This window comes from Protopterus annectens, chromosome 4.part1 (assembly GCF_019279795.1).
Source record: "Protopterus annectens isolate FY-2018-M chromosome 4.part1, PAN1.0, whole genome shotgun sequence".
Classification (NCBI taxonomy): domain Eukaryota; kingdom Metazoa; phylum Chordata; order Ceratodontiformes; family Protopteridae; genus Protopterus; species Protopterus annectens.
This window is the reverse complement of record NC_056734.1, coordinates 477986512-478058600: the sequence shown is the minus strand read 5'-3', so window position 1 is coordinate 478058600 and position 72089 is coordinate 477986512.

Below are 72089 nucleotides of genomic sequence, written 5' to 3'. Positions count from 1 at the left end.
GCAGTCCACAGATAGATGCTCCATGAGGTAACACATGAAACCAAAGGCACAACACACTGCCCAGTCTGCAGATGACCCTGCAGATGGGGAGTCCTCATAAACATGGAACTGACATAGCAGGTATTGAGACATGTAAGACAGCCATATCCACACACACACTGCTAAACCAACATTACTCCAAATGCAGTATAGCAGCACTTACAGTCTGTAGTGAGGTCAGGCACATCCCCCTCCTGTGTGTAGCCCTGTTTCCACAGTGTATGTTGTTAGAGGTAAATCCCCAATCCATCTGAGATGCTGTTTGCCAAACAACAGATCTAGTTCCTGCTCATAGTGAATGAAAAGGGCCAACACCAACATGATGTTCCTAGATATTGGAGTGTGTTTCCATGCAATTGGCTATGGGAATTTTACCACAGCTGTTCCACATGCAATCAGCGAGGGGAGGGCTGCAATTCGTGCAGAGGACATCAGCTGATCATGAGCATCACTTAAAATACACATGCTGCTGCCTAAGCTAAGCAGGTGTAGGTCTCCACATCCACCAGAGAGGGAGTGGGTGAGGCAGACAGAGGCAAAGACAAGCCAGGGATGGGTGGGAGAGTAAAACTTAAGCAAGTTTGTATCATACACATACCAGCACAGGGTATCAAACTCCTCATGACTATGTAGTGCTATCACAGTTCTATGCAGTTATTGGATACGCCACATGAGTTACCTGTTGTGGAGCTCTCAGAACATATATGTGATGGTGAGTGACATTTGCAACAGGGATACGGTAGCTATACGTAAGGTGACATACACGTGCCTGTCTGCATGAACAGGTGCCAGCATCAACAAAGCCACACTCTCACAGGGACGCACACACATTGACACTCTTGGCAGGGCCAGGATTACAACTCATCAGGAGTGGACTGCAACAACACATCACTGTGCAGGTAGCACATGCACCACACGGGTCATATGGGGGTTGTATGGGCAAAGGGTATGGGACGGTGTCTGACATCAGACAGCATGCTACAGTATGCCCATGGGGGTTGTAGGGAGTGTGGATGTGAACATACACTCCATACAACACACACACAAACACACAGGGTGCCAGTACTGACATGCATGGGTCTATGTCTGCATGGGTGTGTGGTGGTTGACTGTGCCAGATGGGTATACCTTGGCATCAGACCACATGACAATGGTTTGCATTGTGCCTCAGGCCTGTAGTGTCTGAATTTGCCCACACAGGTGGGTATTGTATCCCCCATCCAGTCACTTGGGTGACTATTGTGTGTGGCCAATGCTGTGCATCGCTTGCCATGTATGTGTTCCTTAGTCCATGATATGGATGGTGTCTGGGATGTGCACACCTCCCACATGCATGTACAGTGACATGTGGAACTGTACTTGGGGTGTCTGGCCCATGTTGTGAACACATATTATCATCAGATGTTCCAGTCTTGCCCACCTGTGGCGGGAACTGGTAATGGGCAGCAGGTTTACCCTGCATCTATATTGATAGCATGCTAATGGCATTCCCTGGTGTCAGTGGCATCTGTCAATACAGGGCATGTTGTCAGGCATGGTATGTCCTTTGTGGGTCACATGTGAAGGCACCACAAATGTTGCAGCTGTCCATTGGGGAACATGGGGAAGGTGCACTGTCCGCATGTACGTGCATATTGGACAGATGGACAGGGTGTCATGCCCTCTGTTGCCCACTACTATCACCCCATAGTTACTATCAGTGGCCAATAAGCAAGGCACTACCCACATATTGGCTGTTGCCTATGCATGTGTGTGTCTATGAGACATGGGTTGAGAGTGTGCTCTGGGTAATACTCGGGTTGCTAACTGTGATTGCCTGGCCTTGCTGTCACATGTATGGGTACAGCTTTGCAACCTAGCCTCTCAGCTATTTCACATCTGTTATCCCTGTATGGTGGACATTGTGATATATAGTAGGGCAACCATATAAGAAATATGCAAAACCCACTCCCATTAGCCACAGGTGTCACACATTTACAACCAACTCCACACAGAATACAAGTTACACACACACACTTGTCATGTCTGGGAGTAGGACCCTTACCTAACTAGTTTATTACACTACAGCACTACGCAGTTATAGTACACACCATGGAGATTACTGGGGTACTCCTTTCCCAAAGGTGTATTTCACAATGAATGACATCAGTAGGATTGCCAAAGTAGGCCACTTGAAAAGTACTGCGTGTGACTAGCCTAAAATGCATTGCACCCTACACAGACAGTGACGCACACACAAAACATCCACAGCCAACATGGGTGAGGATGGAACCCGAACACAGTTCTAAATCACACTACAGTAGTACACAGTTAAGGCATGCACTATGGAAATTACTGGGCTACAACCTTCCCAGAGGTGCATTTCTAGGTGGGTGACATCAACAGCCTTGCCAAAGTTAAGTATATGAATTGAAGGAAGTGTGAGTACCCTAAAAAGCATTGCTCTCTACACAGACAGACACACATACACACACACTTGCCATGTCTGAGATTAGAACACCTACCTAACTAGTTTATCACACTATAGCAGTGCACAGTTATGTGATGTGCCACGGAGATTACTGGGCTACCTTTCTCCCAAAGGTGTATTTCACATTGGATGACCTCAGTAGGGTTGTCAAAGTAGGGCTATGGGAGGGCAGTGTGTGTGCATGGGCCATAAGCCATTCATTTAGTGGTTGCCACGCCACATGCAGGCACACATGGGGTCATATTTCACAGGTATGTGTATACAGCTGCTAGATGACTACTTCCTTCTACAGTCATGTTGCACAGCTGGCACGTGCACCACATCATCTGTATTGCTGACAGATACTGGTGGCTAGTATCTGCAGTGAGTGACATCTGCACCTCATGTGTTTAGTGCCCTTTGGCTGTGTGCTGGGTGGAACAGGCCTGGATGGCTCCTTGTCGCAGTCACCCTCTTCCACACATCTATGTACGTCTACCTTTGGCTTATTATACTGTGTTGCCCTGACATATATGTCTGTATTCCTAGCCACTGTGTATGCAAGGCTTGAGTGGTGCATACTGACAAGTGTCTGCACTAACAACTGCAACTCCCAGTTATAACCATTCCACGGGTTTTTGCAGACATGGCCTTCATGTGTTTAAGTGTGTGAACATGCCCAGTATGATCTTTCATTATGTTGTTGACTGACATTGCCTTCATTTCTCTATGCATGTGGGCATGCCCAGTATGGCCATCTGTACTGAATGTGCGGATCGGGTACAGGTAGCTTGTGCTGCAGTGCTGATTTTGTGTTGTACAGGTAACATGATGTCTCTGCAGGGTATCTATCGATCATTTTGCTTTGACTGTTACTACAATTCTGCATAGCGGGGGGGCACACCTGACTGTTTCTACATTTCTGCACAGGATTGGGGGGAGCACACCTGACTGTTACTACATTTCTATGTAGGATGGGGGGGGCACACCTGACTTGTATTACATTTCTACACAGGATTGGGGTGGGCACAACTGACTGTTATTACATTACTATGTAGGGTGGGGGGGGCACACCTGGCTATTCCAACATTTCTGCACAGGAGTGGGGGGGCACACCTGACTGTTATTAAATTACTATGTAGGATGGGGGGCCACACCTGACTATTTCTACATTTCTACACAGGATTGTGGGGCCACACCTGACTGTTATTACGTTCCTATATCAGATGGGGGGGCACACCTGACACTTGTACACATTCGCTATGGGGGGCCATAGCACAGGCTCTATTTGTGTTTGTTGCTGGCTTGGACTGTTGTTGGGTATGTGAACAGCCCTGACTGCATGTGTGAGTCATATGACACACATGTTGCTCAGCACATTTCCTGCAGTGTTTTTTTTTACCCTTTGTAGTACTGGCTACTATGGTGAGTCCAATATGTGTTACAGATATCATGGTGCCATTATGGATGTCTACTGTCTGCTGCAATCACATTCAGCCACCCAATTCCCTTGCATGCTCACATCCATACCATAGATACAGGTAAGCACTAGTAAGCGTGTTTAAGTGGCAATTAGTAGGTTGATTGACTTACCTTGAAGGTATGTAATGCTAGACTTGTGGATGGTGCTGGAGGGCTGCCTATGTTGGCTGCACATAGTACACTCCCTAAACATGGTTGAGCATAGGTAGTATCATGTTTGGCATCCCTTTTACTGTATGTGCGAGTCAGAGAGAGGTGTCATTCCTTGGGTCCCTGCTGTGTCAGTGTATGTGCTATGCGTTGTCTCTTTGCTGAGGCCTCTGCATACTGGGCATGCCTCCATCTGCCTACTGTGGCAGGCTCAGGTTGTTCCTCCTCCATGTCACTCTGTGCCTGTGCAGGCCTTAGCATTGGTGGTGGGCTGTGTGACCCTGCCCTATACTGTTCCTGCTCCAGCTGTTTCTGCAAGATCATATTGTGTAGCATGGCACATACCATCACAATTTGGGTACATGTTACTGCAAAGCTCCACCGGATGTGTCCAGATACCGGAACTCTGTCCTGAGCATCCCAAACACATGCTCTATTATAAGTCTGGTCTGTGTGTGTGCCTCATTATGGTGTTCTTGTTCAGGTGTGTGTGCATTTCTGATGGGTGTCATCAGCCACGGCTTCAGTAACCAGCATCCCCCACTAGGTGACCATAGGGGATGTCCCCACTGGCAAATCTCTGGTACAGCTGCATCAGATGCCATATGTGGGAATCGCCATAGCTTCCAGAGCAGCCAGCACATACATTCATTATAATGCCCTGGGCATCACAGACAACCTGGAAGTTGATGGGGGGGATTCCCCTGCAGTTGATGTAGGCCCTACCCTGATCACCAGTTGGTGCTTTGATGCATATGTGCATGCAATCTATAGCATCCACTACCTCAGGGTATTCTGCTATTTGGTGGAAGAGACGCATATTGCTGGCCAACACCTCACGGGTGTTAAGGAAATATACGTGCTCACTGGCAAGTGCTGACATGGCATCCAGGAACTGGTGGAATACTCTGGATGCTGATGCCTGTGAGATCCCCATGATATCCCCAGTTGAGCTTTGGGAGGTACCTGTAGCTAGTATTCCTAGGCCTACACATACCTTGGTATCCACTGGGATGGGTTCCTATCGGTCAGTTTGGTGTGTCGGGTGTGGCCGGCACAGCTCGACAATCTGCTGTAGGAGGTCTCTGTCCACCCTATAGCGCTCCACTATCTCCAGCTCATGTAGCTCCTGGTAGGGTACCCTGGGTCTGTACACTCTTCTCCGTCTCCTCACTGTGGGTTGTTCAGCAGCATTCACATCCTCACCACCCTCAGCCTCTTGCACATGTTGTTCTATGTTGCCTGCTGCAGCCCTTCTCATTTTGTAGGTTTGTTTGTTAAAATTTCCCTGCTTGTATACACCAGTGGTGTAGATTGTGGGAAAAACCAGAGAGGTAGGTGTTTGCATAGTTTATAGTAGTGTTCTGGGCTGGGCTGGTCTGCTGCCTGTGTAATTGGCCGATTATGATACATTTCACCTGCCAGCTATGCCAGGTCTCCTAGATTACCTTCCTACTGCTGCTTTCCCTTCCTATTGCCATCATGTTTAAGCACGGGGGCGCTCCTCGCAAACAGAGTGCTCAAATGTGCACAGTGATGCTATTTCCTGTTTAACTTCTTTTTTCGTCCTGTAAAACCCGGTACATGGCACGCACTCCCGCATAGGCTTTGTAAAGAGTGCTAGGCAGGTTTAGACACACCCCCTAGCTTAGTTGTGCTAAACTAGGAGCAAACCCAAGCCACAGGGCTCCAGTCCACGTACAGGATGCCTGACACCCCCCCATGATGTCACTTACCTCCTAGGCTTGCACCAAGCTATTCCTACTCTTACACTGTTGGGACCTGACTCACATGCTCGGGTACACTGGGATTCACCATCCTTCCCCTCATTTGCATAGGATTGCCTGCTAATGCATAGTTACATGTCTCACACTGAGCCTCCCCCCTTAGCAACCATTACTCACTGGCCAAGTTTTCTTCTGCCTGCCATTGACTTGCATGGCAGAATACTGATTTTAGTAAGAATACTTCATTTAGGTTCATTTTGTTATCCCCCCCCCGATCCCGTTTACGTGCCGTTGCCCTATGCTTAAACAGCCGAGATCGGCTGCAAAAAAATGAGTTGATTTTTTTATTTTTTGTATTGTTTGCAATGCCAATGGCCTTATACTTGGTCATTGGCATGCTTACTATATGATATGCAGCCTTTATTTGGAGCTGTCATAGCTCCATTTTGGATTTTGCAGAAATGTACTCAGTTACTAACCAAGTACATTTCTGCTGATTGCACTAGTCCTGCATGGATGGACGCAAGCATCATGGATCGCAAAATCACCTCATTTGCATGGATTTTTCCTGCAAATGGGGTAATTTACATACAAGGGCTTTGTCCTTGCAGGATTAGTGCAGGAGCTGTCGTGTATGTCCCTGCAGGCTGTTTCTGGATCGCACAGCAGATATATTGCCTGCTTGTGCTCCTGTACCGATCTTGCACTCTGTACAAGCTTTTGAGAATCCAGTGGAATATATATTTTTTTACTTACTCCAAAATTGTTTTTATCTTTTTTGTTAAACGCTTTCGTCAAGTGACTTCATCAGAAAACTGTTACAAAGTGCCAGTACGCAATAAATACTTCAGCAAAAAACAATTATTCCATTATACAATGATTCAATAAACCAATTAAAAACTGATGAAATATTATAATTAGTTAAAAAACTATACCTTTTTTCTCTAAATAAAAAAACACATAGCAGCATCCTTATTAATACACAATCTACGGTCCTGCAGAAAGCACTTGATATTAATTGCATCATTTAAACCCGGAGGTTTATCTGACCTTAGTTTGATTTGCCACAAGGTCTCCCTCTGTTTAAATGCAACAACTGCAATATGTGTAGATTTATAGCAGTAGGTCCTTATATAGCAGTTGACACTTTGGATAAAACGCTGGAGGTTCCAAAATATGTGGATTGTAACACCAAAGGGGTAGTGTACATTGGTACTTGTAGTACCTGTCCCAGGTTCTATGTAGGAATGACAACTAGAAGTCTAAAGACCCGTATTCACGAACATCTATATTGCATCAAGAAACATGATGAGACCAATGCTTTATATAAGCATTCCAGGGAATGTTACAACTTTAAAAAGTTTTTGTTTTCTGTTCTTGAGGTTTGCAATTTAGACTTAAGGGGTGGTGACCTCAAAAATTACATTGAACAGAGGGAGACCTTGTGGCAAATCAAACTAAGGTCAGACAAACCTCCGGGTTTCAATGACGCAATTAATATTAAGTGCTTTCTGCAGGACCGTAGATTGGGTATTAACAAGGCTGCTGCTATGAGTCTTTTTACTTAGAGAAAATAGGCATAGTCTTTTAACTAATTATAACATTTCATCAGCTTTTAATTGGTTTATTGAATCATTGTATAATGAAATAATTGTTTTTTGCTGAAGTATTTATTGTGTACTGGCATTTTGTAACAGTTTTCTGATGAAGTCAAATAAAAGTTACTACGCTATTTTTGTTTGGAGCTTTGCATTTGAGTTGTTTGACCAGGTTCTCCATTTTCAACCTATTTCTTTTGTTGGTCGAGTTGGTGGTTGTTGTTTTATTTATCTTTTTTGTGTACAGCAAGCAGTATTGTCAAGCATGTCAAATTTTGTCATTTATTGTCCTGCACTATGTCTTTGCCATGTGGCCTGGATCGTGGCTGAAAACAATCCTTGGACAAGTCTTCCTGCTAGGTTAATGAATAAATTAAACAAACAAATCTATTAAAAATTAAAACTGACCTCTAATTCTTTTCTTTGTATTCATTGATTCCAGCTGTTTTGTAACAGCATGGTACCTCCAGCATGGTAGTCTGCTTGTTTTCCTAAATTTTGTCCTGAAATGTTGAAATTCAAAATGGACTTCATGAATGTACTGTACATATTGTAAACAACGTTTTTTACTGTTTACTCTATCGCTCTATCTCTGCAATGTTTCTCTGTACATAAAACTCGGTAACAAGCATAAGGATCTGAAACAAGCATACTTTTGCTCTAAGACCCTTTAAAACATTTGATTTTTGCATTTGTTCTTATGTATTGTGTGGTTCTTGATATCTATGTTCTTTCCTTTTGCTTCTCTACTTTCAGGTCATGGGTGAAAAGGGTCTTCAGACCATCCCACCTACCTGGTTACCAAATAGTAAATAAATAAATAAAATAAAATAATGTACTGTGCATGAGCCACACTTACCTGTGACACAGACTGCATTCAGACAGTACACTTCAAATGTATCATCACGTTTATAGTAATTAGCAAGTGCAGTACATGTAAAGCTAAGCAGAGAGATGGATGAAGAAGGGACAGTAGATTATGCAGTGGCATTATTAAACGAAGAAAGATGGTCATTTTTAAAATAATTTCATTGTATGAAAGCAATACACTTGGCAAGGTCATGGCTAATTCATATTTTTCATCCATGGAGCAGTGTTGTCTTGTTTGGTCATGTTGGCTATACCCTCATGAACAAATAACACCTTTCATTGCATCAGCTATGAATTAACCATTTGCAGACACATTGTATCACCTTAGTGCCTACTCCTTAGAATGTCTTTTCCTTTGTGGAACACTATTGTAAGCTTGGCTGAAGTACTGGACTAACATATTCATTACTGATCTCTGATCTAATTCCTTAGTTGTTGAACTAGAGAAATTCTTCTGTTTCATGTGATATAGTCCCTCTTTAAATGGAATTATTATGGTTCTGATCCATTACTTTTGAGGTTGGGATTCAGGTATTTTAATATCCTGCCCTTTAACATCATTGCATGGATTATAAAATCATTGACAGCAAGATGATTTATTTTCTATTGCTAACTAGAGGATGAAGCTAAGGACAATTTTGATTCAATTTATGAGATGCAAGCTATTGCATCATACAATGGTCCTCCAATAACCTCCCACAAGAAACCATTATACTAGGGGACCTTAATATTAACTGGTACTCCTGCAACTCTGACCACCCTACCACCTATATCAACCTCTACGGCTTTACCCAAATAATTCAAACCACAACAAAGTTTGATAAAACTACTAAAAAGAAAACTATCCTTGAATGGATTCAGACCAACTACTCCACACTTTCCTATAGTTTTGGTACCCTCCCCAATTCACACCTCCCAACATACATTATACGTATACATTATATGTCATCAGGCAAATCCTACAAAAAACATCTACTTACCAAATTTGCAACACCAAAAATTTCAGGCCTCAAGATTTCATAACATCCCTTAAGCTCTGCAGCTGGAAACCCCTCAAAACTTTATCCCTGGACAGTGCAGCTAACTACTTTAACACCACATTTTTAAATATCTTAAATAACATGGCCCCTATCAAGACAATATGAGCAAAATCTAATTTCTCTCCTTGGCTCACTAAACAGACAAAATCACTCCTAAAAGAAAAGGATAAAGCGTAGCATGAATGGACCCACAAAAAATCAATAGTTACTCACTAGAAGTATCTCCAGCTAAGAAACAAAGCCAAAACCCAGATAAGACTTTATAAGAAGAATTACTATACTAGCTTACAAGCTAAATACCAAAATAATCCTCAAAATTCTACAAGGTCAAACTAAGACCCCTCAACCAACAGCAAGTAATTCCCTAGAATGTATTGCTACTCAGTTTAATAAATACTTCATTGACTCCATCAAAATCCTTACTAATCAAAACTCCCTATCACTGCTCATCAATCTAACCTCTCTATTAGATAATAACAACACATTCTCTTTAAAACCAGTCCCAACCCACAACATACAGAAATGCTTGCTCAGGCTAAAACCCACAACCCTGGCAGCTGACAATCTACCCTCAACATAATTAAAAATAGCAGCTGAAGCCATCTCCTATCCAGTTTCCCTACTAATTAACCATTCCATATCCGAGAAATGCATCCCCACTCTCTGGAAAATTGCTCACATCATACCCCTACACAAAGGAGGTTCCTCCACCGACTTCTCTAACTATTGGCCCATAGCACTCCTATCACCTCTATCGAAAATCCTTGAAAGGTGTGTTCACACCCAAATACTTAACCATCTCCTAGACAATAAATTACTTACAAATACTCAGCACGGCTTTTGCCCCTACCATAGTACTACCACAGCCCTTATTAGCTTCACTAACACCATCAGTCAACTTAGAAATAAAGGTGAGCTAGTATCAGCAATCTTTTTAGACTTATCAAAAGCCTTCAATACAGTGTCTCATAACTGGTCCCAATCCATCAAAGCCACATGCTCCAAGGACCTAAACCTTGTCATCACAATGAACAAAACATGTTGGAGGGATAGATTCCTGACCCAGAGACTTCCCATACTCTGGAATAGACTGCCCATACATGTCAAGCAGATCGCCTCCTTGGCCCTCTTCAAAAGGAACCCTGACAATTGGATGGGAATAGGAAATTTACCCCGGGGATCACATCAGTCGCTCTGCTAGACAGGGGTCCAGGGAAGTAAATATTGTGGGAAGAAATAGCCAGGGAATTGTTATGGATAGGCTTGTATAGGCCCTAGGGCTGATAGCCTAGTACCAACCTATGAACAAACTGCTGACTGCCTTGTCCAAACTGAACCTAAGCTACTCCACTCTAGCCTGGTTTCAGAACTCTAAGAATCCAATAACAGGCAGCTGTATGGTCCAGGAAAAACAACCCAGCAATGCTAGTATATAAAATTAAAAATTAATGTCCATGTACAAAGGATTTAGCGCTTTTGTAAAAAACTTCATCAAATCATTATGTACTACTAAATACCACATATAAATACCCAACCCATAATCACACATCCAATTAAATTTCCCCATCAATTAAATTAAAGTAACACAAACAAGGCATGAAAACTGAATAGTTTCATATGAATAAATATCTTGATATCAAACCACAGTGAATACAATTGTATCAAAAACCAGAGAATGCATTTTAATCACATAATATAAAGAACTCGAACTAAAAGTAGATAGTTCTAAGAACTTACACTACCTACATATAAACATTTAAAGACCCCTCTCCACACAACATATGATTTTGACTTAAGAACACATGTAATAGACAAACTTTCATTAAGGCCAGGGGGGACAGTGTCATTGAGTCTAAGTTGACAACTTAGCTCTCTAGCCTCCAATAAATCCTCCCATGGTCCCCCCCTAAAATCCTTCTGCACACATTCCAAGACAAAAAAGCCAAAACCATGGTCACTATTATCATTAATATGTTTGGACAGGGCATTTTTCACATCCCCTTTCTTTATAGCCAACTCATGTTCATACAAACGTTCTCTGAATTTTCTCTTTGTCTTTCCCAAATAAAAATGTTCACAATTTAGACATTTTGCCAGGTATATGACCACTATGGTGTTGCAGTTGCTATAGGACCTGGACTGAAAGACACAATGGTTCACCTCTATCCAGTCTCCTTCCAACACCACCTTACATTTTGGGCAGTTCTCACACTTGTACATTCCCAATTTTTGTTAGTAAAATAGGGACCACAATCAATGGTTGGGTGTTCGAAGAAGTTTTTTAGGGTTTTTCCTCTCCTAAAAACTACACGGGGTCTATTCCCTGCTATACTGGTCATATCTTTGAAAAGGGAAAATATGTTCCAATATTTAAATAAAATGTCCTTGATGAGAGATGCCTCATTGCAAAACTGGGTAAAAAAGGCCCCCCTGCAAATCGATGTTATCATTGGTCTTGTTTCTTCTAGGTTCATCACCCCCAGGAACCACTGGGAACTAATAAGGGGGAGAATATCCCTATTAGCCCTCCTTGTTTTGATGTCATCAACCACCCGTGACACCAAACCAGCTGGGTACCCCCTACAGGAAAACATGATATCAAGTTTTTCACACTCCTGCAAAAATTGTTCCCAATTAGACAACATCCAGGCAAGGTGAATATATTGACCCTTAACTATCCCGGATTTTTGGTGGAAAGGATGACTACTCTCATAGTGTAAGATGCTATTACTGTATGTTGGTTTTCTGTAGATGGTATTAACCCAGTTCTTATTACCTAAATCTTTAGAAATTGTAACATCCAAATAATTGATGGAAGAAGAATTATATTGATGGGTAAATCTCAAAAAGGAGGGAGAGGAGTTCAGAAACTCCACGAACCCCTCAATTTCATCAACAATTCTATCCCACACAATGAAAATATCATCCAAAAACCAGAGGTATAAACTCCAAGGTTTCACCCCAAAGTGTGGAAACAGAATATGCTTCTCCCATTGTAATAGGATGATATTTGCAAAGATGGGGGCACATGTGGCCCCCATCGCTACCTCTTTTCTTTGTCTGAAATACTGTCCTTTGAGGTACACAAAATTGTATTTTAAAACCAATTCCATGCATAATACTAAAACACTGACCATGTTATTATCAAAGACAGTACATTCATAAAGAAAATCATAACTCATGGGGAATAACATTAAACAATTCCACCACATCTATGGTCATAAAAACACACTGTTCAGAAAATTCCACCTTTCTCATCTTCATCAAAAAGTCCCAGGAATCCTTACATATATGATTGAATGAATCCAAACAATTCTTTAGACTAATATCTACATATTTCCCAATAGCACTAACAACTGGCCTCATAGGTGGATTATGTGTACTCTTATGTATTTTGGGGATCCCAAAAATGCATGGTACAACTGGATGCTTAACCTGGAAATACCCATACACATCATGGGGTATTTTTTCCTCATCCAAAATATCCTGCAGATAAAAATCAATACATTGATAGGCCAATTTAATCAAACTCAAAGAGGTTTCCTCATACAAGTCACTATTGTTAACATGGCAAAGCATTTTGTTAACATAATCGTCTTTGCTCAGATCAGTGTCATTTTGCCGAAAATCCATTTCGCCAAAAATAGTACTGACAGTGTATCTGCCCTTTTCCCCACTGTAGTGCAATCTCAGAGTGAGAATATTAAAGTAGGGGTGTGGGGGGCACAGACCTCCACAATGGGTGGGCATGGGGGCATAGCCCCCCACCTAGTACAGTTTAATATTGTCTAGTATTGTTGTCTATTGAGCAGTCCTTATGAAAAGGGTTAGTAAGTAGTTTATAACCTGTGTAGGTGGGGGGGCTATTGCCCCCCACACCACCCTACTTTAATATTCTCACTCCAAGATCGCACTACAGTGGAGGAAAAGGGCAGATGCACTGTCAGTACTATATTCAGTGATTTGGACCCTATGTCAGCAATTTTTGGCAAAATGGATTTTCGGCAAAATGTCAAAGACCCCTTTGCTCATGATAACCACCCCACCCCCTTTATTGGGTTTCATAACCCTGAGCTGCTTATTGTTTGAAAGTTCACTCAACAACACAGATTCTTGAGTACTTAAATATCATATACATAGGAACATTTATCCTTCAAATTTCTAAATTCATACTCCACCCGCTTTTCAAAAATAATCGGGGGTAAAGGCAAAGGGAGGGGGTTAAATAAACTACTTCTCTTTAAAACCTCCCCTAAACCCTGTGACTCCCCTGTAAACAAAAGCTTAAAAGACACTTTTCTAAGGAACAGTTTCAAATCAGTAAGTAATTTGTCAATTTTAAAACTTGCTGATGGGACAAACAGTTCACCCCTACTTAATAGATTTGCATGTTCACTGTTACACTTAAAGTCACTGTAGTTATATAGAGTGAAATCACCTGCAAAGTTATGAATGACTTCAACAGCATCTTTAGAAACATCTTCGATAACAGAGAACCCATCCATGCAGTCATACGTCTCGTCCATTACCAATTCCGATTGTATATGCGTTTCTCCTGCCGATAGTTTCCCTGATGATAGCTCTAGAAATGGTGATAACCATTGTTGGCTCTGTTCTTCTGATTCTGTATCCATTTGGCTCTCCAAGGCTCGTTCGCCTGATTTCCATGTAAAGGGACTTCCGTTTGAACTTGGGCCTGATTATCTGACCTGAGGGACATCATGAACAGCCTCATTCTGGTTGGTTGATGGTAGTTTGGGGTATGCCTTCCCTTCCACGTAATCTACGTGGCCCCTTTCAAAATTTTTCTCCTTGTTATTTCTGATTTTATTTATATCCAACTCCACCTTTCTAAAAGTGGCCACATAGTCATTTTTATGTTCCGGGAACAGTAAATCATTACTGATTACATTGTCAAGCCTTTCTGACTCAACGATCAGAGCATCAATCTCCTTTTGATTGTTTTTGAGCAGACACTCTAATAATTCACATCCATGCTGGACAAAGAGTTGAATAAGTTCCTCATGAAAAGGAGAACCTGCTCTGACCCCATTGGGAAACTTCCAAGACTGGAGACCCTTGGGAATCCTTCTCACCCTAATTCATTCACACAGATATATATTCTCAAGTTGTAACTTTTTACACTTGAAAATAGAGATTTTTTCAAAGGAAACAATGGCATTCCTTAGTACCTGTGGCTCCGAATTGTGGCCAAGCTCTTCAAAAGAAATGGACCCCATAAGCCACTGTTTAACATTGAAAGAAAGACCTTTGGATACATAAGTCAGCTCACCACCTGGAGGGCCCTCAGATGAATTAGTTCTTTGCCCGGCAGTGAGCAAACAAGAAGGAGTTTTCAGAAATTCATTTTCCTTGCCGGATGTGTGATTAAATAATTGCTGCATACTGTTAATCTTCCCGGTTAACTCTTGAGCCAACTGGTTAAAAGCCCCACACTCTGACTTAATTTCTCCATGCCGTTCAGCTCAAATCCCAGCATGGACATGCTGCCCCAGGACACAAAACTGTAGAACCACATAAACTTCTTCGAACACCCAACCATTGATTGTGGTCCCTATTTTACCAACAAAAAATGGGGAACATACAAGTGTGGGAATTACCCACGATGTAAAGTGGTGTTGGAAGGGGGCAGGATAGAGGTGAACCATTGTGTCTTTCAGTCCAAGCCCTATAGCAACTGCAACACCATAGGGATCATATACCTGGCAAAGTGTCTAAATTGTGAACATTTTTATGTGGGAAAGAGAAAGAGAAAATTCAGAGAACGTTTGTATGAACATGGGTTGGAAATAAAGAAAAGGGATATGCAAAATGCCCTGGCCAAACATATTAATGATAATAGTGACTATGGTTTTGGCTTTTTTGTCTTGGAATGTGTGCCGAAGGATTTTGAGGGGACCATAGGAGGATTTACTGGAGGCTAGAGAGCTAAGTTGTCAACTTAGACTCAATGCCACTGTCCCCCCTGGTCTTAATGAAAGTTTGCCTATTACATGTGTTCTTAAGTTAAAATCATATGTTGTGTAGAGGGGGTCTCTAAATGTTTATATGTAGGTAGTGTAAGTTTTTAGATCTATCTACTTTTAGTTCATGTTTCTTTATATTGTGTGGTTAAAATGCATTCTCTGGTTTTTAATACAATTTTATTCCTTGTGGTTTGATATCAGGATATTTATTCATATGAAACTATTCAGTTTTCATGCTTTGTTTGTGTTACTTTAAGTGTTTAATTGATGGGGGAATTTCACTGGATGTGTGATTATGGGTTGGGTATTTTTATGTGGTATTTAGTAATGCATGATGATTCTGATGAAGTTTTTTATGAAAGCGCTAAATCGTTTGTACATGGACATTAAATTTTAATTTTATATACTAGCATTGCTTGGTTCTTTTTCCTGGACCGTACAGCTGCCTGCCATTCGATTCTTAGTGTTCAACTTGTTTTCTTTCTGTGTTTCTGGATTCAGAACTACCTCATAGATCAGCAACAAGCAGTAAGGTGGAACAAAGCTCTTTCTCCCTTACTACCAGTGACTATGGGCATATCTCAAGGGTCTATTCTTGGCCCTCTCATTTTTAACCTATTTACAAATAATCTCCATAATGCTACAACTCTAGCCACCCTTATACAGTATGCAGACAACTCCACTGCCATATGTTCTGCCCCAACTCTACCTGAACTACAGAACTTAACCCAAACATACTTCAATGCTATAGAATCATGGTTGGCAGATGCCCAATTAATCTTGAACCCAAATAAAACTAAACTCATGCTCTTCCAGTCTAGTAAATTCAAAACCCAATCCACTTACTTCAACATTACATCCAGTAATAAGACTTTGATTGAACCAATACCATACACCCAAATTCTCGGTGTTGTTATTGATCAAAATCTGAAGTTCGACTTACACATTGCCCAGAGTGTAAAAAAAGTACACAAGAAAATAGATACCTTATACAGATGCAAAAACTACCTAACCACAAACTCCAGAATAACCACAGCCAGAACGCATCTTCTGTCAACTTTACTATACATCTCACCCATCCTTACCAACCTCTCCAAATCAGACCTAAGAAAGCTAGATGCCTGCTATAATAAGATAGCTAAATTTGCCACTAGCTGTCCTCCTAGAACCCATCATTGTAAGGCCCTAAGACAACCATCTTGGTTAGAACTACCCCAACAACTCATTCTCACACAACTCTCTACCGCCCACCAAATGTACTATAAACCCGATAAAACACCAGCACTACAAGGCCTCCTCAATCCCCATATAAATACCTGTCCACTAAGATCCACTAATATAGCTCTAATTGAAGTAACCAGGAGTAAAAATAGCTCAGGTGACTCTCTATACTCCTACTACATTGCTAAACTGTGGAATGCCTTACCACTTGAAATAAGAACTATAACTAGCTTAAACAATTCAAGCATCACATTAAAGCCCACCTCACCAATTCCTGGACTTGTACATGTATTGGGCATGGGTAGCCCAAACCATGGAACTAGCTGATTTTAAAATTTTAATTGCATATGTAATAAGCATTGAATTTAAGCCATATTACTACCTTATGTTGTTTTTTTTTCTTTCTCACTGTTAATATCTACCAGATTTTAAGTCTTCAGTTTGCTATGCTACCTGTATAAAAGACTAAGTATCGTAATTGCACTCTTATTGTATACAATGTCACTACCTGCTACTACTGTAAGAACTGTCTTCTAGAAGCATTTTTATACAAGAGTATTGGTCTTGTCTCCCACCTGACCAATTTATTCTGTTCTAGTCTTTTTACCATTAAGAATGTCTGTTACTATTTTTTTATTTATTGTATTATACAATTTTGTTTCTACTAACAAAATAATTTACTGACAATGGAGCTTTTCTCCCCGGGCCTCCGCTGAAAAAGGGTTTTATGCCCAGTCAAACTGTCCTGGTAAATGAATGCAAAATAAAATAAATAAATAAAAATGTAATACTGCTGTGGTATACTAACCATTCTAACTGACCCTGGTGATATATCACTGCAAAGAAGATGGCTTAATAATTAATTAATTGTCAGTAGTAGCATTTACAAAGGACCTATAAATCAATTATTTTTATGCAATGCATGTCTGTGTTTGTGGAATGGGATGGGAGCTAAGAAGAATTGCAAGGTGCCTTTCCTCCTTGCTGGTTTAGACAGCTTTTTCTCATATTCAGTTTCTAACCATCTTTCCAGTATACAAAGTAGTTTTCTGTGACTGTGTTAATGTTTCAAATATGTAGAAAGTTATAAACAAACTTTTGCTGTTTGGAGAATGCTCTGTATGTTCCAGAGAAAACATGATTATCTGAAAAACATTAGCTGGGAAAGCAACACTTCTGGCAGTTAATGTCAGATGGCTAGTAATGGATATATTGGGTAAAACCCCCACCCCTACACCAAGGAGTGCCCTATTTGTATTTCCTTAAAAATTCAAATATATTTCTAGTTGAAATCACTCATTATTTTTTCGGATAATTGCTTTATTTTATTAGGTTCATAGGCAAGTTATAGGAAATAAGTTTATCGACCATTACAAACCTAGTCGATAAACTATATAAAAGAGTGACTGCTAGCCTCAAGGAGAATAACACAAGATAGATCTAGGCTTACCTCCTTAAAGGTATCAGAGTGCTACTCTCCTTGGCATGTAAAGGAAGTTTAGAAGAAGCTGAAAATGTCATGTTTCATGCTGCTACCTTTTCCTACTTCTATGGCAGCATACTACCATCAGCCAAACCAATGTGGCACACCCAGGGAATAATTACTATGCACTCTTCAAAATGTGCCAACCATAATGTTACTCTATGTAGCTGTGGCTGAGAAGCATTTCTTCACAAGATGGATGCCAATAGTTAAAATATACCGGTTTTATGTAATTACCATTACAAAAATAAATTAGCATTCATACCCAAGCTTTTGAAATAAAATAATAGAACTTGTTGCTTAAAGAAATTAGGCAATGCAATTTGAAAATTCAGTACACATACAAATATATTGCTACACAGAGAAATGTAAAAAAAAGTTTTGAATAGACAGATGTCATAAGAAAAAATGACTAAAAGTTAACTGGTTCTAGCACCACTACTACCTAAAGATAAATGTAATTGCTTTACCTTTGACTATTATGACCATTTAACAGCTACAAATGGCAAATAGTTAAAATTTATAGACATATCGTGCCCTTACCCAGCCTGGTTAAAACCATCCAACAAACACTCTAACAGGAAAGCACAGACTGACTAAGCTGACTGTCAAAGACTGAGTCACTTTACTTGAAGAAACTCTATAGGGGTCTACTAGAACGAGTAAACAATTACTGCATTCTTTGGGAGAAAAATCTTGCCCCCCATCTCCATTAGGTATAAAAGTGTGTGTGTGTGTGTGTGTGTGTGTGTGTGTGTGTGTGTGTGTGTGTGTGTGTGTGTTTGTTTGAGAGAGAGAGAGAGCAAGTTTTGCTGTATTTTCTAGAGAAAGAATACTTTTTGTGTAGCTTGTCATATTTTACATCTTTGCTTCATCTTTACTGAAAACAATAATTACAGGTTTTATACTGCTGTTCACGTCTGATATAGATGATGACGCCAGGGCCAATACATAGTATATGCAAATTACTGTAGGGACAGAAACTTTTACCACTGCAGGTTAAGTCCTGTGGTTAGTCTCCATCCACAACACAACAGATAAAACTAACAATCCACGAAAAGAGGCACAGAGGCAATAAGGTGAAATGGAGGCAGAATTTTTGCTTATACTGCAATAAGAAACCCATAATTACAATAAAGAAATTACACAGTAAGAAATACATTACAACCAAGAGGTATGCTTACACTAGAAAAATTGTCAAAAAAAAATAGATAAAAAAATGCAAGTTACTTAACTGAAGAAAATAAAGCAATATCCCTACTAAGAAAGAGGTGCTACAAGAAAAAGAACAAACAGTGGAAGCAAATAAAGTCCAAATTGATGAAGCTAAGAAAGGTTAAGAACACCGTGATAGATTTATTTGATATTAGTCTGGACACAGGAAACCCTTTGACTGGTCACTGAAGGCATCCATCACTTGGCAACAGTGAACTTCTAGCCAGTTTAAGTCGTTCTCCTTGTCCCTTATTGTGCTACTCCCTGCGGACTCTCCAGATTAAGTGATGCCAAAACTGTAACAGGCAGGTGTGAAAGATTATCATGTAATAAACAGTAGCTTGGACAATTTTACCAACATAAACCAATCAGAGGCCTTTGGTGCTCTTCAAGGTCCCTTTGGAAGGGACACTTTGGAGGGGTAGATGGTCATGATGTTTTACAGTGTCAGGAATAATACCAACTACATCTAACTTCTGGTAAGTAAATAAGTTACGTATTTAAGTTGGCATACTCTGGAGACTGGAAACCCTTGGACAGAGTACCTAGAAGACCTTGAGAGATACTAAAACAATATACCTCTAAGACTAGACGCCGTCCTCAAAGGATGCTCTAGACCTAAAAAGAGTGTCCAAACTGTAGTGGTTTGCAGAGATATGTGTGGTGGACCAGGTACCTGCAGCACAAAATGTCATCCAGGAGTAAATTTCTAAGAAACACTCTATAACTGGTTTCAGTTTTGACAGAGTGTGCTCTAGGTCTAGCGAGTAAAATTTTATTACTAGAAGAGTAACAGAAGGTGATACAGTCTGATAACCACTTTGACAGGCACCATTTCTCACCTTTTGATATTTCTTTTTTTAGAGAAGGAAACAAATAACTAACCATCTTTTATATGGTCTTTGGTCCTATTAAAATAAAATCTGAGCTGTCTATGCATGTCCAGGCAGAGGAGGTGATATTCACATTTATTGACAAATCTGTGAAAAATGCCAGCAAATGAACAGATTGATTTAAATTGGCCTGCATGGCAACTTTAGAAATTAAGGTTTGGTTAGTTCATAAAGATGCCTGGTCCTTGTGAAATACTAGATAAGAGTACTTGCAGGATAGTGCATATAACTCTGAAACTTATCAAGCTGATATGATAGTGACAAGAAACAGGGTCTTACATGACAAAAACTTCATGTCAGAAGAATTTTCAGGCACAAAGAGAGGTAGAGTCAAATTTTCTAAAATTAAATTCAAATTCCAAATGGGGGAGGGGTGTAACAGGGATCTTGAATGAAAAATTCCTTTAAAGAATGCCTTACACTGCTTTTAGGAGGCCAAAACCTGGTGTTAAATCCTAGAGATGAAAGAAGGAAAATACTGCCAAATGTACTTTGATGGAAGAATAACTAGCTCTGTTTTGGAACAGATCTGAAAAAAAATGTGAAAGCATGAGGGATCGGAGCTAGATAAGGGTCAGTGTGTATCAGCTCTTCTTAAACTAGAACCACTTGCCCATAGAGAGAACTTATTCCATTTACCTCTATATTTTTTTCTTGTAAAAGGTTTCAGAGAGGCTATAATCAAATCCCTTACTTGTGATGGGAACACTGGATCTCTGGCCATTACTGGGATTAGAGAAACAACATGGTTAACTGTAGGGACTGAGTATTTCGGTGAGACTGACAGGATAAGTGAAGTGACAACTGTAGATGCTGTGGTAGAAGAAAGGAAGTCTTTTTCTGGGATGAGGCTATAACTGGGAACTGGGGTGACCAAATCTTGTGTGCGGCTATGAGAATGACATTGTCCTTGTTCATCCTGGCTTTCTGCAGAAATCTGGATATGAGCAGAAATGAGAGGAAATGCATAAAGGAGCCAAAGGTCTGGGGGGGGGGGCAAACATAGGTGAATATGTCTCTTGGCAGATATCCTTGTTGTGGAACAGTGTAGAAAAACCTGTAACAGTTGGTGTTGCATGGTATAGCAAAGAGATCGCAACAAGGAACTTCCCATCTGTGAAAGATTTTTTGGGTTATTGATTTGTTGAGAGACCATTGGTAAGGAAGAAAGAACTGTTTGCTCAACCTGTCTACATTTGCAACTAATGTCCATGGGTTGTGGTTGCAGTAAGAAACTGATGTGAAGCAGTGGCCCATTTCCATGCCCTCACCACCGTAACAGGTACAAGCAAGCAAAATCTGAGGGTAATGCTACTCAATGCTTGAAGTCTAAACCTCAAAATGCACTCACTCGAGGCACTCCTTAAAATGGAGAACATTGACATCTGTGCAGTGACAGAGACCTGGTTCAAAGCTCCAGAGAGCACCCCTGCATTACCAGGCTACAATTCATACCAAACCTTTACGCCACCTAACCCAGAACGAAGCACTAAAGGCGGAGGTGTGTCCATATTCATTAAGGATATCCACACCTCCAGGGTAGTTACACAGCATAATGCATCCAAGATTATCCAAGTGCAACTAACTCTGGGCAAGACCGCAATCCAAATTGTAGCCTGCTACAGACCTCCCACCATGCTCCAGGATTCCCACTCCTCATTTCTTGATACATTGGAAAGTATTAGGGTACAACCCAACAATCTAACAATGGGCGATTTCAACTACTCCACTATTAACTGGGAAAACTACTCATGTACCAACTCTTTTGCTCAACGTTTTCTAGAATTCATAAATTCCAACGCCTTGGATCAACTTATTCACACCCCCACCAGGGGCAGCAATATCCTAGACCTGGTCATTACCAACATGGGAAACTGGTGTTCCACACCAGAGGTCAATTCCACGTTGGTCAGATCCGACCACAAGCTAATCTGCCTAGACATCCACATCCCACTCCCACCCCCAATTAGGGAAACCATCGTAAAAAACCTCTCCAAAGCCAACTTCACACTTCTTAAGACAGAAGTGGCAAACTTCACGACACCCATGCAGATGGACAATAGAGGTATGACTGCTGAATCCTACACAAATGCACTTTATAAGCATTTACATGAGTGCATGGATCATGCTATCCCTAATAGAACCAAGATGTTATCCTCCAAAAAAAGGAAGCCAATCTGGTGGTCCTCTGCCATAAACAAACACTACAACAGAAGAAAGAAACTGTTGCAAAAAAGAGTAAAATCCCATGACTGGAGGAACTCCCTGGTCAACCTCAGTAAGAAGATGAGATCTCTCATAAAATCCTCCAAAGCTAGTTATGAAAACAAAATTGCCACGGACTCTAAAGACAACCACAAAGCATTCTATAGCTATGTCAAGAATCTCAATGGGAACACTCAGATCTGCTCTGAGTTACAGCACAATGGTGCTAAATATACAGAACCAACTGATATTGCCAACATCCCAGCAGATAGGTTCAGTGCTAACTTTACCCCCCTCTCACCCCCTAGAGGGCCCATCTCTATACCAGAAGAATGCAAAGTTCCTACAATCATGGCTGCACAGGTAAAAAACACACTCTCCAAAGCCAAGAACACAGCATCCATGGGACCTGACAATATCCCAGGCTGCGTTCTACACGAACTACAGAATCAACTGGCACCCTACCTAAGTACCATGTTCAATCATAGCCTCACCTCAGGCTTTGTACCCACTGAATGACGCACCACGACGGTTATCCCACTCCACAAAGGGGGAGCCATGACGGACCCGGGAACTACCGCCCCCATTAGCCTGATGAGCCTGGTCTGCAAGGCCATGGAACGTATCATCATGGAACTCATAAACAAAGACATTGGTAATCACCAAACTCTGGACCCTACCCAGTTTGGATTTGTAAAAGGCAGATCATGTCTCCTAAACCTGACTGACTTCTTTGAAGCAGTCACCAAGGCCATAGATGAGGGTAAAATGGTTCACACAGATTATCTAGATCTTGCCAAGGCTTTTGACACCACCCCCCACTCTGGAATTATAGATAAGCTCACTAAACTGGGTATAAATCCCTATGTCACAAGATGGGTTGCCAACTGGCTCACGGACAGAACCCAGACTGTGAAAGTAGCGGATTCTAAATCCGACTTCAGACCAGTGACAAGTGGAGTACCACAGGGTTCAGTCCTGGGTCCTCTCCTGTTTGGTATCTACTTCTCTGAAGTGCAGGCTAACACAGAAGGTCTTTGGCTAACCAAGTTTGCAGATGACTGCAAACTAGGAGCCATAATCGAAACTCCTAACGATATGGACAAACTACAAAAGGGCCTCACTGAGACAGATACCTGGTGTCAAAGCCATGGCCTGAAGCTCAATGCCAAAAAGTGTATTGTCATCCCCTTTGGTAAAAACTCTGTACCCATGAACTACCACATAGCTGGTAGTCTACTTAATGCCGAAAATGTGATAAGAGACCTTGGGACACAGGTGGACAGTAGTCTCTCCTTTGATAATCACATTGCCACAGTGGTCAGGAAATCCTTCTACATGGCTCATCTCATCACAAAAGGATTCTCATCCAGAAAAAAAGAGGTCATTGTTCCCCTCTACTCATCACTCTTTAGACCCATTATAGAGTACAATGCCTCTTTTGGTATGTACCTCACAAGACATCTACAACAACTGGAAAGACCACAGAAATACCTCACAAAGAGGATTACTGGCCTCAAACAGATGCCCTACGCAGACCGTCTCAAAAAACTACAGCTTTACTCCATTGCATATCGCCTACTCAGGGGTGATCTCTGCCTAACATACAAAGCTATGTCAAACCCAGAGCTGTTGGACATGCTCCACTTAAAGAAATCCCAATCCCTCCGAGCTACATGCTCTAGGGACCTAAACCTTGTCACCACAATAAACAGAACATGCTGGAGGGATAGATTCCTGTCCCAGAGACTTCCCATACTCTTGAACAGACTACCTATCTATGTCAAACAGAGCTCCTCATTAGCACTCTTCAAGAAAAATCTTGATGATTGGATGGGAAATGGGAAATTCACCCCAGGAATCACTTCTGTGGCTCTGCTTGACAGGGGCACAGGAAGATAATTTTCTTGGGTGGCGAAAGCCAGGGTACATTTTTTGGCTAGGCTTATATAGGCCCTAGGGCCAATAGCCTACTACCTACCTATGAACCTATAAACCTCACAGTTTCTCAACAGATGCAGTAAGAACTGGTTCCCTGTTTGTTGATGTATCATACCACTGCCATGTTGTTGGACTGGATGGATGTTGCATCTCAGGGAGAAGGCAGTGGAAAGCCTGAAATACTAGGAAGGTTGCTGTCATCTCCAGTACATTTATGTGCAGCTTGGCATCATATGTGATACATGTCCCTTGGACTGTCGTATTCAAGTAATTCCCCCCACCCAAGAAAGAAGACATACATGGTTAATGTGGTTGTGGTTATCTGATGAACAAAAATCATATCCCAAGGCAAGATTGTATGGGATTGTCCACAAGGGTAGGTGTTGCTTTCAGGCTTTGGAGAGTTTTATGATCTTTGTCATGAACTCTATTACTTCTTACCAGTGGACTATCAGTGTCTATTGCAATACTGTCATGTCTAAAGGGACTTTTTGAATGGATGCTTATATGAGGTCTAACAATCTTAGAATCTTTGCAACATCTGGAGTTGGGTTTTCAAAGAGATCCATGATTGTTCAGGCTATAGCAAATGTACTTTCTGGTGACTGGTTAACCAACTGTTTTGTGGTGCCCATCTGACAACTTATGAATGTTGGGAATTTGGAAGGTTCCATCTGGGATTCTGGAATGTTTACTGAAATCCCCAAGTACAGACATAACTGAAGTAAGAATTGTCTTGCCATGATGAGTTTTTCTTCCATTGCAGCAGCAATGAACCAGTCATCTAGGTAGGGGAATATTCTTATTCCCAGTAGATGCATACATACAGCTAATGGACCCATACATTGATGAACACGTGGAAGGCTGTGGTGAGATTAAATTGTAATTTTATGAATGGGAGATGACTGGCTACCACCTAGAAGTGTAGGAATCTCCTGGATGATTTGGCTACATGATATATTGATAAGTATCTTGAAGATCCAGAGAACACATCCAGTCTCCTGTGTGTAAGCATGGCAGGGTATGTTGCACAGTGGCCATGGCTCCTTCTTCACATATTGATTTAGGTGGTTGAAGTGTAAAATGGGTCTGAGGCTCTGAGATTTTTTTTTGTCACTAAGAAGAAGAAATTGGGGTAATATCTGAACCCTGTCTCATCTGGTGTGACCTCCTGGATGGCTCTGTTTTGGAGGAGGGTTTCCAACTCTGGTTCTGTAGAGGATAGGATGGTGGTGGTTTGGCTTTTATTAAAAAAATAGCATTGAGTAGCCTCTGGATATGATCTCCCTGACAACTGTGTTATGAGATGAGCAGACATGCAAGTGGGTGCATAGAAAGACATTCCACTACTGCCTTCAGATTAGGACAGTCAGGCAATGATTCAGGGTTGATAGCATCTGAGTCCAGAAGAGGATCAGCAAAAAACTATCTATAGACCTGTCAAAAGCATTTGATCTCACTGACCACTTCTCCTAAACAAACTAACTGGAATTGGTATCAGGCCAGACATCCCTCCTTGGTTTAAAAATGTCCTCATTGGCAGACATTTCAGAGTTAAAACTGGATGCTACAAATCAGAATCAGCACATATTATTAAATATACAGCATAAGGATGCATTTTTGCTCCCCTTCTTTTCTCCGTGTTACTTAACAAACATCATTGTGACTGTGATGGTCGTTCACTGGCCCAGTAATCAAGGAGCCTCAATCCTCACCACTAGCACCAGCGAGGGGAGTGCACATTGGGAAGGATAACAAGTACACACACAGTAAATGACAATTTCCCTTAAGAGCACACAGAGATCACAGTCAGTCTGGGGCTGGTTTCACCCTTTCTCTCCAGATCCCCAGTAAGACTCCCCACTGGCACAGCTAGAGGGTACAGGTCTCAGCCTAGTGGTCAAGCTAAAACATCCAGCACCCTCTCTGTCCAACCAGTGCTTCATGTCCCTGCCCAAGTAGCTGACACATACACACTTTGAGATATGAGTTATATACAAACACACAGACACTCCTGGGGAAGGCTCGCACAGGTTCTCCAGCTATGCCCCCTTTCACTGCACAGGTTATAAGGTAGAAATCACTGCCACCAAACACTTATATCAGCTACTAATAAGGTCCTTACCAAAGGGTGTCCAGTTTTACTTTGCAATATTATTATTATCCAATTAGTAAGTATGATGAACAGCAAGGCTTATTGGAGTGGCTTGGACAGTATTACTATATACATGCAACATACTCTACAGCTTAACTTATCTCTACACAAACCAGCCACAGTTGAAAGGTTTAAAATATTTAATAATAAATAATAAAAACACAAGACAAATATCCTAAATTTAACACAGTACTAGTCAGAAGTTCAGAGGTCACAGGAAAATACTTAAGATAATACTGTACAATACTCTGACATAAATATAGAAAACAGCTAGTCTAATCTTACTATTTTCTATTTCTAATAGAAATACTAAAGTCTAAGATCCTATTTACATACAGAACAAGCAAGTGCTGGTGATGTTGTCAGTTCATTAAGACAAATGCAAAAATGCTATCTCTTTTTCTCTGACATCTCTTAACCTGATAATACATCACTGCTATCACATTTTAGATTACATCATTCTTGACAGTTCTCTGGTTTCCAGGCTATCAGAGACTCTAAATTTATATTTTTTAGTTTTGTTAGTAAGCTTGGCCTGGACCAGGAAACCAGAGTAATAAAATAAAAAACACTATACATGTAAAATCTGGCAATTAATTCTGTTCTCAAATCAATAGGAGGAATTCCTTAGTCCAGACATCCTGTCTCTGGGTTTTGAGATCAAACAGTCATAAAATAGTCTACTTTATCAACTTTCTTCCCTCAGGGTTTACTGTGGTTACATTTTTTAAGTTCAGAACATATAACATAGTTTTTCTAATATTTGTAAAACAGCCTGTGGATTATATTAATATTTACAATGACATAGAATTATCTACAAAATTCTCTCTAGCTGGGCTGGCAACCTTTCAGTTTTTCACCCCCCCCCACAGAACTCAAAGCTATTTTTTTCAAGACCCTTGAGAAATGTTGCTTGAGAGGGTTAGGTCTATCTGAGGATACCTTATCCCATTCCCTGTCTTGACACCCCACCTGCATTAGCATTGCTAATCCCACTGCGGTGCTGCACTGACATATATGCTTGCAACCCTAGGCTCCATCTTAGCAACTTGGCATTTTGCTTGGTGGCTCAGTGTCACCATGTTAGGGGATTGTGATCTGTAACTACAGTGAATTTCCTTCCATACAGATAAGGCTGAAGTTTCTGCAGTGCCCACACTACAGCTAGACATTCCTTTTCTACAGCTGCATAGCATTCCTCCCTGGGTTGGAGCCTATGACTGAGATAAACCACTAGGTGCTCTTCTCCCTCTGAAGAAATCTTGCTAAGTACAGCCCCCACCCCGTGGCTTGAAGCATCCACTTGCACAACAAATTATTTGCTGTAATCTGGACTGGCTAGCACAGGAGGCTCTCCCAATGCTTCTTTAAGCTTTTGGAATGCCTGCTCACATGCTGTGGTCCACACTACCTTGTTTGGCCTGTTTTTCCTTGTCAGGTCTGTGAGGGGAGCAGCTATGGTACTATAACTGGGGATGAACTTTATGCAGTACCCTGATGTCTCTAAGAATGCCCTCACCTGCTTTTTGGTAACAGATGCAGGTCATGTCTGAAGGACTTCCACTTTGGCAGGTTCTGGCCTGATCTTATCACTCCCCACTCTATGCCCCAGGTAGGAGACCTCTGCCATACTCACCTGATATTTGCTCAGTTTATTGGTCAACACTGCCCTCTATAGTCTGCCCAGCACCTCCCTGACATGTTGAAGGTGCTCTTGTCAGGAATGGCTGTAGATGGCAATATCATCTAGGTAAGCAAGGGCAAACCCTCCTGCTCTGGCTAGGATATGATCTACCAGCCTCTGGAAAATTTCTGGGGCATTTTTTATCCCAAAGGGCATCTTTGTGAACTCAAACAAGCCAAAAGGAGTCACAAAGTATGACCTCTCTCTAGCACTGGGAGTCACCTTCCAGTAACCCTTGGTAAGATCAATGGTGGTAAGATACTTAGCCCCACACAGCTACTCTAGGGCCTCATCTGTCATAAGCATGGGGTAAGCATCTGGCTCTGTGTGACCATTTAATTTCCTGTAGTCCACACAGAACCTGGTGCTGCCATCCTTCTTTGGCACCAGCACCACTGGGGAGGCCCAGGGACTGTTGGACTCTTGAATTACACCTAGTTCCAACATTTCCTATACCTCCTCCCTCAGAGTCTATTTGACTCTCTCAGGTACCCTGTAAGGGGCCTGCCTAATAGGCCTTTGGAGTTCTGTAGCCACCTGGTGCTGCACCAGGTGGGTGCACCCTGGTTTCCCAGTGAACATGTCCCTAAACCCCTGTGACACTGCTCGGATTTCTCGAACCTGGGTAGGAGATAGCTGCTGGGACATTGCTACCCCTTCCACTGAGGTGTCAGTCCGAGCGTCACTGAGGAAATCAGTCACCAGATCTCCCTCAGACTCCTCCTGCAATCCACTGCAAATACTCAGCACAAAGGCCTCCCTATCATTGTAACAGGAAGAAAAATAACTGTAACTGCCAAAGGTGTAACAGCAATAATGTCCAAAGTCTACGAAGTAAAATACTGGGACACCACCATGGAAAGCAACTGTTAAAATATCCTTTAATGGTTGATAAAACAAAGTAAGGTTTCATCATGTTAACATGCTACAATTTGTGCCCCTGCCTCCTGCCTAGCAGTTCTACCATGTAGTTAACATCACTTACCTTTCTTACCACCTTGTAGGGTCCCTCTCAAGCTGCTTGCAGCTTGTTGTGTCTGACAGGAATGAGAACCATTACCTGCTGCCCTATAGTATACTCTCTAGCTTGAGCATTCTTGTCATACCAGACCCTTGTCTATTGTTGGGCTTCTGCCAGGTTCTCCTGGGCCAAGCCCATGAGTTTCCTGAGCCTTGTCCTGAGGTTTAGGACATATGCCACAACAGACTCCTTGTGAGATTTACACTCACCTTCCCACTCATCTCAAATGAAGTCTAGAGGCCCCCTCACCCTATGCCCATACAGCAACTCAAAGGGTGAAAAACCTGTGGATTCCTGGGGAACCTCTCTATAAGCAAACAACAGCTGGGCAAATATTTGTCCCACTCCCTCTTAAACTGGTCTGCAAATGCCCGTAGCATGGACTTGATTGTAGAGTTTAACTTTTCAACAGCACCATTAGTCTGCGGATGTTAGGGGGGTGGTCTTCGGGTACGTCAACCCACAGTACTTCCACAGACAAGCCAGCAGGTCTGAAATGAAATTGACACCTCTGTCAGTCAGTATTTCTTTTGGGAAACTTACCCTGCTGAAAACCTCAAACAAAGCATTTGCCACTTTTTCCACCTCAATGGAGGACAAAGCCACTGCCTCAGGGTATCTTGTAGCATAATCTACTACCACTAGGATATACCTTTTCCCTGTGGAACTTCGGGTACTCAGAGGCCCCACAATATCCATAGCTACCATCTGAAATGGTTCCTCAATCACAGGCAATGGCATCAAAGGAGCTTTCACCTTTTCTCCTGCCTTGCCTACCTTTTGGCAGTGCTCACTGGTCCTGCAGTACCCTGTTACATCTCTGGAAATTCCAGGCCAATAGAAGTTCTGCATAATATGTCTCTTTGTACATTTTATGCTCATATGACCTGCAAAGGGAATATCATGGGCTATGGCTAGAAGCGCCATACAGCAGGCTCTAAGCACTTCCAACTGCTGTATTCTCTCACCTTCTAGCCCTCCCTCAGGGATCCACACTCTATGCACTAACCATTTGTCCCAGTATACAGATTCCCAATTCCCTTGAGAATCAGGCATCACACTAGCTACCTGCCTGAAGCCTCGCAATGTATGTCTGAGAGCTGAGCCTGTCTCAACTCTCTCTTTGTAACCCTTCCCAGCTCCCCTTCCACAGGAAGTCTGGCATCCTCTGACAGCGGTGCCTCACTGTCAGCCTGGGTACTACTACTCACCTCTACCTTTGCAGTCACTCTGTCCAAGGGATCATCAGTACCCACAAGCAGCTGTGGCTCCCCTTCAGTCTCACTGCTATAGTGTAGCTCTCTTCCTGAAGTAACTACCTCACCAGTCCTGGCTGCAAGTATGTGGTCTGACTGGGTCTCTGCAGGCTACCAGACCACCATGCTTGTCTCAAAGTCTGACTGCATGTAACTGCATTAACACATGGTACTGCCTCATCAAAATCCTTCCCTATCAGGACAGCTGCAGGATTGTAGTTTGATACCTATGTTGTCTCAAGAAAACACACTATTGGCATTTTGTCTTTCCCACTTACTGGCTCTCTCACCTTTTGTTCCCCACCTTGCCTCTGTGGACATCTATATGCCACATGGCCCCACTGGTTGCATTCAAAACATTTAACCGTAGGTCCTGAACATGTACCTGGACTCGTTGCTTACCCTGCTACTTGCAGATTCTGTTGGGGCTATCTGAGCTGCATACCATGGGTTCCTTTAGACCCATGAGCAGTACTGGGGGTCCGCTTCCTGTGCAGGGCTGCCCTGTTTGCTCGTTATAGGTCTCTCTTCTTCCCCAAATCATCTAAAGTAGCACATTGTCTATCAGCTAACCAGATCCTCATGTCCTCAGGCAAAGTGCTAAGGGCTTGTTCCCTCACCAAAATGTCTGCCAGCCCTTCAGAAGTGGTGACCTGACATCCACTCACCCACATATGAAAATAAGTGCTTAGTTCAGCAACATATTCACACACACTTTCCTCTGCCTTGTGTCTGTGCTCATGAAATTTTTCCTATAAGTTTCAGGTGTTAGCTTAAAAAATTCTAGCAAACAATTTTTAACAGCGGTATAATCAAAAAATTCACATTCAGATACTTTGGAAAGTACATTTACAGCTTTACCATGGAGTAAGGGAGTCAAGAACCATACCCAGAGCGTTTGGTCAACATCATACTGTTTACATACCCTCCCAAACATATGAATGAAACTATCAAAATTATCCCCTTCTGTAAACTGGTGAAGAAATTTACTGACATTTTGTGCTTCTGGGGTCTGGTTACTCCCTTCCCCATTACCTCCATGACTCTGGTGAAGAGTCAGCATCTTCTTTTTGTGCTGCCTCTGCCTCTCCTTCTCCACAGCTTCCATTTCCAAATGCCTGGCCTCCAACGCAAAATTCTTTAGTTCCAGATGTATCCTCTGCAGAAAGGTTGAGCTGTCCACTCTCTGAGTGTTGTACATCTCCACAGCCAGTCTGATCATCCTCCTGATTGCTGTTTTCTGATGCAGCTGTGACCAAAGCTGTAATCATGTCTTCCTTAGTCAGGTCTCCATGTACCAGTCCCTTAGCCTGGCACATCTCAGCCAACTGGCTCCTTGTCAGCTTGCCATACTCCTCTGCTGACATGCTTGCCTGGTCTCCCTGACTAACTAAGCTAACAAAAGAAATAAAACAGTTGTGATCTGAACTCTGAATATTCACTGCATGGCTGATTTAGAATACAAAAACACCTTCAGTGATCACTGTACACAAGCCATAGAAATTCACTATCCACACCACTATAAGCCAAAGCCAATTAGTATGTGATGTGTCTAACTCACCACTATCAAACAATTAATACTTGATGGGGATATCCCACCACTGCCAAACAATTAATATGTGGTGTAGAAATCCCACCACTGCCAAGCAATTAATATGTGACACCCGTGCACTGGCCCAGTAATCAAGGAGCCTCAATCTTCACCACTAGTGCCAGTGAGGGGCATGCACATTGGGAAGGATAACAAGTACACACACACACAGTAAAGTACAATTTCCCTTAAGAGCACACAGAGATCGCAGTCAGTCTGGGACTGGTTTCTCCCTTTCTCTCCAGATCCCCAATAAGGCTCCCCACTGGCACAGCTGTAGGGTACAGGTCTCAGCCTAGTGGTCAAGCTAAAACCTCCAGCACCCTCTCTGTCCAACCAGTGCTTTGTGTCCTTGCCCAAGTAGCTGACACACACACACTTTGAGATATCAGTTATATACAAACACACAGATATTCCTGGGGAAGGCTCGCACAGGTTCTCCTGCTATGCCCCCTTCTCTGTCCAGGCTATAAGGTAGAAATCCCTGCCACTAACCACTAATATCAGCTACTAATAAGGCCCTTACCAAAGGGTGTCCAATTTTACTGTGCAATATTATTATTATCCAATTAGTAAATATGATGAACAGCAAGGCTTATTGGAGTGGCTTGGACAGTATCACTATATACATGCAATGTACTCTAGACCTTAAATTATCTCTACACAAAGCAGCCACTGTTGAAAGGTTTAAAAATGCTTAATAATAAATAATAAAAACACAAGAAAAATCTTAATTCAACACAGTGCTAGTCAAGAGTTTAGCGATCACAGGAAAATGCTTAAAATAAATCTGTAGAGTAGTCTGACATTAATATAGAAAACAGCTAGTCTAATCTTACTATTTTCTATCTATTTCTAAGAGAAATACTAAAGTCTAAGATCCTACTTACATAAGGAGCAAGCAAGTGCTGGTGATGTTGTCAGTTCTGAAGACAAATGCAAAAATGCTATCTCTTTCTCTCTGAGATCTCTTAAATTGATAATACATCACTGCTAACTCACTTTAGGTTACATCATTCTTGACACTTCTCTGGTTTCCAGGCTCGCAGAAACTCTAAATTTACATTTATTAATTTTCTTAGTAAGCTTGCAAGTGGCCAGGAAACCACAACAATAAATGACATTATACATGTAAAATCTAGCAATTAACTCTGGTCTCAAAACAATAGAAGGAATTCCTTAGTCCAGACATCCTGCCTCCGAGTTTTGAAATCTAACAGTCATAAAATATTTTACTTTATCAGCTTTCTTCCAGCAGGGTGCACTGTGGTTACATTTTTGAAGTTCAGAACATATAACACAGTTTTTCTTACATTTGTAAAACAGCCTGTGGATTATATTAATATTTACAATGACACGGAATTATCTACAAAATTCTATCTAGCAGGGCTGGCAGCCTTTCGGTTTTCCCAGTGACCTCCCCATCTGCCACTTATCCTCTCTGTTGATGACATAGTCATTTACCAATGAGGATAATCTCACACCAACATTCAGTTCCAGCTCCAGTCATACTTACATGAGCTCCAGGCTCATAAACCATAAACTATTTCTGAACTCCTCCAAGACCAAAACTATGTTTTTTGAAACTCCACAGAAAATTCACCAAATGCCTAACTCTTCAGCTATCCTTGCCATACACAACTATACCATAGGAACAGCCTCACCTTGAAATACCTAGGATTATGGTTTGAACAATCTTTAAACTTCCATTACCACACAAAGTGAAAACAAAAATACACTCTCTCCTCTCTTGGGAAAAAATGATCTCCCCTTTTCTACCTCAGTTACTCAGAGCAGCCATCAGCAAGGAGTTCTCTTCTCTCAGCTAAAATATGGACTACCAATTTTCTTATTCTCTTCCAAGAAAAACACCATCACATTCCAGACAATATCCAATAGCATCCTATAAAACATTCCAGACTCATTCCTACATCTGCTTCACTGTATCACCCTAGAATAAGCCAAATAGCAACCAATAAAACAAAGATCTAACCTACTGCTAGGATCCCAATTCTACAAACTATTCTAACTCTAGATATTTTCTCCCTTTATAGCTAAAGTTCATAAAAAAAGCTTTTCATACAACCAGAGACACTGTTCGCAATCCATATTAACTCTCATTTCCTCTAGAAACAAACTGCATTTTCTTCTTAGGCAGCCACTCCTAGGCAGGGTCAACCCATTGATATAAAGGAAACTGACACAGTTTAAATTCAGAATGTAATTCAAAAACCACCTGTTTATCCAAGTCAACTACTCCTTCTTCAACACAGGACAAATCACCTAACAAATTATCCCTTCTCTTCCCTTCTCTTCTCTTCTCGTCTCTTCTCTTCTCTTTTTCCCTTCCCTCACCTGTTCTCACAGAATTACTGAAGGTTGCCCAATTTAGAAACTGATGTGTATATTGTACATTATGCTCTGCTTGTTTAGTAGAATGTGCACATACAGTTTTTCTATGCAACTAATTTGAAGTACTCTATTGCTTACATTTCTGGCTTTCTTTGTGAAATATTCTGTATTTCATGTGGGCTAGGACTGAAATTGTTCAATATTGATCAGTGCTCTATCCTGGTAAACAGACAAAATAAATAAATAAATAAAGCCTTGTTGGTGTGGATTATCTACAACTCTCTAGCTGCAGCTGCTGGAGTTGTTTCTGCAGCAAAGGTAGCCTCTTTTGAAAGGCAGCAGGTTCTGAGTCTTTGGGATTTTCAAAACTCAGGTTTTGAGTCTTTTGGGATTTTCAAAACCAAAGGTTCTTGACTCCTTTTTTGTTTCTTGGAAATAAATTTATGGAACTCAAAACCTTACCCCCACGGCTGTGAGCATTTTGTCTTCCTGCTCACATTGCTGCACCTTGTCTTCGACCTTATGCTCAACAAAGAAGATCCATCAAATAGGGTATTGATGAATACTGCCTTAAAGTATTCCACAAACCCTATTTGTCAAACTAGGCTTAATGTTTCATTGCTATTCCTAAACCATTGTTCTAGCAGCTCCATCAACTGCTTTAGGCACTAGTCTCATAGATAACATAGTGATGAAGTTGATGGTGGCCATTTGTCTCTCCAACTGCTTGAGAAGATCTCTAGTGGGCACCTGCTTCAGAATGTCCATAACTTTCTCCATCAGGTCCCTCTGAAATGTCATGTGCACCACATAATTTAACACCCTGGTTGGAAAAGTACTGAATGCATATACATATTTCTCTAGCTCATCCACAATCAGACATTTTGGCTTGGCACTGTCTGGGCCTCCTTCTTGTTGGCTGCTGATACTACAATGAAATCTACAAGAGGTTTTTTACTCCAGTGGGGCTTATCCTTGGGGGTCCACATCTCTCTCTCTTTCTCTCTCTCTCTCTCTCTCTCTCTCTCTCTCTCTCTCTCTCTCTCTCTCCCTTTCTCTCTGGCTTTTAAGGAATGGTTTCTGTGACATCTAGCTTATCCCAGGTTTTGGAACAGACTATATATATATATATATATATATATATATATATATATATATATATATGTTATGTATTCATAGGTTCATAGGTGTGTACTAGGCTAATGGCCCTGGAGCCTTTACAAGCCTAGTCCATAGGATTACCCTGGCATTGTGCCACCCAACCTTAGTTCCTAGTGCCTCAGTTGAGTAGAGCCACTGGAGTGATCCCCAGGGTGAGATTTCTCTTGAAGAGGGCCAGCGTGATTGAACACAACTCATTGCTCACTTGCCAAAAATACAAAAAAATTAAGTTATTTATTTATTTTGCAGGGGTGCAAACACCTCTATAACACCCCCATGCTCTCCTATAATTATATATGCAAACTCCAAGATTGCAGTACAATGGGGAAAGGGCAAATTCCCCGATCTCCACTTTACCAAAGTCTTGCACAGAAAAAAAGCCGGTGAGTGTGAACAGCTGGTTTTGATCAGCTATACTGGCTTCTTCAATTAAAGTAGAAAGTAGATCAGAAAACAGGCATTTAAAAAAGAGCTTATGACTATAACTAGTTGATGAGTAAGACTGATAAGGAAAGACTTCTATCTGCCATCAGACGAAAAATGAAATTTTCCTAAACTCCAGATCTGGAGATCCTGTCTTGCTATAACCTTATGATTCTGTTTAATATAGTTGGGGCTGTATAATTATATTAAGTCTATTTTGACTTTTTTGACTCCTTAGTTGTGCTGTGTATCTTGCCCTCATTAATTCTGCTGGGACCACCTGATTGTATTAATCTGGTTAGTACTCCAAACCTGCTGGGTTCCCTGACTTAAACTTTTTATGGCTTCTAGCACTTTTATTCCTGCTGTTGACCTGCTGATCCCATATACTAGGGGTGTCTTATCTGTTAATCCTGCTAGGGGCCTCTAGAGCTCTGAAGACAATTTTAGCCAAGTACAGTGTAACCCTGTTTATCTGGACACCTCAAGCATCTCCAATTTTGTTCTTATTTATATAGTATCAGATAAGCAACTTGTTATCATAGGATCTTAGGATCATAGGAAGTTACTAGGCTGTTGGCCCTGAGGCCCTTATAAGCCTAGCCAAGAGATTAGCCCATGTTTAGACAAGTCAGCACCCAAAGCCCCTATTCATCTCTTTTAGTCTCACTGTACTTTTGTTTGAGAATGTCTGGTTATTAAATTTGCTTTACTGGTACCCTTGTACTAGTGTCAGTTTTTGGTTGATGTTAATTGTCTAGTTTGACACCAGAAGCAAAGTGTTATTTGTTTGCGAATTGACACGTCCTCCTTGCACCTGCCTCTGTTTGTGCTGTATGCATCTGAGCCATATCCTCTTTAAAGGAGAACCACACCCAAAAACTGAAAAAAACATATGTTTTTCAGCACATCTTGAACTTTCTACATTGCTAATGCCTCTGTATTAAAGTAAACGGTTAGTGTTATTTTCGAATTTGTTATATACCAAAATGATCTGAAGGAGGCTGCCATGTCTAGCATTATTTTGTTTTATAGTCAATGACTTCGCCTTCCTTGTGTCATATTAGAGGGACAGAAAAAAACCTTAAGAGGAGGGGATCGTTTACTGTAGTTTTCTCTCTCATGAGTTGACAACATTGCTGTGACTGCTTACTTTTTACTATCAGCATCAATCCGCGGCATTTTAATTTTTAATTAATTTTCATCTCATCTTCATTAGTGACCATCTCTGTTGCAGCATTTTAAGAAATGTTTGAATGACAGGCTTGAAAATGTAGCTGAGTTAATTGTTCTTTTCAAAGTAAAAACTATAGTTCAGTGTTCAAGTATGAGAAATCTGACCCTGTGATTAATAGGTGTTACTTGGGCTGAGATGGTGTGTGTTGCATTCACAGTTTTAAGTATTATAGCTAGAATTAAAGTCTTTGATGTTAATCTTCTTTCCCCACCTCCAGAAGAAACATGCACTTTTGCAGAAATTACAGTAAAGAAAAAATGCAAAATCATATACTGACAATAAGTAAGAGTTAGAATAACATATTTGCTGTCTTTCCTTGTGGCACTGAGTTTTATTACAGGAAAAACATTTGCATCTGAAAAACTAAGCTTGAAAGCCCTGCTTTTGTTCAGACTCCAGGTTACACTATTTATCTGAGGTGTGATGCTGGCAGTCTGTAACTTATAAGGCACATTTAAATGTCATTGTTTTCTTAATGGCTCTGTTGTTGGGATAAGTGACCTAACTTAATTATTTTGAAACTTTTTGATATAACAGATGACACAGATGCAGGAAAGAAAGGCAATCATAATTATTAAATTATGTTTTTTCAGTATGTGAAGTGTTTAGTCTTGGATTACAGCAAAGGAAAACACTTTTTAAAAGAAAAACTTGACTTTTGGGTGAGTTCTCCTTTAAATAACTGAAATTCATGTTCATTTATTTGAATGCTGATCCTTGACTGAAATCCAGTAAATTACATTTCTTCTTAAGATGTCTACAGTTGTCATTGTGGATGTAGTTTTAATTCTTGCATCTGCTTCTGCCCCTTCTTGCTCCTCTGAATGAGCGTACCCTTGCTTGAGTTTAATCAAATGTTTTTTTTTTAAACCATGTGATGGTCATTAAAGGGGCACAGACTGATTTGTTCAGATTCATTGTCTGTGTGTTATTTCCCCTTCTGTGTCAGTTCATGATATGCTAGAATAGGTATTTTTGCCAAGAAATATACATTTCATATTACTTGGACTACCTCTACCTAGTACAAGTACTACAACTGTGATGAATGTTCTGCAACTGTTTGATACTACATTTACATTCAGTTTTACTAGAGACATGAGCACATTTCAGATAACCCACAGATTTAGATTATTGATTTTCGAATAAGCAGGCTTTAACTGTTTGTAGTAACATTTCATTTCATTGCTGCACAGCAGTGCATTTATCATTGCAATAAAATGATAATCTACTGTACATTAGAGCAATTATTGTATCACAACTAGCTGCTTAGTTGTGCTTTTACACTTTTATGTGGAGCCTGTATTAGCTACCACATTCCATTGAATGTTTTGAAGTTAACTGATGGTCAGAATATTGTTAGAGCACTGTACTATTATGTCAAACATTTACAGAGTCGCTGCAGGTCATTTAATAACAGTGGTAACAAAGCTACAAAGAGTAGAATGAAATCTGATAAGACAGAAACTTACTCAGGCACATTCTACAGTGCTTAGCTGTGCTTTTACACTTTTATGTGGGGCCTGTATTAGCTACCACATTCCACTGAATGTTCTGAAGTTAACTGATGGTCAGAATATCGTTAGAGCACTGTACTATTATGTCAACATTTACAGAGTCGCTGCAGGTCATTTAATAACAGTGGTAACAAAGCTACAAAGAGTAGAATGAAATCTGATAACACAGAAACTTGCTCAGTCACATTCTACAGCATAATGTACACCCAGAAGTAAAAAAAAATAAAATAAAATAAAAAAAAAAAATATCCGAGCTTAGTTAAATTAGTTAAATTACACAGTATAGTTTGTGATGCTTTTCACGCAGAACTATCAAGCTTAAGAAGTTAGAATGAATTTTATTGTTCTGGGTGGCTTAGTGCTACTTTATGTGCTTATTTATTTATGAAATATTTAATTTTACTGATAATGTTTGTCTTGCATAACCTCAGACGCTTTCATAGGGGGACATGAAACAGTACATGCATACATACAAGAGTAGTCAACTGGCTAAACATAATAAAGACAGTATTATGAACATATATACTGAAAAACAAATATTTCACATCAGCATAGTCAGCTACCTTAGTGTACAAGGAAGTGGGATCTGGGAAAAGCAGAAGTAGTATACCTCTCCACCTCTTGGCACAGGAATTCTGGACACAGCCAAAAATAATGGTGGGACAAAGGCTATAAATCAAAGAAAGATTTTAAATACTGCTCTTTAAACTTAGAAAGTTGCTAGAGTAACAGGTTTTGCATTAACATACGCTTTCTAAAGATATAAAGTCTGAAACTCAAATATCTATCATAATTCAGTGACTACAATCCTCAGCAAGTTGCCAGAAACCCACAAATTTCATGAGGAACAGATTAGAATATAAGGCAAAAATCTGGGCAGTCTGAGAAATTCTGGACAGTTGACAGGTATGAGAAGACGGTATATGGGAATTCTGACATAGAGAAAAAGTAGGCAGGAATCTGGGCATGACAAGGAAAGCCTGACACGTGCTTCTCATAATTTATTTGAAGAGGCATGCTATTAATGGGCTGTGATATTTTCTTTTATTTAAAGTTGAATGAATTCCACAAGCAGCAGGTAAGATATTTACTTGTTAGTATTTTCCAAGTCGTTATAAGATTGTCTGAAAGGCTTTGTTACAGTGCAGCTTACCAGCTCACCTAATGAAAAGGAGCAGATTTCCCATGGACTGTATGAGCACATCCACTCATGCATGAATCGTGGCATCCCAAATAGAACCAAGACGCTCTTCTCCAAAAAAGGAAGCCAATCTGGTGGTCCCCTGCCATAAACAAACTATACAACAGAAGGAAGAAACTGTTGCAGAAAAGAGGAAAATCCCAAGATGCAAAAAACTCCCTTACCAGCCTCAGTAAGAAGCTGAGATCCCTCATAAAATCCTCCAAAGCTAGTTACAAAAATAAAATTGCCAAAGATTCCAAAGACAACCACAAGGCATTCTATACTTATGTCAAGAATCTAAATGGCAATGCTCAGATCTGCTCTGAGCTACAACAGAATGGCATTAAATATACTGATCCCAAAGATATTGCCAATATCCTGGCAGATCGATTTAGTGCCAACTTCACCCTCTCTCATCCCCTAAAGGGCCCATCTCAATACCAAAAGATTTCCAAATTCCGGTAATCATGGCCACACAGGTAGAAAACGCACTCTCCAAAGTTAAGAATACAGCATCCATGGGACCAGATGACATCCAGGGCTGTGTACTACATGAACTACAAAATGAACTGGCACCTCACTAAGTGTCATGTTTAATCATAGCCTCACCTCAGGCATTGTGCCCACTGAGTGGCACACAGCTACAGTTATCCCACTCCACAAGGGGGGATCCACCTTGGATCCTGGGAACTACCGTACCATCAGTTTGACGAGCCTGATCTGCAAGGTCATGGAGTGCATTATCATAGAACTTATAAACAAAGACATTGGCAACCTTCAAACACTGGACCCCACCCAGTTTGGATTTGTGAAGGGCTGATGTTGTCTCCTGAACCTGATTGACTTCTTCAAATCAGTCTCCAAAGCTGTGGACGAGGGTAAGGTGGTCCACACAGCCTATCTGGACCTCACCAAGGCCTTCAACACTATCCCCCACTCTGGAATCATAGATAAACTTACTAAGCTGGGCATAAATCCCTACATCACTCAATGGGTTGCCAACTGGCTTACTGACAGAACCCAGACTGTAAAAGTAGCCGACTCCTAATCCAGCTCCAGACAAGTGACAAGTGGAGTACCTCAGGGTTCAGTCCTGGGACCGCTCTTGTTTGACATCTACTTCTCTAAAGTACAGGCCAGCACTAAGGGATCCTGGCTAACAAAGTTCGCAGATGACTGCAAACTGGGAGCCATTATTGAATCCGCAAATGATGTGGATATTCTACAAATGGGCCTTACAAATCAGATGCTTGGTGCCAGAGCCATGGGCTCAAGCTTAATGCCAAGAAATGTATAGTTATCCCCTTTGGGAAAAAAACATGTACCCATGAATTACCACATAGGTGGCAGTACACTAAACACCAAAAGTGTGATGAGAGACTTAGGGACACAGGTGGACAGTGGTCTTACCTTTGATAACCACATCACCACAACAGTCAGGAAATCCTTCTATGTAGCACACCTCATCACTAAAGACTTCATCCAGAAAAAAGGAGGTCATTGTCCCACTGTACTCATCCCTCATTAGACCCATTATAGACTACAATGCCCCATTTGGTATGTACCTCACAAGACATCTGCAACAGTTGGAAAGGCTTCAGAAATACCTCACTAAAAGAATCACAGGCCTAAAGCAGATGCCCTATGCTGACTGTCTAAAAAAACTCCAGCTATACTCTGTGGCATATCATCTACTCAGAGGCGATCTCTGCTTAACATACAAGGCCATGTCAAACCCTGAGCTGTTGGACATGCTCCACTTAAAGAAATCCCAATCCCTCAGAGCCACATGCTCCAGGGATCTAAACCTTGTCATCACAATGAACAAAACATGCTGGAGGGATAGGTTCCTGACCCAGAGACTCCCCATACTCTGGAATAGACTGCCCATACATGTCAAGCAGGAGCGCCTCCTTGGCCCTCTTCAAAAGGAACCTTGATGATTGGATGGGAGATAGGAAATTCACCCCTGATGATCACGTCAGTTGCCCTGCTAGACAGGGGTCCAGGGAAGTAAATATTGTGGGAGGAAATATCCAGGGAATTGTTATGGCTAGGCTTGTACAGGCCCTAGGGCCGATAGCCTAGTACCAACCTATGAACCTATGAAACTATGCTTGTTATTCTGTAGCTTGTGAGACAGCAAGGCCTGCAGGCACTGCAGAATGTGTTCCAGCTGTGGTCAGCTTAGAGGCTCAACAGCAAAACATTAATCTGGTTAATCTTGTGGGTATCTTGATTTTTTTTACCTTAGATGTGTGATTCTCTCTTTCTATTTTGCAAGGAACATCTGATACTGTAGATCCTTCTGTGGGCCTTGTTATTCTTTTAATCCAGCAGTGAACCACTGAGTGCACAAATTTTGATTTGTGGACCATCTAAAACAATAGTAGAAATGCTGAATTGCCTTGTGTATCTTTAAAATTTTTATTTATTTATTTATTTATGATTCTTAAGCCACTAGTTGTATTTGGTAGCCTGTATTCTCTTTGTTCATGAATGCTTAGAAGTATTCATTTAGCAGTCCTGCTTTTCTCAGCATAGTTGTTTCTTCTTGTGTCCTTACAGGATCAGTATATCCATTTGCTGCTTATGAGGCAATTTTTTTGCTGAGCTGTCAGTCTAAAGAGGGAGCCAAACAGCAGTTCTGAGCTGCAGAAATTATGAGGGAATACTTATTAAGCAAGAGGAGTTTGGGGTGCAAACATTTTTCTGTGTATTAATCTTATTACATATTGTCTTGTAACTCTGTATTACCTAAGGATCTGGTCACAGCTTTCTTGCTTATTTCTTTAACCAATAACAAAACAAAACAAAGAAAAAAGCAACTAAATACATAAAGAAATAAACAATTTAAGAGACATTAGCAAATATACTATCACCAGGAAGATATGAAGCTCTAAGGTTGTGCTACCAGAGGGATAAGTGCAATATTAGGATTATATGAACTCTGGCAGTACACTAATTTCCAAGCACATATGGTCTTGGATTGAGAAAATACATTCATGTAAATAAACTTACTATAACAGTAGATGTTCAAATGATCACTGCTGTAGTAGCCTTAGCTATATAGGCTACATCATGCCAGGGATATAACAGTTGGTCAGTTTCCAAAGCTTCAGGACACCTTCCATATGCCCAAACTATCTGCAGCCTGAGTTGAAATGACTAAAAGACATATTTTGGGTGGCAAGCTCTTCAGAGCTTTCCTGCCAACAGAGAGAGGATGAATCCCAAAAGGGCAATGCTAGAAAGAACAAAAAAGTAAATAACCACACCCTGGCATAAACAAAACACCAAAAAACAAGGGGAATGGAGGGAAGGAGTGGCTACTGAGGAATGATCATTTGAACATCTACTGTTATGGTAAGTTTACTTTCACAACTGTACTATGCTCATCATATTGATCAGTGCTGCAGTAGCCTTAGCTTCATGAGTAGATTACCATAGCTAACTACATTTGGGAGGTGGAAGGAGAAGAGTCCAGGAGTCCCCTGGAGAATGGTTCTGGCAAAGCCTGATCGAGACCTAGAGAAAGAATCAAGCTTATAGTACTTTACAAAAGCATGTACAGAGGATCAGGTTGCAGCTTCTAGAATACTTCTAAAATCAATCCCTTTCCAAAAAGCCATAGATGAAGCCAAGGCCCTGGTAGAGTGAGACTTGACCTTGCCTGGAATAGATCTGTTGTGGTGAGTACAACTAAAGGTAATAGCCTTAGACAACCATTTGGAAATAGTCTGTTTTGACACAGATCATTCTTATTGTTTACCTCCAGAAGAAATGAACAATTGATCTGAAGATATAAAAGATTTAGTTCTGTCAAGATAGCGCCTGAATTGCCTGTGGACATACATGGTATGGACTATCTTTTTTTCCTTATTTTTGGGTTCAGGAAAGACAACAATGAGATGGATAGTTTGGCTTAAAGTAAACTCAGATACCACTTTAGGCATAAAAGAAGAATTAGTTCTTAAGGAATCTCTGTCCCTGTGGAAAATGAGATACGGTTGACTCGCCATAACAGCCTGCAACTCAGATGCCCTTCTTGCAGAAACCAGAGCAATCAGTATAACTGTTTTCCGTGTTAAGAACCTCAAGTCAGCAAGGTGAGCTGTTTCAAATGGAGCAAGTGCTAGTTTCACTATTACAGAATTATTATCCCAAGGAGGGGCCACTGGTATCCTATGAGGCTTGTTATGCAAAACTACTTTCAAAAATATTTTATCATGAGAATGCATTGAAAGAGGAGGATCCATGGACAGATGTGCTGAAATGGCCAATAAATGAACCTTGACAGAAGAGTAGGAAAGGTCATAGGGTAGAACAACTAGCTCTGAATGGGTGCTAGTTATGTTGCTGGCACCAACTAGAAAAACTGTTCCATTTGCTAGTGTATGATTTTTTAGTAGCAGGCTTTCTTGCCTTCATTATTATGTGCTATGTGCCCTCAGTAAACGGGTGCCTAAAAGGAATTAAGACCCTGTCACCTAGGCTGTCAAATGAAGTTGATTGGTGTTGGGGTTTATCAAATACCCCTTATAGGTTCATATTAGTACTAGGATAATTGCCCCTGTGGGACATTTTAAGCCAAGCCAGGTACCCCACATGAGAAATAAAGCTCTGCACTGTGTATAGACCTTCACTACTATGCCAACCTCCCAACCTGCAGCAAACATTAAGGTAGAGTTTAGCAGGCAGTTACTCCTGTTCTTATGTGTAGATCCTGTCTGTGAGGAAGCTTGTGGTAACTGACCCTGCTGACTTTCAAAAGAAGGCAGAACCATGGTTGCCTGGGCCAGAAGGGAGTCATCTCAATGATCTTGGGAAATTCCTTCTGAATCTTCAGAAGTACCCTTGATATTAGAGGAAAGGGTGGAAAGGTATGCAGGAATATTCCTGTCTGAGGAAAAGAAAAGGCATCTGTCTTACAGGCCTTCTTGCATGGGGTCCAGGAGCAAAATCTTGCCATCTGATTGTTCAGACAGGAGGCAAAGAGGTGATGGATGAAATCTTGAAAGACCCCCCCCCCCCCGAACCAGTTTCCATTTGTGACGGTCTGCCCTGGTCCTGCTCATCCTGTTTGCCACAAAGTATTACTCTGATGGAATGTAGGATGCCTGAAGAGGGAGATTCTGCTGTGAAGCTATAGCCTAAGCTAACATGACTAGGTTGCAGAGAGGGGGCATAAACTGGTTCCCCTTGCTTGTTGATATACCACATAACTGCAGTATTCTCCTTAACAACTTGAAAAGGTCACAGGGACCAAAGATGATTCAGTGAGTTAAGTGCCCTGATCAGGGCAAGTGCCTCTTTTATATTTATGTGCTTGCATCTAACTTTGGTGTCCCACACACTCTGCACGTTTATCCTTGAGAAACTGCTCTGTAAGCAAAGCCTGAGGCATCTGTGGTGACTGACTGCTTTGGAACAGTGTGGGAGAAGTGAAGACCTGGATTTAGAGGCAGCTGTAGTCTCTACCAAGTGATTTTCCTTCTGACAAATCTCAGCACTGGGATGAAAAAAAGATAAGTGGTGTTGATGCTGGGACCAAAGAGACTTCGGCCACCACTCTATCTTTCTTATGTAAAGTCTTGCCAGTGTTATCATAAGAATCATAGAAGCCTTGAGATACAAAATCCTGACATATTCCCTAACTGTGACCAAAGTCTAACTGGTGAGTGAAAACCCCCAGAAACAGCTCTAGATATAGATCTATTTTCACTGTGGAAGACAAGCTTTTTGAACTGTAGTGTCTATTTGACATCCAATAAACACAATACTGTGTGGAGTCAAGAAAGATTTTTGAATGTTCTCTTGGAATCCCAGCTTGTGTGAGAGCTCTATCCCCTAAGAGAGAGACAGAGATTACTGACACTTTGAAAAAGACTGTGCAAAGATAAGCAAGTTGTTTAAATATGAAAAAAAAAATGAAATGTGGATACCCTGTAGCATGCAGTGAACTATAACTGGAGTTAGACACACTCTTGGTGCAGTGGATAGTCCAAAGAGTAAGGCAGAAAACTAATAATGTGATCTAGACACACAAAACCTTAAGAAATGTCTGAAGTGTGGATGAGTAGGAACATGATGGTAAGCATTTTTAAATCTAGTTTTACAAGGGAACTTAAAGAGAAATAAGACGTAACAGGTTGTGAAGTGACATAATTTTGAATTTATTCACTATCACAAACAGGCTTTAGGAAAGAATGATGCAGAACTGATCTCCAAGAATTTTCTTTCTTTGGCACTAAAAACATCCTTGAATAAAATCCTTTTTTTACCTGAGAAGGGGGAACTGGTGTTATCACTTCCTGGGTCAGCAGGTGATGAAGGATAGGTGGATACAAAAGAATCTGGTCTGGAAGATGAAGGATTATCCCATGGAAGGAAGAATTTCTTCCCATTGCCATCTGTAACCTTGATGAATGATCCTCAGAATCCATTTGTCAGAAACTACCTGCTGCCAAACAGAAAAGTGGAGATTCAGACTTTCTGGAAGAAAAAAAATGGGGTATCAGGTTGGGAGGGGGGGGGAACAAAGTCTCTTAAATAGTTATTCTGCTGTATTGGGCTGTTCCTGGTTTTTGGAATTTCCAGAATTCTTCTTGGAATCACCTTGCCATTTCTTCTTAAACTTCTGTTTACCTGTATTTTGTTGAGGCTGTTTATTTTGTTTCTTACTAAACTTGGATAAGGAGTTAGAGAATCCCTTGGAAAACAAGGAAAAGGAGGGATGAAACATTTTAGAGATTCCCTGGATCAGCTTACCCCTTTCGTCACACTTTTTGATCACCTATCCAGTACAGGAGCCAAAACTAAATCTCTATCCAAAGGAGAATTTAAAATCTCATTTTTAACATCATCTGAGAGGTTATGATAATGCAGCCATGCAAACTTCATCAAAGCAATATCAGTGTCCATAGCCCTTGAAGAAGTGTCAACAGAGTCATACACACACTGCAAATAATGAGTGTTGACTCGAATAATACAAGAAATTAAAATTTTAAAGCAGATTTCTCTTCATGAGAAGAAACTGTAGACAACATTCCTCATACTTTCACAATTAGTCAGAGCAAACCTTTACATATGGGCCTGACAATTCAAACTCTGAAAATCACTGTTGCAGAAACATGCACTTTTTTCCATCCTTATCAATACTCTTCTCATCCTTATCAAAGAGAAATATTTATGAAGACCCTGTGGAACATAACAGAAATGCTAAATGGATAGAAAGATTATTTAAAAGAAACCATAAGGAGTTCAGATGTACAGGATGGGAAATGGGATGAAGTAACAGCCAGAGAAATTAACAAAATTAAGAACTCTTAACTGGAATACACCAGGCCCAGATACAGTACCTAACTTCTGGTTAAAAGTACTAACATCTTTATGCAAAAAATGTGCCCTGAGTAAGAATTACTTCTATGCACATCCCAAACAGACACCAACCGAGTTATTAACAGGAAGAATGATATTCCTCCTTAACAATGAACCTGTAAGTCATCCAAAGATGTACAAACTATATACTGGAAATGATGTAGACACAATTTATAGATATTTATAAAAAAACTGAGTTATGGCAACAGAACAAAAGGATAAAAACAGTCATATGGAACAAAGGATCATTTCTTGCTAAATAAAGCTATAATAAATAATTGTTAAAAATGGGAAGAATTTAAGTGCGGCATGAATAGATTACAAAAAGAATGACATCATCCCATGTTCATGCATAAAGAAGTGCTTACAGATGTATAAGATCCATCCTACATTGATCAATTAACGGTGGCAAACTAATTTGCAGTTAAGCCATGACAAAAGGCAAATTATTATCACAGGGAGAAAAAATTAAAAGAAGGATATTCCAGGGTGATTCTTTGTCATTGCTGCTGTCTTGGCTTACACTTAACCCATTAAGTGGTTTACTTGACAGATTAGGTCACGATTACAATTTGGCTCCTAGAAAACAACCTTACTTAAAGACTTCTCATCTACTTTTTGTGGATGACTTAAAATACTATAGTTCATCAAATGAGGATTTGAAAGCAGAATTGCAAGTGGTTAAAACTTTCTCAGATGCTGTAAGAATGTAATTTGTCCTTGATAAATGCTCAAAAGCAAAGTTTAAAGCAGGAAAGTTGTAGTACCAAGAAAATATCAATCCAGGACAGGAATGTGATATAAGGGAACTTGAAAATGAGGGAGTGTATAAATATTTGGGAATTGATGAAGAATCAGCAATAAAACATAAACAAATTCAAAGAAAACTCATTAAGGAATACTTCAGAAGACTAAAACACCTAGGAATAGTCCAAGCTATAAACCAATTTGCTCTTCCTGTTCTAACTTACAGTTTTGACGTGACTGACTGCCATCAAAAGGAATTGGATCAATTGGACAGGAAAACAAGAAAAATGCTTCACACGTATGATATATAAAAATCAGTGTATACAAAGGTTATATATTCATCTCACTGTAGGAGGTATGGGCCTCCCTGAAATTGATTACATGTGTAGATATGCAGTCTTGGGACTGTATACATATTGGCAAAACATCAGATTCAAACATAGTGAAAGTTTTAAAACATGAAGAGAGGAAGTCTAAGATGCCCGCTCTTCTTAGTATAGTAGAAGAATTCCAGTGCCAAGTGGGAATGGAAGTCAAGCCAGAAGAAGAAAAAAATCAGGCAGTAGCTGAATGTGCTAAAAAAATATTATAAGGAGGAGGATCAGAAGAGATGGGAAGAAATGTGGAAAAGCCACAAATATAGTGGCAAGTATAGAGATCTCATGGATCAGTCTCATGTTGATCAGGATTTGATACTGGAATGGTTAAGGAAAGGTGAGTTAAAAAAATGAAAGGTTAATAATGGTAGCCCAGGATAGTGGACTACACACACATTGACTTACAAAGTCCCTTGAACATGTGGAACTAAGAGACAAAAAGTAGGTCCTGTAAAAAAGAACTGGAAACAGTTGCTGGGTGTTACAAACTTATGGCAGAGGACCTGTACACTCAAAAGCATAATAATGTGGCAAGACTATTGCACTGGGGATTGTGCAAACACTACAATATAGGTGTAGCTGAGAAGCATTAAAACATGAACCACAAAGCATTATAGAGAATAATAAAGTGTATATCACATAGGATCACCCATTACCAACAGTTCAAAAAACAGATGCAAGAAAACCGTTTATAGTAGTTCATGAGACAAGAAGACAAGTAGCATTCATCACTGAAATGGCTACATTTACTGATTACAGTATCTTTACATATCGGGAAACAAAAAGTCATAAAATATCAGGATTTGCAGGCAGAAACAAGAGCAATAAGGATGAAGGATACCTTGCAGTTCCAATAGAAGTAGAAGCAATGGGTTTAATAAAAAAAGTCTAGAGTCGTACTTAGATATGCTACCAAGACGTTACTCCCTATGAATTCAAGAAGGAAACAGTTTTGAGCATATTTTGGTTGGTGCAAAGAGCATTTTTAGCTAATATCAAAAGCTGAAACAATATTAATTTCATGAGTTTTAGTTATACTCTGACTTAGGAATGCATCATGGTATTAGAAACTCAAAAAAACCTGGACAAATTAAACCAAGTGAGAGATTCGGACTGGAATTAACTTAGTGTTTAGTAGCAGCAGGATTAACTAACGCTATAGCTGCTGGGTCAGGTTTGGGAAAAAAATTATAAAAACTTCAAAGACTGAGGATCTTTATATATCCCATCTGTTTTTCTAGGGGCAGCTCGCTGCTTGTCAGGAAAATTGCTGAGAGTAACGCACACATTCTCGAAAGCTGACATAATTGGAGGAATGGGTGCAGGATCTGGAAATTCCTTCTGTAACAATTCATAGTATTTTCTGTGGGGCTGAGAAACCCTAGTGATCACCCACTGAAATTACTGGCACTTTCTAGAAATAGTACAATAACAGAACCACCCACAGGGAGAGTCAGAAACTGAGCTCTCCTCTGAGTCTGAATCAAAAGTCTGAGGAGAAAACCCTGCATTTGTCCCTTCATCCTCCTGTCCAGACTCAGAATTTTGAATCTGTTCAGAAAACAAGGTCTCCATCTTTCTGTTACCAGTAATTACTTTACAAGATGGACCAATAGCCTGAATTAGGCCATGAGCCAGACCCTGTAAACTACTCCTGTCTAAGGAAATTTGAGGTGGAATAGATTCATACTTACTTTTCTGTTTCTTTTTGACAGGAAAACTGGGACCAAAAGTTTTATTAATGGTAGCAGCAGCTTGCCCAGGGCTGGGCACCAACAAGAGTGGTTCTCTATTGTCTACTTAGGAGATTCCAACAACCACAGAGGACATGGCTAACCCCTGGTCCATAGTGGCTGCAGGTGCTACACCAGAGGGATTCATGGTAAAAGATGAGTAATTTGAGGCACAGTTAATGGTCACAGCAGAGTCACCCACCTGAGGCTGAGACAAATTGCTATCTTGCTGTGATGGCAAAGGCTGTTTGCTTATCTTTTCTTTTTTTTAACCTGGAAGAAGGACTGACTCTGGAACCAATAGATTGTTCCACGGTCAAAACAAAAATGGTACTTCTTTCATGGAGAAAACAAGCTGTACAAGCTGCTAAAAACCCAAAAGACTTTAAAAGTCATTTTTTTCACAAACAAATGCAGTAAAAGCAGTTTAAAACACTTTTCCTGCCCAACAAAGTAAACAAACGCAATTTATCCACAGAAAAAATGGTTTTCAGTTACTTTAAACAATTTTTTAACTGACGGGGAAAAAAAGAGCACTTCTGTTTAAAAGTACAGTACAGTTTCTTGACAGTCTGTTAAAATACAAACTCCTAACTTTAAAATAACTTTCCTGAAGAGAAAATAATTTTTATTTAACATTTGTTTACCTGGAAAGTCCAACTTGGAACAAAGCCAATTTTCAGCGGAGGCCCAGGGAGAAACACTCCAAATGCATGCCTTTGTAACTTGGGAGGAAATTGGAGTACCAAGAGAAAACCCACACAAATGCAGAGAAGACATGCAGACTCTGCACAGAAGGCACTCCAGCCGAGAATCAAACCAGAAGGCCTCTTGCTGTGAGGTGACAATGCTACCGCTGCTCCATCTAAATGGCAGATGGGGGTTAATTAATAAAAACAAGAATAAAAAAAAAGGAATTTATCTGTCCAGCAAAGGTACAGCACAACCCAACCATTGATCCTTGAAAGCCTCAGAGGAACATATACTTCAGCAGCAGTAAATCTCTGAAGGGCTTGGCACCCAAACTTTTCTTTTTCTTTTAATCAGCTCAGCTTGACTTGCCAGACAGTTTGGGTGCATGAAACGCGCTCTGAAGCTTTGAAAGGTGGACAGCTGTTATATCCATGGCAGGATATAATCCATATAGCTAAAACTACTGCAGTGTTCAATATGATAAACATTATTAAAGTAGCTGGAGTTTGCACATTGGAAACCCCCAGATGGTGATGTAGAAAGGCTTGCCCCTGTGGAACAAATTGCTTCTCTAAGTGACAGCTACTATTATGTGCTAAATTATTTATTTATTTTAATTTGTTTACTGGGGTAGTGCACTGATCAACTCTGACCAATTTCAGTCTCAGCCCCAAAAACTGACCACATACATAAAATAGACAATATGTCTTCAAATTCAAGTGGGAGGGACTCCCCCAATTTGGGCTTGATAGATGAGAACAATGGTCAGAGCTATGTAGCTTGGATTCCGGGGGTTTGTGTTTTAGGGGCTGAGTAGTTCAAGTTTCTTAGGTTATATGTGAGGTATGTCTTACTAGTTCTGAGGTTAAATGAGGGAGAGTATGTTCATGTAGGAGTTTGGACAGTTGAGATCCTAGAAAAAGTTCTGTTGTTTGATTAACTGGAAGCCATATTGCCATTTTAGTGTTATACAGCGGTGTTCATTTCTTTGGGAGTGAGCAATAAATTTATGTATTTTGTTTTCTAAGGTATGACATTTTGAGATATCCCTGCAATGCCACTGGACGCCATATATATATATATATATATATATATATATATATATATATATATATATATATATATATATATATATATATATATATATATATATATGGGTTCACTTTAAATAATCGAATGTTCAGAACATCGACGTTCTGATCTTCGAGACCAGAATGTCGATGTTCAGAACATCGAAGGTTTAAAGTGGAAGTGCCAGTTAAGTGAGATTGTGGAATGTTGGGTGTGTATGCAGGGCAGCAAGGTGCCCTGCATGTTGTGTGTGTGTGTGTGTGTGTGTGTGTGTGTGTGTGTGTGTGTGTGTGTGTGTGTGTGTGTGTGTGTGTGTGTGTGTGTGTGTGTGTGTGTGCCATCTGAGTGTTAGCATTGCAGGTAGGGTACGGGAAATCTCCCGTTTAGCACTACCGCATATAGTGGTAAACGGCAGATTTCCCTTACTCCTCTGTAGTGCTCTCAGAGTTGGAATATTAAAGTAGGGGGGTTTGGGGTGCAGGGGGGCAAAGCCCCCCTGCATAACATAGTGTTTGTGATTTTTTTTGTTGTTTTTATGGTTCATTTTGAACCTTCGATGTTTTGAACATCGATGTTCTGGTCTCGATGATCAGAATGTCGATGTTCTGAACATTCGATGATTCAAAGTGAATATATATATATATATATATATATATATATATATATATATGCCATTTGTGAAGCCATCCCATTAAATTCATGTCTTATGAAACACTGGATTGCTGTGTTTATTTGTTGAATTTCTGTATTAAACACATGCTTCTTTTTTGATCTGTTCCGTGCATGAAGTGTGTTGGATATGCACTTATATAGATATAGATATCTTATATAGATATAGATATAGATATAGATGTGAGTGTGTGTGTGTGTGTGTGTGTGTGTGTGTGTGTGTGTGTGTGTGTGTGTGTGTGTGTGTGTGTGTGTGTGTGTGTGTGTGTGTGTGTGTGTGTGTGTGTGTGTGTGTGTGTGTGTGTGTGTGTGTGTGTGTGTGTGTGTGTATGAGAATGTGCATGTGTAGGTGAACATTCATGTCCCTATGCATATGTGTGAGTTTTGTGCATTTTTCATACATATACAGTAAGAAACACTTTTTAATTTCTAATGCTTTTCTAACTGCAAATTAGACACTAAGGAAAATGCGCACCATTATTTTTTATTTCTTCTCTTGTGTAGTTCTTACAACAAGCAGTGCGTCTTTTCAGATTGTATTGTACATTGTACAGATTTATTTTAAAATTAGCAGGAATATTTGGTGACATTCTTAGGAAAATTCTCTTTTTCTATCCTCAAATGTTCATATCTGACTCTCATGCTGAAACTCTCTGGAACTGAAATGTTTTGATCTTCCCAAAATGAAAGAATGTTATGTGTACGTTAGTACACATATATATTGCAGTAAAAAGAAAATGTTCTCAGAATTGTTATTAAGTACATGGAAGATAGTAAGTTATCAAAACAATACATTTTGTTTATGAAAAAAAATGTAGTTCCAGCCTGTTTGTTGATAATTTACAGAAACAGAATGTTGAATAAACCTTTTAGATTTATTGTGACTATGTTGTCTTTATTTTGGAAACATGCAAGTAGAAAAGGTTATCATCAATGCTGAACTTCTGTAGATGGGAAGACAGTTTCTGAACTGGGTAGTTCAGCAAGAAATCATTGGGGTGGGTCAAAGGATGAATCAAGTGCTAAATGACCCAATTTCTGATCCAGCATAGATTCAAGGTGGTTATAATAAAACAGGAAGACATGTCTTCTTAATTAACTCTGCTATTTGTACAAACTGGATCCAGAAACAAGACATTGAAAAATACCAAGCTTAAAAAGTCTTATAAACGTGGTGATTAGGTAGGGTATAACACCACGGACATGAAACCTGGAGCTTTAATTGCACAAAACTACTTTTTGCTCTGTGGTTGCAGTTAATGTTTTCTTTCTGAAACATAACTGCTGTAAAAATAAGAGTTTTCAGAGAGAAAACACATTAGGAATCCATGCAGATTTCCTTTCTGGTAACTCCTAAAATAAAAGTAAATATTCTTAAAAGAGTAATCATTGAGCACATTGTTTTTTGACTTCATGGTCTCAAGACTGACTGAAGTACAGTATGATTTTAAACAGTCATCACTACTGTTACAGTTTTTCTGTACATGCTGAGGTGGTGCAGCGGTAGTGTTGTTGCCTCACAGCAAGAATTTCTCCCGTTCGATTCTCGGCTGGAGTGCGGGGAGTGCCTTCTGTGTGGAGTCTGCATGTCCTCCTCGCGGTTGGGTGGTGTTCGAAAGACATGCGTTAATGGGCGTGCCTTTGTTGAAGGTTGGACGTCAAGCTGGCACCTTGGCATTTGTGAAAATCTACTGCCAATCATTAGCAGAGTGGAGTTCTGCTGTGGCGACCCCTAACCGGGAAAAGCCGAAAGGCCAACAACATCACTACTGTTACAGTTTTTCTGTTAACAAATGCTATTAGGTAGGCAGTGTAAGTGTGTATCAGATGCTTACTACGTTGGGTGAGATGGGGTAGATTGAACCGGTTACCACTGAGGTCACTGTGGAGTAATTTACACTGTAAAATGTCCCCTGTTTTTGCCCTACATTTTATGGCTCGCAAATCATAGTTACTTAATTGAATAGCGTATGTGGGTAGGAAGGATAGTTAATGCATGATGTTCATAAACCTCTTTTCTGTCATAACATTAAGTAATGGATGAGCTCACACTCAAACATAATGCAAAAACAGTTGTAGTTATTTTCCCCCCTAGTAGAAATTAACTCATTCATCGAAGGGTTTCAGAGGAGCACAGGGCACAACAGCCTGTGGACAATGGACATTATTGGAGAAGGCTTAGGTAACAAAAGAAAGGGAGAATGTATAAGCTAAAAAGCTGGCTGACTAGAGTAGTAGAAGAGGGGCTTAAATCAAATGAGAGTGGGGGCATGTCAGTGATGTCATATGGTTTCTTGAAAATCAATCAGAAGACTTCAATTTATTGCAGCTGGTTATGCAAGCTGTTACATGCAGCATTTTTGAAGGCAGTTGTATAAAAGAGGTGGGACAGTAATCCCACCCTGTACAGGGGAAAAACTTAAAATATTGTTTTTCAAAATTAATAGGAACTGCTGTTTGGCAAAATCTATCTTGCAATATTTCAATTTACAAAGCTAGTGTTTACAAGCCCAATTTATAAATCACTGAAAAGGAAGAAAAAGGAAAGAAGGAAAGCAGTTGGACCTCAGGGTCTATACTATAGTAATACTTGTTATAATCCTGTCATGGCATGGGGATTGTTCCTGGTACACTATAGTAATACTTAATATAATACTTTCAAGGAATGGGGATTGTTCCTGGTATAATATAGTAATACTTGTTATAATCCTGTCAGGGCATGGGGATTGTTCCGGGTATAATACAGTAATACATGTTATAATCCTGCCATGGCATGGGGATTGTTCCTGGTATAATATAATAATACTTGCTATAATCCTGTCATGGCATAGGGATTGATCCTGGTATAATATAATAATACTTTTTATAATCCTGTCATGGCATGGGCATTGTTCCTGGTATAATATAGTAATACTTGTTATAATCCTGTCATGGCATGGGGGTTGTTCCTGGAATAATATAGTAATACTTGTTATAATCCTGTCATGGCATGGAGGTTGTTCCTGGTATAATATAGTAATACTTGTTATACTCCTGTCATGGCATGGGAGTTGTTCCTGGTATACTATAGTAATACTTGTTATAATCCTGTCATGGTATGGGGGTTATTCCTGGTATAATATAGTAATACTTGTTATAATCCTGTCACGACATGGGGGTTGTTCCTGGTATAATATAGTAATACTTGTTATAATCCTGTCATGGCATGGAGATTGTTCCTCACATAATATAGTAATACTAGTTATAATCCTGTCACGGCATGGGGATTGTTCCTGGTATAACATAGTAATACTTGTTATAATCCTGTCGCAGCATGGGGATTGTTTCTGGTATAAAATAGTAATACTTATTATAATCCTGTCATGGCATGGGGGTTGTTCCTGGTATAATATAGTAATACTTGTTATAATCCTGTCACAGCATGGGGGTTGTTCCTGGTATAATATAGTAATACTTGTTATAATCCTGTCATGGCATGGGGGTTGTTCCTGGTATAATATAGTAATACTTGTTATAATCCTGTCATGGCATGGGGTTGTTCCTGGTATAATATAGTAATACTTGTTATAATCCTGTCATGGCATGGGGATTGTTCCTGGTATAATATAGTAATACTTGTTATAATCCTGTCATGGCATGGGGATTGTTCCTGGTATAATATAGTAATACTTGTTATAATCCTGTCATGGCATGGGGATTGTTCCTGGTATAATATAGTAATACTTGTTATAATCCTGTCATGGCATGGGGATTGTTCCTGGTATAATATAGTAATACTTGTTATAATCCTGTCATGGCATGGGTATTGTTCCTCATATAATACAGTAATACTTGTTATAATTCTGTCATGGCATGGGGATTGTTCCTGGTATAATATAGTAATACTTGTTATAATCCTGTCACAGCATGGGGATTGTTCCTGGTATAATATAGTAATACTTGTTATAATCCTGTCATGGCATGGGGATTGTTCCTGGTATAATATAGTAATACTTGTTATAATCCTGTCATGGCATGGGGATTGTTCCTGGTATAATATAGTAATACTTGTTATAATCCTGTCATGGCATGGAGATTGTTCCTGGTATAATATAGTAATACTTGTTATAATCCTGTCATGGCATGGGGATTGTTCCTGGTATAATATAGTAATACTTGTTATAATCCTGTCATGGCATGGGGATTGTTCCTGGTATAATATAGTAATACTTGTTATAATCCTGTCATGGCATGGGGATTGTTCCTGGTATAATATAGTAATACTTGTTATAATCCTGTCATGGCATGGGGATTGTTCCTGGTATAATATAGTAATACTTGTTATAATCCTGTCATGGCATGGGGATTGTTCCTGGTATAATATAGTAATACTTGTTATAATCCTGTCATGGCAATGAGATTGTTCCTGGTATAATATAGTAATACTTGTTATAATCCTGTCATGGCATGGGGTTGTTCCTGGTATAATATAGTAATACTTGTTATAATCCTGTCATGGCAAGGGGATTGTTCCTGGTATAATATAGTAATACTTGTTATAATCCTGTCATGGCATGAGGGTTGTTCCTGGTATAATATAGTAATACTTGTTATAATCCTGTCATGGCATGGGGATTGTTCCTGGTATAATATAGTAATACTTGTTATAATCCTGTCATGGCATGGGGGTTGTTCCTGGTATAATATAGTAATACTTGTTATAATCCTGTCATGGCATGGGGATTGTTCCTGGTATAATATAGTAATACTTGTTATAATCCTGTCATGGCATGGGGATTGTTCCTGGTATAATATAGTAATACTTGTTATAATCCTGTCATGGCATGGGGATTGTTCCTGGTATAATATAGTAATACTTGTTATAATCCTGTCATGGCATGGGGATTGTTCCTGGTATAATATAGTAATACTTGTTATAATCCTGTCATGGCATGGGGATTGTTCCTGGTATAATATAGTAATACTTGTTATAATCCTGTCATGGCATGGGGATTGTTCCTGGTATAATATAGTAATACTTGTTATAATCCTGTCATGGCATGGGGATTGTTCCTGGTATAATATAGTAATACTTGTTATAATCCTGTCATGGCATGGGGATTGTTCCTGGTATAATATAGTAATACTTGTTATAATCCTGTCATGGCATGGGGATTGTTCCTGGTATAATATAGTAATACTTGTTATAATCCTGTCATGGCATGGGGATTGTTCCTGGTATAATATAGTAATACTTGTTATAATCCTGTCATGGCATGGGGATTGTTCCTGGTATAATATAGTAATACTTGTTATAATCCTGTCATGGCATGGGGATTGTTCCTGGTATAATATAGTAATACTTGTTATAATCCTGTCATGGCATGGGGATTGTTCCTGGTATAATATAGTAATACTTGTTATAATCCTGTCATGGCATGGGGATTGTTCCTGGTATAATATAGTAATACTTGTTATAATCCTGTCATGGCGTGGGGGTTGTTCCTGGTATAATATAGTAATACTTGTTATAATGCTGTCATAGTGTAGGGGATGTTCCTGGTATAATATAGTAATACTTGTTATAATCCAGTCACGGCGTGGAGGTTGTTCCTGGTATAATATAGTAATACTTGTCATAATCCTGTCATGGCATGGGGATTGTTCCTGGTATAATATAGTAATACTTGTCATAATCCTGTCATGGCATGGGGATTGTTCCTGGTATAATATAGTAATACTTGTTATAATCCTGTCATGGCATGGGGATTGTTCCTGGTATAATATAGTAATACTTGTTATAATCCTGTCATGGCATGGGGATTGTTCCTGGTATAATATAGTAATACTTGTTATAATCCTGTCATGGCATGGGGATTGTTCCTGGTATAATATAGTAATACTTGTTATAATCCTGTCATGGCATGGGGATTGTTCCTGGTATAATATAGTAATACTTGTTATAATCCTGTCATGGCATGGGGATTGTTCCTGGTATAATATAGTAATACTTGTTATAATCCTGTCATGGCATGGGGATTGTTCCTGGTATAATATAGTAATACTTGTTATAATCCTGTCATGGCATGGGGATTGTTCCTGGTATAATATAGTAATACTTGTTATAATCCTGTCATGGCATGGGGATTGTTCCTGGTATAATATAGTAATACTTGTTATAATCCTGTCATGGCATGGGGATTGTTCCTGGTATAATATAGTAATACTTGTTATAATCCTGTCATGGCATGGGGGTTGTTCCTGGTATAATATAGTAATACTTGTTATAATCCTGTCATGGCATGGGATTATTCCTGGTATAATATAGTCATACTTGTTATAATCCTGTCATGTCATGGGGATTTTTCCTGGTATAATATAGAAACACTTGTTATAATCCTGTCATAGCATGGGGATTGTTCCTGGTATAATATAGTAATACTTGTTATAATCCTGTCATGGCATGGGGATTGTTCCTGGTATAATATAGTAATACTTGTTATAATCCTGTCATGGCATGGCGATTGTTCCTGGTATAATATAGTAATACTTGTTATAATCCTGTCATGGCATGGGGATTGTTCCTGGTATAATATAGTAATACTTGTTATAATCCTGTCATGGCATGGGGATTGTTCCTGGTATAATATAGTAATACTTGTTATAATCCTGTCATGGCATGGGGATTGTTCCTGGTATAATATAGTAATACTTGTTATAATCCTGTCATGGCATGGGGATTGTTCCTGGTATAATATAGTAATACTTGTTATAATCCTGTCATGGCATGGGGATTGTTCCTGGTATAATATAGTAATACTTGTTATAATTCTGTCACGGCATGGGATTGTTCTTGGTATAATATAGTAATACTTGTTATAATCCTGTCATGGCATGGGGATTGTTCCTGGTATAATATAGTAATACTTGTTATAATCCTGTCATGGCATGGGGATTGTTCCTGGTATAATATAGTAATACTTGTTATAATCCTGTCATGGCATGGGGATTGTTCCTGGTATAATATAGTAATACTTGTTATAATCCTGTCATGGCATGGGGATTGTTCCTGGTATAATATAGTAATACTTGTTATAATCCTGTCATGGCATGGGGATTGTTCCTTGTATAATATAGTAATACTTGTTATAATCCTGTCATGGCATGGGGATTGTTCCTGGTATAATATAGTAATACTTGTTATAATCCTGTCATGGCATGGGGATTGTTCCTGGTATAATATAGTAATACTTGTTATAATCCTGTCATGGCATGGGGATTGTTCCTGGTATAATATAGTAATACTGTTATAATCCTGTCCAGGCATGGGATTGTTCCTGGTATAATATAGAAACACTTGTTATAATCCTGTCATGGCATGGGGATTGTTCCTGGTATAATATAGTAATACTTGTTATAATCCTGTCATGGCATGGGGATTGTTCCTGGTATAATATAGTAATACTTGTTATAATCCTGTCATGGCATGGGGATTGTTCCTGGTATAATATAGTAATACTTGTTATAATCCTGTCATGGCATGGGGATTGTTCCTGGTATAATATAGTAATACTTGTTATAATCCTGTCATGGCATGGGGATTGTTCCTGGCATAATATAGTAATATTTTTTATAATCCTGTCATGGCATGGGATTGCACCTGGTATAATACAGTAATACTTCTTATATTCCTGTCATGACATAGGAATTGTTCTTGGTATAATATAGTAATATTTATAATAATCCTGTCATGGCATGGAGATTGTTCCTGGTATAATATAGTAATACTTGTTATAATCCTGTCATGGCATGGGGATTGTTCCTGGTATAATATAGTAATACTTGTTATAATCCTGTCATGGCATGGGGATTGTTCCTGGTATAATATAGTAATACTTGTTATAATCCTGTCATGGCATGGGGATTGTTCCTGGTATAATATAGTAATACTTGTTATAATCCTGTCATGGCATGGGAATTGTTCCTGGTATAATATAGTAATACTTGTTATAATCCTGTCATGGCATGGTGATTGTTCCTGGTATAATATAGTAATACTTGTTATAATCCTGTCATGGCATGGGGATTGTTCCTGGTATAATATAGTAATACTTGTTATAATCCTGTCATGGCATGGGGATTGTTCCTGGTATAATATAGTAATACTTGTTATAATCCTGTCATGGCATGGGGATTGTTCCTGGTATAATATAGTAATACTTGTTATAATCCTGTCTTGACATGGGGATTGTTCCTGGTATAATATAGTAATACTTGTTATAATCCTGTCATGGCATGGGGATTGTTCCTGGTATAATATAGTAATACTTGTTATAATCCTGTCATGGCATGGGATTGTTCCTGGTATAATATAGTAATACTTGTTATAATCCTGTCATGGCATGGGGATTGTTCCTGGTATAATATAGTAATACTTGTTATAATCCTGTCATGGCATGGGGATTGTTCCTGGTATAATATAGTAATACTTGTTATAATCCTGTCATGGCATGGGGATTGTTCCTGGTATAATATAGTAATACTTGTTATAATCCTGTCATGGCATGGGGATTGTTCCTGGTATAATATAGTAATACTTGTTATAATCCTGTCATGGCATGGGGATTGTTCCTGGTATAATATAGTAATACTTGTTATAATCCTGTCATGGCATGGGGATTGTTCCTGATATAATATAGTAGTACTTGTTATAATCCTGTCATGGCATGGGGATTGTTCCTGGTATAATATAGTAATACTTGTTATAATCCTGTCATGGCGTGGGGATTGTTCCTGGTATAATATAGTAATACTTGTTATAATCCTGTCATGGCGTGGGGATTGCTTCTGGTATAATATAGTAATACTTATTATAAGCCTGTCCTGGAGTGGGATTGTTCCTGGTATAATTTAGTAATATTTGTTATGATTCTGTCATGGCGTGGGGATTGTTCCTGGTATAATATAGTAATACTTGTTATAATCCTGTCATGGCATGGGGATTGTTCCTGGTATAATATAGTAATACTTGTTATAATCCTGTCATGGCATGGGGATTGTTCCTGGTATAATATAGTAATACTTGTTATAATCCTGTCATGGCATGGGGATTGTTCCTGGTATAATATAGTAATACTTGTTATAATCCTGTCATGGCATGGGGATTGTTCCTGGTATAATATAGTAATACTTGTTATAATCCTGTCATGGCATGGGGATTGTTCCTGGTATAATATAGTAATACTTGTTATAATCCTGTCATGGCATGGGGATTGTTCCTGGTATAAGATAGTAATAGTTGTTATAATCCTGTCATGGCATGTGGTATTTTCCTGGTATAATATAGTAATACTTGTTATAATCCTGTCATGGAGTGGGAATTGTTCCTGGTATAATATAGTAATACTTGTTATAATCCTGTCATGGCATGGGGATTGTTCCTGGTATAATATAGTAATACTTGTTATAATCCTGTCATGGCATGGGGATTGTTCCTGGTATAATATAGTAATACTTGTTATAATCATGTCATGGCATGGGAGTTATTCCTGGTATAATATAGTAATACTTGTTATAATCCTGTCATGGCATGGGGATTGTTCCTGGTATAATATAGTAATACTTGTTATAATCCTGTCATGGCATGGGGATTGTTCCTGGTATAATATAGTAATACTTGTTATAATCCTGTCATGGCATGGGGATTGTTCCTGGTATACTATAGTAATACTTGTTATAATCCTGTCAAGGCATGGGATTGTTCTTGGAATAATATAGTAATACTTGTTATAATCCTGCCATGGCATGGGGGTTGTTCCTGGTATAATATAGTAATACTTGTTATAATCCTGTCATGGCATGGGGATTGTTCCTGGTATAATATAGTAATACTTGTTATAATCCTGTCATGGCATGGGGATTGTTCCTGGTATAATATAGTAATACTTGTTATAATCCTGTCATGGCATGGGGATTGTTCCTGGTATAATATAGTAATACTTGTTATAATCCTGTCATGGCATGGGGATTGTTCCTGGTATAATATAGTAATACTTGTTATAATCCTGTCATGGCATGGGGATTGTTCCTGGTATAATATAGTAATACTTGTTATAATCCTGTCATGGCATGGGGATTGTTCCTGGTATAATATAGTAATACTTGTTATAATCCTGTCATGGCATGGGGATTGTTCCTGGTATAATATAGTAATACTTGTTATAATCCTGTCATGGCATGGGGATTGTTCCTGGTATAATATAGTAATACTTGTTATAATCCTGTCATGGCATGGGGGTTGTTCCTGGTATAATATAGTAATACTTGTTATAATCCTGTCATGGCATGGGGATTGTTCCTGGTATAATATAGTAATACTTGTTATAATCCTGTCATGGCATGGGGATTGTTCCTGGTATAATATAGTAATACTTGTTATAATCCTGTCATGGCATGGGGATTGTTCCTGGTATAATATAGTAATACTTGTTATAATCCTGTCATGGCATGGGGATTGTTCCTGGTATAATATAGTAATACTTGTTATAATCCTGTCATGGCATGGGGATTGTTCCTGGTATAATATAGTAATACTTGTTATAATCCTGTCATGGCATGGGGATTGTTCCTGGTATAATATAGTAATACTTGTTATAATCCTGTCATGGCATGGGGATTGTTCCTGGTATAATATAGTAATACTTGTTATAATCCTGTCATGGCATGGGGATTGTTCCTGGTATAATATAGTAATACTTGTTATAATCCTGTCATGGCATGGGGATTGTTCCTGGTATAATATAGTAATACTTGTTATAATCCTGTCATGGCATGGGGATTGTTCCTGGTATAATATAGTAATACTTGTTATAATCCTGTCATGGCATGGGGATTGTTCCTGGTATAATATAGTAATACTTGTTATAATCCTGTCATGGCATGGGGATTGTTCCTGGTATAATATAGTAATACTTGTTATAATTCTGTCATGGCATGGTGATTGTTCCTGGTATAATATAGTAGTACTTGTTATAATTCTGTCATGGCATGGGGATTGTGCCTGGTATAATATAGTAATACTTGTTATAATCCTGTCATGGCATGGGGATTGTTCATGGTATAATATAGTAATACTTGTTATAATCCTGTTATGGCATGGGGATTGTTCCTGGTATAATATAGTAATACTTGTTATAATCCTGTCATGGCATGGGGATTGTTCCTGGTATAATATAGTAATACTTGTTATAATCCTGTCATGGCATGGGGATTGTTCCTGGTATAATATAGTAATACTTGTTATAATCCTGTCATGGCATGGGGATTGTTCCTGGTATAATATAGTAATACTTGTTATAATCCTGTCATGGCATGGGGATTGTTCCTGGTATAATATAGTAATACTTGTTATAATCCTGTCATGACATGGGGATTGTTCCTGGTATAATATAGTAATACTTGTTATAATCCTGTCATGGCATGGGGAATGTTCCTGGTATAATATAGTAATATTTGTTATAATCCTGTCATGGCATGGGGATTGTTCCTGGTATAATATAGTAATACTTGTTATAATCCTGACATGGCATGGGGATTGTTCCTGGTATAATATAGTAATACTTGTTATAATCCTGTCATGGCATGGGGATTGTTCCTGGTATAATATAGTAATACTTGTTATAATCCTGTCATGGCATGGGGATTGTTCCTGGTATAATATAGTAATACTTGTTATAATCCTGTCATGGCATGGGGATTGTTCCTGGTATAATATAGTAATACTTGTTATAATCCTGTCATGGCATGGGGACTGTTCCTGGTATAATATAGTAATACTTGTTATAATCCTGTCATGGCATGGGGATTGCTCCTGGTATAATATATTAAAACTTGTTATAATCCAGTCATGGCATGGGGATTGTTCCTGGTATAATATAGTAATACTTGTTATAATCCTGTCATGGCATGGGGATTGTTCCTGGTATAATATAGTAATACTTGTTATAATCCTGTCATGGCATGGGGATTGTTCCTGGTATAATATAGTAATACTTGTTATAATCCTGTCATGGCATGGGGATTGTTCCTTGTATAATATAGTAATACTTGTTATAATCCTGTCATGGCATGGGGATTGTTCCTGGTATAATATAGTAATACTTGTTATAATCCTGTCATGGCATGGGGATTGTTCCTGGTATAATATAGTAATACTTGTTATAATCCTGTCATGGCATGGGGATTGTTCCTGGTATAATATAGTAATACTTGTTATAATCCTGTCATGGCATGGGGATTGTTCCTGGTATAATATAGTAATACTTGTTATAATCCTGTCATGGCATGGGGATTGTTCCTGGTATAATATAGTAATACTTGTTATAATCCTGTCACGGCATGGGGATTGTTCCTGGTATAATATAGTAATACTTGTTATAATCCTGTCATGGCATGGGGATGTTCCTGGTATAATATAGTAATACTTGTTATAATCCTGTCATGGCATGGGGATTGTTCCTGGTATAATATAGTAATACTTGTTATAATCCTGTCATGGCATGGGGATTGTTCCTGGTATAATATAGTAATACTTGTTATAATCCTGTCATGGCATGGGGATTGTTCCTGGTATAATATAGTAATACTTGTTATAATCCTGTCATGGCATGGGGATTGTTCCTGGTATAATATAGTAATACTTGTTATAATCCTGTCATGGCATGGGGATTGTTCCTGGTATAATATAGTAATACTTGTTATAATCCTGTCATGGCATGGGGATTGTTCCTGGTATAATATAGTAATACTTGTTATAATCCTGTCATGGCATGGGGATTGTTCCTGGTATAATATAGTAATACTTGTTATAATCCTGTCATGGCATGGGGATTGTTCCTGGTATAATATAGTAATACTTGTTATAATCCTGTCATGGCATGGGGATTGTTCCTGGTATAATATAGTAATACTTGTTATAATCCTGTCATGGCGTGGGAGTTGTTCCTGATATAATATAGTCATACTTGTTATAATCCTGTCATGGCCTGGGGGTTTTCCTGGTATAATATAGTCATACTTGTTATAATCCTGTCATGGCATGGGGATTGTTCCTGGTATAATATAGTAATACTTGTTATAATCCTGTCATGGCATGGGGATTGTTCCTGGTATAATATAGTAATACTTGTTATAATCCTGTCATGGCATGGGGATTGTTCCTGGTATAATATAGTAATACTTGTTATAATCCTGTCATGGCATGGGGATTGTTCCTGGTATAATATAGTAATACTTGTTATAATCCTGTCATGGCATGGGGATTGTTCCTGGTATAATATAGTAATACTTGTTATAATCCTGTCATGGCATGGGGATTGTTCCTGGTATAATATAGTAATACTTGTTATTTTCCTCTCATGCCACGGGGATTGTTCCTGGTATAATATAGTAATACTTGTTATAATCCTGTCATGGCATGGGGATTGTTCCTGGTATAATATAGTAATACTTGTTATAATCCTGTCATGGCATGGGGATTGTTCCTGGTATAATATAGTAATATTTGTTATAATCCTGTCATGGCATGGGGATTGTTCCTGGTATAATATAGTAATACTTGTTATAATCCTGTCATGGCATGGGGATTGTTCCTGGTATAATATAGTAATACTTGTTATAATCCTGTCATGGCATGGGGATTGTTCCTGGTATAATATAGTAATACTTGTTATAATCCTGTCATGGCATGGGGATTGTTCCTGGTATAATATAGTAATACTTGTTATAATCCTGTCATGGCATGGGGATTGTTCCTGGTATAATATAGTAATACTTGTTATAATCCTGTCATGGCATGGGGATTGTTCCTGGTATAATATAGTAATACTTGTTATAATCCTGTCATGGCATGGGGATTGTTCCTGGTATAATATAGTAACACTTGTTATAATCCTGTCATGGCATGGGATTGTTCCGGGAATAATATAGAAACACTTGTTATAATCCTGACATGGCGTGGGGATTGCTCCTGGTACAATATAATAATTTTTGTTATAATCCTGTCATGGCATGGGGATTGTTCCTGGTATAATATAGTAATACTTGTTATAATCCTGTCATGGCATGGGGATTGTTCCTGGTATAATATAGTAATACTTGTTATAATCCTGTCATGGCATGGGGATTGTTCCTGGTATAATATAGTAATACTTGTTATAATCCTGTCATGGCATGGGATTGTTCCTGGTAGAATATATTCATACTTGTTATAATCCTGTCATGGCATGGGGATTGTTCCTGGTATAATATAGTAATACTTGTTATAATCCTGTCATGGCATGGGGATTGTTCCTGGTATAATATAGTAATACTTGTTATAATCCTGTCATGGCATGGGGATTGTTCCTGGTATAATATAGTAATACTTGTTATAATCCTGTCATGGCATGGGGATTGTTCCTGGTATAATATAGTAATACTTGTTATAATCCTGTCATGGCATGGGATTGTTCCTGGTATAATATAGTAATACTTGTTATAATCCTGTCATGGCATGGGGATTGTTCCTGGTATAATATAGTAATACTTGTTATAATCCTGTCATGGCATGGGGATTGTTCCTGGTATAATATAGTAATACTTGTTATAATCCTGTCATGGCATGGGGATTGTTCCTGGTATAATATAGTAATACTTGTTATAATCCTGTCATGGCATGGGGATTGTTCCTGGTATAATATAGTAATACTTGTTATAATCCTGTCATGGCATGGGGGTTGTTCCTGGTATAATATAGTAATACTTGTTATAATCCTGTCATGGCATGGGGATTGTTCCTGGTATAATATAGTAATACTTGTTATAATCCTGTCATGGCATGGGGATTGTTCCTGGTATAATATAGTAATACTTGTTATAATCCTGTCATGGCATGGGGATTGTTCCTGGTATAATATAGTAATACTTGTTATAATCCTGTCATGGCATGGGATTGTTCCAGGTATAATATAGTAATACTTGTTATAATCCTGTCATGGCGTGGGGATTGTTCCTGGTATAATATAGTAATACTTGTTATAATCCTGTCATGGCATGGGGATTGTTCCTGGTATAATATAGTAATACTTGTTATAATCCTGTCATGGCATGGGGATTGTTCCTGGTATAATATAGTAATACTTGTTATAATCCTGTCATGGCATGGGGATTGTTCCTGGTATAATATAGTAATACTTGTTATAATCCTGTCATGGCATGGGGATTGTTCCTGGTATAATATAGTAATACTTGTTATAATCCTGTCATGGCATGGGGATTGTTCCTGGTATAATATAGTAATACTTGTTATAATCCTGTCATGGCATGGGGATTGTTCCTGGTATAATATAGTAATACTTGTTATATTCCTGTCATGGCATGGGGATTGTTCCTGGTATAATATAGTAATACTTGTTATAATCCTGTCATGGCATGGGGATTGTTCCTGGTATAATATAGTAATACTTGTTATAATCCTGTCATGGCATGGGGATTGTTCCTGGTATAATATAGTAATACTTGTTATAATCCTGTCATGGCATGGGATTGTTCCTGGTATAATATAGTAATACTTGTTATAATCCTGTCATGGCATGGGGATTGTTCCTGGTATAATATAGTAATACTTGTTATAATCCTGTCATGGCATGGGGATTGTTCCTGGTATAATATAGTAATACTTGTTATAATCCTGTCATGGCATGGGGGTTGTTCCTGGTATAATATAGTAATACTTGTTATAATCCTGTCATGGCATGGGGGTTGTTCCTGGTATAATATAGTAATACTTGTTATAATCCTGTCACGGCATGGGGATTGTTCCTGGTGTAATATAGTAATACTTGCTATAATCCTGTCATGGCATGGACATTGTTCCTGGTATAATATAGCAATACTTGTTATAATCCTGTCATGGCATGGGGATTGTTCCAGGTATAATATAGTAATACTTGTTATAATCCTGTCACGGCGTGGGAATTGTTCCTGGGATAATATAGTAATACTTGTTATAACCCTGTTACGGCGTGGGGATTGTTCCTGGTATAATATAGTAATACTTGTTATAATCCTGTCATGGTGTGGAGATTGTTCCTGGTATAATATAGGAATACTTGTTATAATCCTGTCACGGCATGGGGATTGTTCCTGGTATAATATAGTAATACTTGTTATAATCCTGTCATGGCATGGGGATTGTTCCTGGTATAATATAGTAATACTTGTTATAATCCTGTCATGGCATGGGGATTGTTCCTGGTATAATATAGTAATATTTGTTATAATCCTGTCATGGCATAGGGATTTTTCCTGGTATAATATAGTAATACTTGTTATAATCCTGTCACAGCATGGGGATTGTTCCTGGTATAATAAGGTAATACTTGTTAAAATCCTGTCATGGCATGGTGATTGTTTCGGGTATAATATAGTAATACTTGTTATAATCCTGTCATGGTTGGGTATTGTTCCTGATATTATAGTAATACTTGTTATAATCCTGTCATGGCGTGGGGGTTGTTCCTGGTATAATATAGTAATACTTGTTATAATCCTGTCATGGCATGGGGATTGTTCCTGGTATAATATAGTAATACTTGTTATAATCCTGTCATGGCATGGGGATTGTTCCTGGTATAATATAGTAATACTTGTTATAATCCTGTCATGGCATGGGGATTGTTCCTGGTATAATATAGTAATACTTGTTATAATCCTGTCATGGCATGGGGATTGTTCCTGGTATAATATAGTAATACTTGTTATAATCCTGTCATGGCATGGGGATTGTTCCTGGTATAATATAGTAATACTTGTTATAATCCAGTCATGGCATGGGGATTGTTCCTGGTACAATATAGTCATACTTGTTATAATCCTGTCATGGCATGGGGATTGTACCTTGTATAATATAGTAATACTTGTTATAATACTGTCATTGCATGGGGATTGTTCCTGATACAATACAGTAATACGTGTTATAATCCTGTCATGGCATGGGAATTGTTCTTGGTATAATATAGTAATATTTGTAATAATCCTGTCATGGCATGGGGATTGTTCCTGGTATAATATAGTAATACTTGTTATAATCCTGTCATGGCATGGGGATTGTTCCTGGTATAATATAGTAATACTTGTTATAATCCTGTCATGGCATGGGGATTGTTCCTGGTATAATATAGTAATACTTGTTATAATCCTGTCATGGCATGGGGATTGTTCCTGGTATAATATAGTAATACTTGTTATAATCCTGTCATGGCATGGGGATTGTTCCTGGTATAATATAGTAATACTTGTTATAATCCTGTCACGGCGTGGGTTTTGTTCCTGGGATAATATAGTAATACTTGTTATAATCCTGTCATGGCATGGGGATTGTTCCTGGTATAATATAGTAATACTTGTTATAATCCTGTCATGGCATGGGGATTGTTCCTGGTATAATATAGTAATACTTGTTATAATCCTGTCATGGCATGGGGATTGTTCCTGGTATAATATAGTAATACTTGTTATAATCCTGTCATGGCATGGGGTTGTTCCTGGTATAATATAGTAATACTTGTTATAATCCTGTCACGGCATGGGGATTGTTCCTGGTATAATATAGTAATTTATATTATAATCCTGGCATGGCGATTGTTCTGGTATAATATAGTAATACTTGTTATAATCCTGTCATGGTGTGGGGATTGTTCCTGGTATAATATAGTAATACTTGTTATAATCCTGTCATGGCATGGGAGTTGTTCCTGGTATAATATAGTAATACTTGTTATAATCCTGTCATGGCATGGGGATTGTTCCTGGTATAATATAGTAATACTTGTTATAATCCTGTCATGGCATGGGGATTGTTCCTGGTATAATATAGTAATACTTGTTATAATCCTGTCATGGCATGGGGATTGTTCCTGGTATAATATAGTAATACTTGTTATAATCCGTCATGGCGTGGGGATTGTACATGGTATAATATAGTAATACTTGTTATAATGCTGTCATGGCATGGGGAATGTTCCTGGTATAATATAGTCATACTTGTTATAATCCTGTCATGGTGTTGGGGTTGTTCCTTGTATAATATAGTAATACTTGTTATAATCCTGTCATGGCATGGGGATTGTTCCTGGGATAATATAGAAACACTTGTTATAATCCTGTCATGGCATGGGGACTGTTCCTGGTATAATATAGTAATACTTGTTATAATCCTGTCATGGCATGGGGATTGTTCCTGGTATAATATAGTAATACTTGTTATAATCCTGTCATGGCATGGGGATTGTTCCTGGTATAATATAGTAATACTTGTTATAATTCTGTCATGGCATGGGAGTTGTTCCTGGTATAATATAGTAATACTTGTTATAATCCTGTCATGGTATGTGGGTTGTTCCTGGTATAATATAGTAATACTTGTTATAATCCTGTCACGGAGTGGGGATTGTTCCTGGTATAATATAGTAATAATTGTTATAATCCTGTCATGGCATGGGGATTGTTCCTGCTATAATATAGTAATACTTGTTATAATCCTGTCATGGCATGGGGATTGTTCCTGGTATAATATAGTAATACTTGTTATAATCCTGTCATGGCATGGGGATTGTTCCTGGTATAATATAGTAATATTTGTATAATAATCCTGTCATGGCATGGAGGGTGTTCCTGGGTTTAATATAGTAATACTTGTTATAATCCTGTCATGGATGGGGTTGTTCCTGGTATAATATAGTAATACTTGTTATAATCCTGTCATGGCGTGGGGATTGTTCCTGGTATAATATAGTAATACTTGTTATAATCCTGTCATGGCATGGGGATTGTTCCTGGTATAATATAGTAATACTTGTTATAATCCTGCCATGGCATGGGGATGGTTCCTGGTATAATATAGTAATACTTGTTATAATCCTGTAATGGCATGGGGTTTTTCCTGGTGTAATATAGTAATACTTGTTATAATCCTGTCACAGAGTGGGAATTGTTCCTGGGATAATATAGTAATACTTGTTATAATCCTGTCATGGCATGGGGATTGTTCCTGGTATAATATAGCAATACTTGTTATTATTCTGTCATGGCGTGGGATTGTTCCTGGTATAATATAGTAATACTTGTTATAATCCTGTCATGGCATGGGGATTGTTCCTGGTATAATATAGTAATACTTGTTATAATCCTGTCATGGCATGGGGGTTTTCCTGGTATAATATAGTCATACTTGTTATAATATAGTAATACTTGTTATAACCCTGTTATGGCGTGGGGATTGTTCCTGGTATAATATAGTAATACTTGTTATAATCCTGTCATGGTGTGGAGATTGTTCCTGGTATAATATAGGAATACTTGTTATAATCCTGTCACGGCATGGGGATTGTTCCTGGTATAATATAGTAATGCTTGTTATAATCCTGTCACGGCATGGGGATTGTTCCTGGTATAATATAATAATACTTGTTATAATCCTGTCATGGCATGGGGATTGTTCCTGGTATAATATAGTAATATTTGTTA